This window comes from Vicia villosa, linkage group LG7, assembly GCF_029867415.1.
Source record: "Vicia villosa cultivar HV-30 ecotype Madison, WI linkage group LG7, Vvil1.0, whole genome shotgun sequence".
Classification (NCBI taxonomy): domain Eukaryota; kingdom Viridiplantae; phylum Streptophyta; class Magnoliopsida; order Fabales; family Fabaceae; genus Vicia; species Vicia villosa.
The window spans coordinates 106,741,061-106,813,149 of record NC_081186.1 but is presented as its reverse complement, the minus strand read 5'-3'; the positions used below and the strand labels follow the sequence as shown (position 1 = coordinate 106,813,149).

The 72,089-nt window shown below is 34.8% G+C and overlaps 2 protein-coding genes and 1 pseudogene across 2 annotated transcripts; all 3 read left to right on the top strand.

Annotated features, from left to right (window-relative positions):
* The first annotated feature begins 5,365 nt into the window (after positions 1–5,365).
* LOC131616436 (uncharacterized) lies at positions 5,366–5,881 on the top strand. Its single transcript, XM_058887762.1, has one exon. It carries the CDS (start codon positions 5,409–5,411, stop codon positions 5,802–5,804), a length of 396 nt encoding a protein of 131 aa, XP_058743745.1. The 5' UTR covers positions 5,366–5,408; the 3' UTR covers positions 5,805–5,881.
* A 3,461-nt stretch (positions 5,882–9,342) lies between these two features.
* Positions 9,343–10,176, top strand: LOC131619945 (uncharacterized). The gene is made up of 3 exons (XM_058890983.1): positions 9,343–9,579; positions 9,691–9,812; positions 9,897–10,176. The coding sequence occupies exons 1-3, from the start codon at positions 9,343–9,345 to the stop codon at positions 10,174–10,176; spliced, it is 639 nt and encodes a 212-aa protein (XP_058746966.1).
* A 30,746-nt stretch (positions 10,177–40,922) lies between these two features.
* On the top strand, positions 40,923–46,758 carry LOC131616435 (linoleate 13S-lipoxygenase 3-1, chloroplastic-like; annotated as a pseudogene).
* The last annotated feature ends 25,331 nt before the right edge of the window (positions 46,759–72,089 follow it).

Genomic DNA, 72,089 nt, shown 5'->3' with positions numbered 1-72,089 from the left:
TGTCTATCACGGATGTCATTTGTGAGTATTATATGCTGTCATTAGAGTTTATAACATGCACACAATAATCTTAAACCGACACCCGATTTTGTTTGAATTCTTTTATGCAGCATGGCAATTGCAAGTCCTCGCTAGAATCAAAACTTGTATATAAACATCTGTCAAACTTAACTAAAAGTTTAATTCAAGTGGTTATATTTGAGAATGTCCAATTGTTTAAATAAAGGTACATGAGTACCGCCAAAGTAAAACCATCATTGATCATATTTCTTATATCTCTCAAACAAAGTCCAAATTAATTAATCATGCATCTATTAGACGAATGACTAGGAAAGGTTAAATATTTAATTTTGTGTTGTGAGGTAAGGATATGCCTCCTTTACTTCAACTAAAATATGATAACTAAGTTCAAGAAAGACAAAAAGATTAATACACGTAATTGGCACCAACTACTGTTTATATGTATAATTTTCCATGTTAATTAAAAATAATATCAAGGTTCACCAATACTTAACAATATTAGATAGTCTAATTTATCAACTAATTTGAAAACAACACAATAATAACAAAAATAAAACAAATGATGAAAATTCAATACATAGAAAATTGTTATTTAATTCAGTTCGATTCAAATTTATCAACTTTGAAAAGGAGCAATTTTACAGTTCACTATCAAACAAGAGTTTTTAGTCAATAGATAGTTAATGAGTTATCATCAAATTCATTAGAAGACTTCTTAATATACGCCCTTTAAGACTTGATATTTACAACCTATCAATACATGAATCATTCAATCCCAAAATATTTAAAAGTGTTACTCAATTTTTAGATTACAATTAAAGATCAATCAAACTTTTAGAAAGTATTTGATTGATCTTTATCTCTCTTAGTCTACCCCTCTATAAATCCTCTTCTTCCTATTTAAAAATGGTTGAAAAATATTTAAGTATGACGCCAGTTTCTAAGAAAAATGCTTCATGTTTATACCATCCACTGCGCGCCCTTCCTTTAAACTCCTTGTGCTTTTAACTTAATCACCTTATGTTTAAGGGAGAAATGAAATGCTCCAAATCTCTTCCTCCACTTTGTTAGGGCTCGACCTCACAGGTGAGACGTGATGGAAATGATGAATTTGCTTAGTTTTTTTAGACTCGCTCCACATATCTCCACCATGCCTCTAAAATTATGGTGATATCAATTTATCCATCAATCTCCTTACTACTCTCTTTAAGGTTGAACCAGCCTTCGACAAAATTTATCAAGTTCAAACAATGTTTACCTTAACCTAGGTAATAACTTGATGAACACATTAACCACATCCTTGAGGGGGGAGGGGCACAATCTCCCTTCTTACCCCATCAAGATCCAACTAATAGTTTGAAGCCATTATAGATTACACTTCTCTAAAACTAGAAGTAAAAGACTCAAAATCATTCTCATCTCTAAGCTCAGCAGGAGTAACCTTCACCCCTAGTTGAATCTTCTCAACATATGTTTATGACTCTTTAACTTCTATATCTTTTCACTTTATACGCATACGAGTCTAATCAAAAGTGACATTCCTGTTTATAATGAACTTTGATCTTTCAAGTTACATCTTTCACAACTTGTAACCCTTTACACCTACAAGATAATCAATGAACACACATTTTACATCTCTGACATCAAGCTTGTCTTTCTTAATATGCTTAATTTCAATGCTCTTAAAACCTTTAAATTAGAGTATTCCAATTGTTTCCCAGTCAAAACCTCTATAGTATCTTGAAATTTATTTCTATGGATGGATATTTGTTTATCAAATTAGCTAAAATAGAAAATACCTCACCTCTAAAACTCTTGGGTAACTCAACTTCTAACAACACGCATCTTATCCATTCCATAATGTTCATATCCATGCATTCTTCTAGGTCATTTTGTTACAGTGTTTCAACTAGAGGTCTATGTTTTTTATATTATGTTTCCTTCGAAAATCATTAAAATACTTTGAAAAAAATCTAGGCCTTTGTGAGCTCTTTAAATATTCCGTTTAGTTCTCATCTAATATCCTACAAGAATATATTATTCCTTAAACTTTTCAAATATTTTACTTTTTTTGTTTTAAAATGCGAGAAATCATCAATCGTGGTGAAAAATATATAAACCACACTCGTGAGTTTCCATTCTCGTTGGACCCTAAAAATATGATGTATGTACTCAAGCGACTTATTAGAATTATGCATATCATTTCCAAACACCATTATATGTTATTTTTCTAGTATGGAATGATCACAAAATTATAATATAATTAATTTACCACTACCTAGCAAATTTTTCTTTTCTAGTTCAACTAAAATCTTTTCACTAATAAGCCTTAATCTTAAATGCACCATGCAAAATTTTAACATGCCTTTTCTAATCTTAATTGGCTAATGATGCATTTCTAATAACATAATAACCATCCAAAACAAACAAACAACTCATTTTAGACCCTTAAGAAGTTATCAATGCACCATGTAAATTTTTTAACATGCCATGTACAATTCTAATGTAATAGCCTAAATAATCAAATATGAATATATACAACAGTTTTCCTTAAGTTTGGAGCATACCTCATGTTGCGTAAAAGGAACTCAAGGTGGTCAAACATCTTGAATCGAATATCATGAAGTTTATAAGCCTTAATATTAATAAGTCAAACAACTCAATCTTTTTTTAGTTCCAAAGTATCAAAGTATCCATTCTCTAAAAACATGTGACAAGAGCATCTTGACTCAAATTTTTTCTATCTCCAAACTAGTTACCTCTAAGTAGTCATACTCTTTTAATCATCCTTATAAAAAATGAAACACTTGTACTTTAACTTTTTGAACCCCTTGGATGTACACCTAGATTTTGGTTTCCCCTAGTTTCACTACCCCCTCTCGAAACATTCAAGCTTCCCCACTATCATCAATCTTTAACTCTTTCATCTTGGTTTTTTTTTTAATAATCAACTCTTGTATTAAAAGAAAAGAGCACTGGGGGTGCTCCAACCCTTACAAGAAAAAAGAGCTACAACCAATAAATCTACAGGTCCACAAACACAAAACAGGATTGTGAAACCAATCATAGAAATTAGTCAAAATTCTATCCTTAGATTCTATTGCCAACCACCACCGAGAAAACCAAATGATCATACCAAACAATTCATCCATATCAGCTACCGCATTGTTGAAGACAATGTCGTTGCGATGTTTCCAAATGGCCCAACAAATTGTTATCCAAACAGCTCCCGCCCTGCTCTTCAACATAGGTCCAGACAATGCCTCAATGTAATTGATCAAATGGGTGCATCAGTCCAGGTTTAAATTGATATCTATCCCCAGCCATCTATTAATCTTTCTCCATAACGGTTTCAAGCTAACACAACTCAACATTACGTGGTTAAGATCCTCCTCTTCCAAATGATAGAACACACAAACAGCATCTTCTTTCATCTTGGTTAACTATTTGATTATAATAACAAATTGAGATTCCTCCAAAGTGCTAATTCCTTCCTTACACTACAAAGAAGAGCATTCTTGAAATGCTCAAAAGTAATAGGTTATAAGCTCAACAAGAGTAGAGCTTTGTCCTCATCATCGATGTTCACATTCATATTTTGCAATTCATCAATAATTTTATTGAAATTTTCCAATTGCTCCATAGTGTATTTCTTCTCCACCATTTTATGCAAACATAACATATGAGCCATAATTTTTTTGTCATATACAATAGCTCAAACTTGACACACATTTTTGTCGTGATCTTCTCTCGTCTGTTTTCTCTCAATACTTTATCTTTGAGGAGTAGGATAATAAAACTCCTAAATTTATCCATCATTTCAATATAATGTGTCGGGATTTGCAACAAAGCCCCACCTTTAAATTCTTATGCACACTTTTGTTGAATCAAAACTATTTGCATCTTCACTTTCCACAATTCAAAATTGTTGTCTTCAAAAAACTATTGATATTCCATTTAGAGCCTTCATTGTGCACTTGTAAACTTAAACCATTTGCTCCATGGTGGACACAACTTGTTGTAAAAAAGAGAATTCAATCACACCAAGAACAATGATGCGTGGGACAAAGAAAAACGACAATCAATCTAAACAATTTAAAGAAATAATAACCTACTGCTCACTTGTGAGTAATGACAACCAAAATTAACCTGTCTTAATCAATAAAAATCTATCAACTGATGTGAAAATAAAACTACAATAGTAAAAATAAGATAAAAGATGAGAATCAAACACATAAAATATTATTTACCTTGCTCAATATAAATTAATCAACTATAAGATCTTTAATCAAAATATTACCAATGAATTACAAAAATTACCTCAATGCTTCCTAATTTCTATCTATTTGTGACTCAATCTCTTCAACCTCTCAATACATAAATCACTTAATTCTAAAGTGTTTAGGAGTGTAGATTACAACAACAAAAAATTAACCAACCCAAAGTGTAGGAACTCATAATAAGTACTTTCACCGTCTCTCAAAACCTCTATCTAAAAATCATATTCTTCTTAAACAAATATGATTGGAGAAATGTTTAAAAGTAAACAAATTATAAGAAAATGTATTATATTTTACCTTTAAACACTTCGGTTCTACCTCAAATATCTTGTGTTTGAGGTAGAAACAAAATATTTCAATTGTCATCGTCAAGCTGACTCACCACCAAAATAAAATGAAAACGTTGAATATCTTATGAATATTAGTACATTCACACTCTACAATATACTCCCTCCATTTTAAAATAAGTGTCATTTTAGCATATAAAAATTATTTTAAAATAAATGTCATTTTCACATTTTAATATAGTAATAATTACAATTTTTTCAACGATGTTCTTTAATTATTACTCTGTACACTACTTCTAATACATTAATAGGGTTAATATAATAAAAGTGCACTGTCTTATGATACTATAATTACATTCATTAATTTGTGTGTAAAAATCTTAAAGGACACTCATTTTGAAACAGATGGAATATTTCATTAACTATTAAAATAAAAATTATTGATATTTTTTCTATTAAACCTTTTATATTTATTTAAAAAAAATTAAATTATATTTAATAATTATTATATCTGAAATATATAATTCAGTTGATTATTCAATATATATATAAAAATAGACAATTTTTAGAATAAGAACCAAAGAAAATAATTTTAAAAAAAATGGCATTATGAATGAATAATTTGCGTTTTCCCAAAGATGCGTTACCAACTTGCTTTATTTAAGTCAACTCTTTTGTCCATCCATGTCACTCACATCATACGTAAATTTTGTATTCTTCCTATCATCATCCCTTATTTTAACTCTCTCTCTCTCTCTCTCTCTCTCTCTCTCTCTCTCTCTCTCTCTCTCTCTCTCTCTCTCTCTCTCTCTCTCTCTCCATGGCTCTAGATCACAAACAACCCACCACTCCCCATCAAACCACCACCATGACAACATGGCAGCCCCGCCGCAAGATCTCCCTATTCAGACGGCGGAAACTCCAAACAGTTCGGCTAGGCGGCAAGTCACCACGGCGGCGACTACTTGGCGGGATAGTTAGAATATTTAGAAGGATGCGTGTAAAGTGGCTTAAGTTACAATATCTTAAGCTGTTCAAAAGGCTTAAAGAACATTATAGAAACGTTGTGAAAGATCTTATTGAAGCTGGTGCTTCCGTTGAAACTTTTCACCAACGGCTTTTTATGGAAAGCACTTTTGCTATTCCTCTTGGTGTTAACTTGTCTACTTATCCTTCTCGGTTTGGATCCGATCACCCTCGAACTATCTTCATGTAAATTATCAACTCTTTTTTTCTTTCTAAATATATGTATGTATGTATGAAGAAAAAAGAAATTCATGTTTCGTTGGAAAATTTTCTTTTAATTTCTTGCCTCGTGATTTGATTTTTGATGAGATTGTGAGGAAGTTATTTTAAGGGGATGAAAACTATGAATGCTCTTGTTTATTGGCACTCCTTTTTTATACGTATTTTTCTTTTATTTTTAATCACCATATATATTTATATTTTTATCCCTTCACTTACATCTCTCTCAGTTACTAACGTTCTTGATAAATTATGAATTTTCTTTCATGGTTCATGCTGGGTTTTATGGGAATTTGGATCTTGAGAGGAAACAATATGGTAGATCTTACAAATAAATGCAAGTCATTTTATTTTACTGTCTCTTTGTAGGAATTCGAGACATTAACCTATGTGTGGTTGGTTTTAGTTTAATAATGAAAATGAATTATGGGAAGGGAGGAGGAAAATTTAATATTATATGTCTTTCTTTTAATTTTAAGGAGAAGGGGAGAGGTAGATAGAAGAGAGTAAAATCTCTTTTGAATTACTTTTTCTTTCTTCAATTTGGAGGAATTTGGAAGGAATGAGAGATGTTTAAATTATATTTTTGGTCCTAATTTTATTTAACTTATGAAATTAGTTTTCTTATTTTAAATTTAAAAATTTTTAATTGCTCTCTTTTATTTTTATTTTATAGAAGATTAATGAAAAAATTTACTTTTTAAATTTATAGAATAATTAATGTATTTGGTCTATAAATCAGATACATTGATCATTGAATGAATCTAAAAAATGAACTTTTTCTTATAAAAATGATTAGATGGAGTATTTTACAAGAAAATTGTCATTTAAAAATATAACAAAGAGTCAAAACTGTTTAAATTTAAAATAGAGAGATCAATTTCATAAATCAAATAAAATAGAAGAGCAAATTCTATAATTAAATTTAATTATGATTCTATTTATATATTTATTCTTATATATATATATAATTAACATATTAAAATTTTTAAAAAAAATTCTATTTTGAATAAATTTTATCTTTTTGAAATAAGAGGAGTTCTATATTTTTACCTACTCTTGTTCTTTATTTTTTTTCTTGATAAAGATGAAGAACTTTTAATAGATCTGCAAAATACAAAACACATTATAATAAAGCAATAATTTTTTTTTGAAGATTAGAAATAGAGAGCAGAAAAAAGAAGAAAATATTGGGGTAAAATAGAAGAAGTGGTGATGAGAAAGAGAAAGAAAAAATAGAGAGAGTTTGATAAGAGAGAGAGAGAAGACAATTGATAAATCAGAAAAAATAGAGACATTTCAAAAAGGAGAATTTTGTTTGTAAAAAGAGGATTTTGTTTAGTTTGATTGGAAAGGATGGAAAAAAGTAATAAAATATTTTCGCAAAAGCAAGGGGAAAGCAAATGAAAAGGCAAGTTGAGTGTAAAGTAAGAGAAATGAAGAATTTGAGCACAAATGGTGTCCATGTGGATAGCCTAATTGATGAGTATTTGGAAAAAATGCGTAAATGGTATTTCAAGAACACATAACTTTCTTATACGATATATTTGTATTTTTTTGGTTTACCATTTCCTTAAAAGATATGTTGTCGTTATCAAAATGGGGGGTGAATGTGGTTCTATATATTATGAAGGTTGATGTCTTCTAAATTTTTTGATGATGATGACAACTAAAAAATGAGAAGATAAGTCACAAGTATCTTCAATAAAGAAGAAAGCAGAAGGAAAAGTGTTCAAGTTTTGTCTGAAAGTACTAAACAAAGTCAAATCAACCAAACAAAAGGAACTAAAGTTGTGAAAGTTTTCCTAATTTTGCACTTAGTATTTTAATCTTGTATTTGATTCGTTGAATGCACTAAAATTGTTTTAAACTCTTCATATGTTTCTCGAAACTTCTGAAAACCAACACAGACAAATGCTTAAACGATTAAGAAGTAATTTTGATCAATTAGGAAAACTAAACTCATTATCTATTTGATTAGAGATTTCATCTAATTGATTAAGGAGCAAGTTTTCCTCTTAATTCATTAAAAAGATTTTTAATCTATTAAGATGCAAAGTAGATTAGAGTTTCGTTTTCCTATTAATCTAATCATTTAGCTTGTTGTTTCTAATTGATTAGGAAGCGGCAAAGTCCATGTATTATTGCCCTTTTTAGCTAAGTTATTTCTCATAAAAAGAAGATATTTTCTAACATCTAAAGCATAATAAATTTTATGAACTATCTACTTTCTTATATCACTTGTTATCTTGTTATTATTAGCTTTATTCACGGAAAATTGTCGTAGTGTTAAGAGAGTGAAAAGTTTCGTATGATATTTAAGTTGTTCTATTAATGAGTTAAATTTGTTTACTAAATAATTTAATTCTCATGTATTTTTGTTATAGACTTTAAAATTACAAACAAAACGTGTAAAAAAATATGGTATAAGACTGATGGGATGAACCTGTGCAAAAATTCAAGTTGTTAAAAGTAATGAACAAAAATACATTTTTAAAATAAATTTAGCCTTAAAATTAAAAAGTAGTTTAAAAACAAATAATATATATATATATATATATATATATATATATATATATATATATATATATATATATATATATATATATATATATATATATATATATATATAATACGCCCGAAAATAATTTTTGAAAATTAAAGACTCTTTTCCACTTTATAAGATAGAATAAAAAAAACAATTTCTTTATCCATCCCCAACTTTCTTGGAGATCCGTGCGAAATTTCTTAAATGTCCCTATATTTCGGAGATGCATCTCCGAAGTCATAAAAAAAGTGTAATTTCGGAGATGCATCTCCGAAATAATTGTTTTTAGTAAAAAAAAAGGTGTTTTCGGAGATGCATTTTTGAAAACGTGATTTTGGAGACCCATCTCCGAAAACACCTGCGTTTCGCAGTTTAAACAAAACAGTCTCTCCCTATTTTCATTTTACCCTAAAAACTCAAAAAGTTTCAAAAATCTCCCCATTTCCGATTCCTACTACACGAACTTGACTCTCTAAAGTTGCTCTACAACCTTCAAAGACTACTCAATGGCTACATTTAAAGCTTACAATTTGTAAGTTCTCACAAACTTAAATTGTAGCATTGAAATTCATATTAGGGTTGTTAAAAATTAAGAAAATTATATAGGGTTAAGATATTATTAGTCTCTGAGGTTGTTTAGATAGAAAAAATTCTGATTTTGAAGCATTTAGGGGAAAAAAATGGGGTTTCTGCAAAAATGGAGTCGTAGGTGTTTTCGGAAGTGCATTTCCGAAAACACCTCTCAGACCAGTTTCAGAAATGCACTTCTGAACTGGACTCAGAATTGTTTATTTTATTTTCTTGATTGTTTCGCCTTCTAACATATTTCAATTTTATCAGGAAAATGTCAGGAAATCCCGCACGACTCCGACAGGGTAAGGATACCCAGACCACATTGGCTCGACGCGAGCGGGCCTCACAATTGGCATTGACACTGGGACGGGGTCGAGTACCCGTCCAGATGGATGAGGCTGGTTTCTCATCTGGATCGAGGATTCGGTTGGCTCGGGTGTCTTCTTCTCGTCAGGAGGAGGTACAGGAGGATGAGGAGGAAGTGAGACACGAGGATGAGGAGATACTTGATGCTGACCCTCCGCACGGGGAGGAGGGGGAGGAAGGCTACCCGGGAGGGCCTATGGACACTTCCTTGTTGATTTACTACCACGACCTAGTCGCTCGACGTGTCTTGGAGGGAGAGGTATTTTTTTTAATTACACTTTATAATTTAACCGTTTTTTATTTTTTTTATTCCACTTTCTCCTAATGGTATAACTAACAATCTTTTTTGTTTTTGTTTTTGTTGTAACAGGAAAGGCCGACGATAAAATCCGTGAACCACACGCGGAATATTTTTTATCTATTTAAACCAGAGGCCCAGTGGTTTAATGATGTGGTAGTTAGTTCCGGGCTCGGCGGATTGTGCATGACCGGGTATACCACTATCAGCCACGGCATGCAGGGGGCTTTCATGGAGCAGTGACACAAGGACATGTCTTCTTTCCACTTTCCTGTTAGGGAGTTGACAATCACCTTGCACGATGTCCAGTGTCTGCTCCACCTGCCAATTAGAGGGAGCCTGCTGAACCATTCCCGGATACAAAGGGTCGAGGCGATTGAGTGGATGGTAGACTATTTGGGTATGGATCCAAACATGGGTGATTATGAGTGTCGGGAGACAAGTGGGGCCCATATTCGGTTCTCCAGATTGAGAGAGTTGTATGAGAACCACTTGGTGGCGGCGGCGGAGTCCGAGCAGGAGAGTGACGGGCTTTTTACAAAGTATCACCGTGCCTGAGCTCTGCGGTGCTGGTTCATGTTCTCGGTAGGCAGTGCACTCTTTGTGGACAAGAGTGCAACCTACGTCGACATGACATATCTCCGCTACTTTATGGACCTGACTACCATTGACCAGTGGAATTGGGGGTCAGCTATTCTGGTATACCTATACCAGAAACTGAATGAAGCCTCTAACTAGAGGACCAGGCAGTTGAATGGATCTTCCACACTCCTGACGGTACGTTTATTTTTAATTATTTCACATTTATTTATGGTTCATATTTATTTTTAACATATTATCGTATTTGTGTTTCAGGGTTGGATCATCTTGTACTTCCCCGCATCCACAACTTCGCCATTGATTTTGCGTACACTAACGCCTTGCTCAGAGCCGCCCGATACGTTCTCTAAAGGGGGAACAACGTAGTGCCATCATATTGCGTGTACCTCGACCGCACAACTCACGATGATATCCGTTGGACGCCGTTCACCGACTACCGTTTTGTTGTCCCATTCGACCGCATTGCGTTATACTCTGGATGGTTGGCATGCAGGACCAACACCATGGTGAGGTATCTGCCAGAGCGGTGCATGAGGCAGTTTGCACGTGTGCAGATGATACCGAGGTCACCGTTTGAGGCTGCTCCCGACAGAGTTACCCGAGCGAAGCTCACTGCTATTTGAAGACTGGGCACATCATTTGGTTCCGGAGGAGTTTAGCGTATGCAGGCCACCCAGGAGTGGCATTGTGTATAGGGGTATGTGACATGGTTCTATCGGGTGTCACATCCTCTGATGACACCCGACGCTCCCGGAGATCCACCTAGGCCAGCACACGAGGAGATCTTGGAGAGCCAGCAGGCCGAGGATGGCCATGCCACCGAGGTATCATCGAGCACGACGGTACAGAGGCAGTTGCCATCGTGGAGAGGATGGTCGTGACGCGTCCGGTGCGGCGGCATATACGAGGCAGAGGAGGTCCCAGGGAGTTAGGGTTACGCATTCTCAGTAGCAGTTGCCTATTTATTTTTTATTGTTGACTTTTTTGTATTCGAGTTACATTTTTTGACATTTACGTACACTATTAGTTGTATATATAATATCAGTTTTTTATTTCAATTTGCATGTTATATTTAGTTTATATCAAGCATTGTCGTTTAATTTAAAATACGGGACTAACCATTGTTTAGAAAACAAAAAAAAATAACTTGATGCATATTTCGGAGATGCATCTCCGAAAACACCCAAAAATGTGAAAATGGTGTTTTTGGAGATGCATCTCGAAAAACAACTCTAAATTGATGTTTTCGGAGATGTATCTCCGAAATCTGGAAAAATTTTAAAAAAAATACTTCAGAGATGCATCTCCAAAGCAGAGGTATTTTGGATTTTTAGCAAAGACTTTTCCTCTAAGGAGGTCTACAAAGAAATTGTCATAAAAAATTCTCATTTCTTATGTAAAGAAGTCAACGATTGAAGCCTTTTCTGTCTTTAGGTCCAAATCAAGAGTCAAGGCCTGGTTAGCTCCCTCCCTTAAACTTGTGGGCTTTATTTCATAGGCCAATATAACGTTAATCAAAGGAGTAATCTACTATACACACCCTACATGTTGAGTCGGGCTTAGTCGACTGTGACTAAATATTTCTTTAACAATTTTTTAATTTTTTTGTTTGTGTAGAAAAATGTAGATTTTTCTTTAAAAAAACATATAAAAACTTTTAAAATATGTAGATTATATTTATAGGAAAATTAAAAAATAGAATAAATTTTTACATATATAGATTTTTTTTTTTAAATTGATTTGACTCCTGTTAAACCTGGGATAAGTTGTGGTGCATTCAAAATGATAATTTTTCATTTGTGTGAAAAATATGTATTATTTTTAACAGAAAAATGATAAACCTTATTTAAAAAAATGCTGCAACTTACTTTAAAAATACATTAATTATTTTGAATTTAGCCACGGTTAACTGTGACTAAATGTTATTCTTTTTTCTAATATCAAATATTTCTTGTAGTGTAATTTTGTTTTACAATTTAGAGAATAGAATAAATTTAAAGTTTTGTGAAGCTGTAGGAGTGAGAGGTAATTGTGTTGCATATCTTATAAATTGCTCTAATAAAATACGGTGCCTATTTATATTTTCAAATGACATAATGATTTCGAAAGAAGAAAAAGTCACATAATGATTGAATATAATAAGATTGTATGTGTACTGTTTCTTTACATACATACAAATTGATTACACCTCTCTGTCTCGTAAGGTTAATATATTATGGACTGAATTAGATTTGGTAAAACTTTTCTCTTTTATATTTTTGAGTTAAATAAGATTGTGATTTTCATAAATATATCATATTTTGTTTTTAGTTTTTAAAATATTCTTTTTTTGAATTATCTTCATTATGAAGTTTTTCGTCTATAGTATTTATCTATTCAATTATCTTCTATTGACATAAGGTAACATGGCTTGTCCTGTGAAAGATTTTTTTACTTAACATGTAGAAATACGTCATAAAATTCTAAGTAATGAAAAGAAATAAAATATATGTCGAGATTGGAAAAATCAAAAAGCTGTAAAAGAACCCATGAGGTCGTCAAAAGTTGTAAAAATCTCAGGTAGTCATACAACAGGGGTTGACGATGGTGGCAAGAGACGACCACTACAATTAAATGGAATGCGGCGGCACTGAGATCAAAGCGCCAAGCGGGACAATCGAAAGCGGAGGACAACCGTGTTATAATCATGGTGACGACAGTAGTTAGGGCGTAGGAAGCGCCGCCAATGCCACAAGGCGGAGATCTTGATAATATTAAAATGGAGATTGATGATGGCGACAAGGATATACTCTTGTTGAGACCATTACCCAGATATTTTAAACACTTCAAGGATGTCTTTCTCTATGGTAACAAATATATTATTACTTTAGATGAAGTTCAGACAACTGTGAGATCCTAAGAATTTTCAAAGGTAAAAGATTTGAAGATTAAAGATAGTTATGAAGACTTGAGTGTCCCAAGAGAAGGAGGTGAGTATAGAGGGATGTACAAATCAAAGAGGCTTAACAAGTCAAAGATAAAATGTTTCACTTGTCAAAAAACTAGTCACTTTATGAGGTATTATCTCAAGAAGATGGGCAATGATGATTCTTTTTAGATTACGATTGCCTCCAATGAGAGTTATGAGAGTTTTGGTGTATTAATGGTGTCGAGTTTGGAGATTGAAAAGGATTGGTAACGGAATCTTGTTACTCTTATCACATGTGTCCAGGAATATAATATTTGAAACTTTGAAGTTGGAGAAAGGTGGAGTATTTCTCCTGGATGACAGTAAGGCTTGCAATATTTATAGTATTGGTACAGTCAGACTTAAAATGTTTGATTATCATGTTTCTTCTTTAGAACGTGAGATAGTTTCTAGATCTCAAGCAGAATTTGTTATCGATAAGCATTGATCTAGGATATTGCACTAAAGTGAACATGGGGTGTTGAAGATTTTGCATGGTAAATTAATCATAACTAAAGGGTCTAAAATATGTGATTTATATATTTTAGAAGGTTATAATGTTGTTGTTCATTCATGATCATGTAGCGAAGACTTTGATAACAAGCGAAAGTTATGTGATTTGAGGTTAAGGCATGATGGATGCCTAGAGGTTGTTTCAAAGCACTTTAATAAATTTTTGAGAAAATAAGGGATAAAAGTGCACGTAACCGCTAAGTTGTCCTTCAGTTTCTGGGGTAAGCTTGATGCCAAAGTAACTTCCTTGGTTAGTAGGTGTTTATCTATAGGAATAGACTTCTAAAAACTTTTGAAGGTTTGGAGTAAGAAGATTGTAACCTACTTTGTTTTGAAAGTCATCAAAAATTTGCATAGTGTAAAAATCATGATAATTGAGCTTGATACTAAAGTTGTGTGTTGTGTTTTCAATGGCTATCCAAGAAGTAAGAATGGTTATGAGCTGATGGGAGTGGAACTTGGAGGTTCAAAGTTCATCAATTATAGATGTATTACTTTTAGTGAGTTCCGTCAAGGGAAGAAGAGTAAAGACCCAGGGATGAAGCTTTTAGAAACTATGGCGGAGATGACTTTGGTTGAGATGAAGGTACCTACTATGGATAATAGTAGTAAGGAAGGAATGATTACATGGAGCTTTGATTATCATTTGATTGTGATAAGTCAAGAAGAGTAATTGTACCATGTCAAAGGGATATTTATGCATTCCTAGAATGTTATGCTTTGAATATGGTTTAAGGGATGCAAAACTCAAAAACTGGAACCTTGAGGGAGGCATTTGAAAGCAGGTGGAGTCAAAGGTTGAAAAGTCACACTTATAGGCTTGTTAGACTACTGAAGTAGAAAAAGGTGGTTATGAGCAAATAGATGCAAGTGGAAAGATCAAGGTTCAAACGTGGTTTGAACTCGGTCAATGTTGTTGAATAGTGATTCAACATGGTAAAAATAAATAAGGTGGTCGATGATTAAATTGGATTCACCATGGTTTCAAGTTGTTATGAGTCGACCATATTGATCTTGGTCAACCACCATGAAGAAACCACTATCGTTCCAGAATCTTCTTAGTTTTTGAGGACTCTACTCCTGATGATCACAAAGGATCTCAACTGCATTCACATCCAGTGGCTCTCCACAACTTTCCTAAAAAATAGCGAGTTTTTTATTTCCTCTCTTCTATATATAAGGAAGGCTCCATTGCGTTGGAAGCTTTGATCCACCACCACTTATGATCCTCACTCCATCTCTCATTCCATAACAGAAAAGTGGCGCTGTCTGTAGAAAACAAAACTTGTTTCATGCGTTTTCCGCAATTTCACGTTTGCTACATGTTTCATTAGTTTGTAACCTTCTTAACCAAATCAAGAGCATTCAAAATCTAATACAAATATCTGTCGCATTCAATACTATTGTGCGTCATTTCAACTTCGATTCCTTGAATTTCTAAATCTCTAATTCGTACGACTCCAAGTGATGGTTAGATTTAAAGCTATTTGTTATGTTGTTGCTCGAGAAGTGTCGCCACTAGTGCAACTCAAGCAGCAATCAATCTACCAACTCTACCCCCACCTCCTCAACAAAATATTGTGAATCCAAAAGTGGAGGTTTCGTTGCATCCATATCAAGCGCATAGTCCTATGGTAGTTGGATTTGTACAATTTCCTATGACTTGACCTCATATTCCACCTAAAAATGCATAAACTGAAGTCTTACTTGGTTTCTAATTACTCCGAGTAAACCTTGGGGTGTAAGGAATAAGCTATTGAATAACATGTACAACATTGTTCAACAACAGAATTCGCAAGCAATTGATGAAAGGTTGTTGCGATTTAATGAAAGACTCCACCATGCTCCCCATGAGGTAACACCATTCAAAAGTCCATTTAAAGGAGAACTCATATCGTAGTCCCTGAGCCGGCCACGACAAAGAAAGATGAAGCTCCCAATCAAGAAATCATCATAGGAGCAAGAAACATTAAGCACCTCCTCAAAGTCCAGAGGGAGATTGAGGCAGCTACACTCATCCCCTAGATCAAGTAGATGATCGGCTGGTGAAGGTTTAGCCAAAGCATCCCCTGTGCACCAGGATATTGAAAATAAAAACTCAAAAGTCCATGGAGAAGCCTCCCAAGTTAAGTGAATAAGATGGAAAGGGAGATCCAAACGGGCATTATTGCTCGTCAATAAGCGGATGAACTACTTTAGTGCTGAGGAAATGTCTAATTGCAAGTTTTTTTCCCTAACTCTGGTCGAACGGGCCTGATTGTGGTTCAATGGTTTGTACGATGGGAGCATTAAGTTATGTAATTGTTTATGTGAAAGGTTTTCCGTGTACTTTATTACTCGGAAGAGACTGTCGGTGACTGAAGGCTCTTTAAGCGGAATTATCCAATTTATGCAAGTTGTTGTTTAAGTCGAGGGAGATGAAGAAGGCCTTAAGTGATGAATATTTGAAAATTTCCTTCTGAGGGACTATCCCTTCATGTTGTAGATAGGAAGAAAATGAGATCCACTTAAGAGGCATCTTGCAATTATAAAAGAGATATGAAAGTTTCTGAAATATTCGTTTCTTTGTGTTTGAGCGTAAAGTTTGAGGTATAACTGAAGAGATCGAGGCCCGGTACAAAGAAACCAAGGTGTTATCGGAGACGCTTTGCACGTTCAACTATAACAATCAATTTCCTATAGCATAAAACACACAGCGAAAGTCAAAGGTGCTTTCAGGGACGCTTTGCACGTCTGACTACATTAATCAAATCCCCACTGTCAGGGGTGTTGCTGGAGACACTTTGCACTTTCTTCTATAAAAATAAGTCCCCGCTGTCAGAGGTGCTGTCTAAGAAGCTTTATACGTTCGAAAATAATAACAAAATCACCACAGGTAATAACAGTTTACCCCTCTAGCAGCTAGCCACTCTAAAGGTTGCGGTGGGTTAGCCACACGTTTACCCCAAACATTTTAATATGTGGATTTGTTTCTATTTGTGTTTATTCTGCTTGCTTCTTTTATTGATGACAAAAGAGGGAGTAGGATAAGTATTTTAGCATCTGAATATGATTTATTGAAATATTTATTTATTTCTTAAAATCTGAAGATTTGTTTTGTGTTTTAAATATAAAGTTAATTAACCAGGACAAGACTTAGGGGGAGCTTACAAACCTCACTCTTAGGACTATCAGACTCAGGGGGGGCTTACAAACCTTTGACTCTAAAGTCAACAGGTTAATTAAATCAACAATCATTATTCTTAAATACTTGTGTTTGTCATCATCAAAAAGGGAAGATTTTTGGAACAAAATTGGGCTGTATTATTTCCCTAAGGTTTTGATGATAACAAAGTATTTAAAGAACAATTGGATATACTAATATTTGTTTAAGTGTGCAGGAACATAGATCAAAATTCTGATTTCAAGTCAGTTCTGACAATGCACTGAACATTCATAGAGAATCCTTAAGATGCAGATTCTAAAGATCAGATTCTGAAGAATCAGCTTTTGAAGAAGTCAACTTCTGAACACCAGAGTTTAAAGAAAGCCAACCTATGAAAGGATCAGAACCTAAAGACTCAGACTCTGAACCTGATCAAGGATAAGAACCTGAAGATCCCAAATTCGGAATGAAGTTTACTTATGAAGATTCATCTTTTGAAGACTTAGAACTTGAAGTCAATCAAAGCTCAAAGATCTAGAAACTCGGATAGGTCACTATTAGACTCTAAATACATTTTGTCAAAGATCTTGAATCGATAAACTCTTGATATCATATTCGAATTAGAGAGTAACCTAAAACATCTCTATAAAACCAACTCTAAATAAATATTTATAAATTGTATCTTTAACCAATGTCACACTTAATGTATTTTTCAATATAAACACTGTCTAGATTTGTTTTACTCGAGTCATCTTCTCCTTGGTTATTAAATGGAAGAGTCGACTAATATACCTTTGAATTATTCACATTTTGAATGACATTAATTATTCATTTATATGTTTAAACTATACTAATAGATATCACCATAGTTTTTCAAAATGAAGAATGCTTACTTGTTAATTGTTATATTCGCTTTTTCAATTCAATGGTGTTGGAAGGTTGGAATCTCTACCTACCAAACCGTTTTCCGTTTCTCAATAGCATTTGTTAAGAATTGATAAAAACTCATGTCAAAGTTTCATACCAAATTAGTGATAATCATCTCCACATATAGAAACTGATAAATAGTCAAAAGTAGATTAATTAAGTGTACATGTAGAACATGGTTTCGTATTATGTTAACATTCCACACAGTCATTATAGTGATTCATGACCAAATTGCTACATTCATGTTGACTTTCTTGAGTTGTCGTTTTCTCTCTCTTTAACAAAGGTCTTGCGCACACACTTGTATCCTAATGTTGAATTTCTTCTTCGTATACAAGATTTGGATGAATAATTAAGTACTTACCAATATCATATTCAATTTTGCTATTTCAAGATAAGCTATAAAAGAATATTAAAGTAGTTACCAATATCATATTCGATTTTGCAATTTCAATAATAGTATACTTATAAAACACTACATGTACTTTTGTTAATGGAACAACTAATTATATCGAATTTCAAAAGTTAGGGTTATAAATCATTCTCAACTTAAAATCAATTAATTCATTTGTTAATATATAAAAAGCAATAACACAAATTTAATTGAATAATACTAGGACTACAATTTTATATAATAATATTATACAATCATATGGCTCAAATAATTCAAAATAAATTCGTTTATAAGACATAATCAAAAGGAATTTAACTATTCATAATACAATTTTTCATAATCAAAACTAAAAAAATAATACATAAATTTCAAGATCAAAATGGTTCTTCAAAGTGAATAATCTTCTTTCCTTGTTCTCCAATACCTTGTAGCCGTTAAAACTCAATTAAAATTTTGAATGAATTAAAAGTATTTCAATTATCCTTTTATAATCGCTAAATCATGCCCCAATCGCACTACAATCCATCCCTATTGCATCAACATTTTCTTAAAATCGCGCCATGATTTTTCTAGTGGCTGCACCTCTTTTGTGTTTTTTAAAATTTTTCCTTTTCTCTTCTTTTGACAACTTTCTTTTTTGTGTTAATTTTTTCAAACTTTCAACTTTAAACTATCTAATTAATCTCCAAATACTACTAAAAACTACTAATAAACTTCTATGTTGACAGAATGTGAATACCCTGCTTCTTTGAAGTCGGTCTTTGTGAATTCTTGCAAAATTGCCTCCCTTGATGCGTTCAAAGGAGTGTATGTTGAGAACCTGAATCGAGGTTTCTAGTCCGCGTCATCTGGATAGTGGTTAGTGTCCTTAGACTCTCTCTTGTGTTTGAGGTTCCTTGTTCATCGATTCTTCTTTGGCCATTGATTCTTCCTCATGATTAATGTAGGGTTGAGGCTTATTCAATAGGTTATTTAAGCCACAATCTCCTTATATACCTAATTTTCACAAACATGCAATCTTGTCTCAATCCCTTCTTGAATATCCAGCATTTCAAATCGTCATATGTTCCCCCCATTTTTACTACTACTTTTGTGAATCAATCAATGTATTCCTACATGGTCTCCTTTTTTTTCGTTGTTGTATCCCCTCAACACGACTATATTGGTGGGATGTCTCATTCACATTGTGAAGTGAACGATGGAAGAGTCACATAAATCCTTCCAAGAACTTACGCTCTGGTATAGGAGGTCCTTGAACCACGTTGTGATAACTCCTTTAATGATCAACCTAAACAACTAGCATTTTAGGGCTCCCAAATAATGGTAATAGTCTAGCTTGTTGCTTATATAATCAACATGTTAGTCTAAATCTCTTGTTCCTTCGTAGCTCTCCAATTTTAGGGAGTTTTCAAGAAATTTAGGGATCATACTATTGAGGATTCGTCTTAAGAACATATTGCTCTTCCAATTAGAGATTTCACTTTAATATCATGTTGCTCTTCCTTCCAGTTCCAGGAGTGGCATGATGGTGATCGATGGTGACGACATACCTCCGATGGCCTGTGGCTTCCGCCTCTTCCTTCACAAGCGTGAGGCAGAGTCTGATGCCATTGACACTAGTTTTCGCGTGGTGATCTAAGGGGCGCTATGTGTTGTGAAGCGGCGTTAACGTGGATAGATTATGGTTTAACTCTCGGTTTGTTGCATGAAACAGTCTCATGCACTGAATAATCCTTGGGAGAAGTGGACTCAAGTTTTCTACGATATGAAGTGTCCTTTCAGCGAGGAAGTGTGAATTATACTGCTATACTAGGTTATACCATTGCTCAACAGATCGTTTGCCACTTACATGCCTAAACTAGCTTGTAACTATTTGAGATTTTGGAGTATTTCATGTCGAAGAATATAGGTTGTGAAGAAGGTTGCTTTGATATTTGACCTTGGTGTGATTATAGAGAAGGTTAAAAAGGTTGGAAGAACTTGGAAGTTCCCATGTCCAACTGTTAGAGGTACTAGATTTTGCGGCATTGGAATTGTAGGAAGAGTAACTAAGAGCGAAGCATCTTCAATCGAATGAGGAAGTAAAGCCTTCCTCACCAAATCTCGGCGGTGGCGTTTTTGTGCGACGTCTGAGCGAATGACTTTCGATGTTTTCGTGATAATAAGAATTAGATTACTGATCTGTACGTTGGAGAGATCGGTGCTTTGAGAGAGATGGTGATTTTTTTGTGGAGATTCGCGAGAATCAGCTGTCGAATTCCACATACGTCGTCACTATTTCGTATAAAAACCATAAATATATGAAGATTGAGTGAAGTAGAGTTCAGGTGCGGAGGAGTGAGCTTCCAATGCGGCAGAGCGGGGGTGGACCTACAAGGTTAGCACTCTATCGTCCAAGTCAATGAATGAGTGATGGTAGTTCGAGTGAATGAATGAGAGAATATTTGAAATGACGCATGTCAAACTTTACTTAGTGTGAGCAGTTAAAACCGCCCTTGCGTGATCCAGTGTTTTATGTAGGTTATCCTCTGATCAAATCCAACTGTGAGAAATGTGTTGAAGATCAGGATCACATGTCCTCGACTAGGACAAGTCTCATTTGTTCGGCACGACTTCTCTTATGATATTTATTATTGGATCTTTTGTCCTGGACCTTCCTAGTTCCTAGGAAATCAACCTATATATGTTGATTATGTGAAAAAATACTTATATTAAGTTAGTTTTCTATTAATATATGTCAAATTTTAAATCTAAGATTCTATTGAAGTGGGATACGGTGTGGGTCGCATAATTGCACAACCTATTCATACAAGTTAGTGAGTGAATAAGGTCTATGTTACAATGATAACCACAATGAAGAAACGCTAGTAAATAAAGTACTGATCGACTACAGGCAACGACACTAGCAGAACTAGTATATGTATTTGTACAAGGTTGTCTTTGAGAACACTCCCCTCAGACAAATACTAACATAAAATTAATTATTACATCAAAGTCCGAGTGTAGCCAAATAAACAAGCATGCCTAAAATGAGTTTTATATGTGATTGTTTGATTGGCTCTTGAGTAATTATGAGAAGTGATGATGGGTTATTTACTTGATAGTCAATTAAGTGTTTATAAGAACACTCCCCTCAACAAACATTAAATTAATGATTGCATCAAAGTATGAGTAGCCAAATAAACAAGCATGCATAAAATGAGTTTTATATGTGACTGTTTGATATGTGACTGTTTGACTGGCTTTTGAGTAATTATGAGAAGTGATGATGGTTACTTATTTTATAATAATTACTAAGTTTTTAGTCTATATAAATATATTGTTCTTTTGTTCTTAGTCTCTTATTTTTTTTCTATCAGGCAAATTTTGTATTTACTATTTAAAAAGTAAGACATGAATATGACATATTATAAAGAGATTAAAAATTAAAGATGATATTTTTATAAAATTTAAAAACTTATATTGATAAGTATTTTATCATTAGAAGTATTTTATAAAATTTAAAAACTTATTTTAATAAGTTTTTTTTATCTATTAAGTATTTAATTTTGGATTAATATCTATTTTCACCCCTGTCATATGGGGTTCGTTTGAAAAATCTCCCTGTCAAAAAAAAATTGCATGAATGACCTCAACAAATTTCAAAAGTTTTATTTTGGCCAATTATTAGGCCACATCATCAAAAAGTCTGATGTGACTGTTTTTTTTAACTTTTTAATGAATGAAATTTCCACATCATATACAGGGCCGGCCCAACGAATTTGGAGGCCTAAGGCAAAAAAAAATTAAAAAATTAAAAAAAAATATAAATAAAATTTATATTAATTTATATTTTAAAATAAGAAAACCATCAACACATTTTTAAGTTATTATTTTCTACAATTAATTCTCTAAATAATATAAATTTTAACATATTAGTTTTATTAATTTAATCTTAAACTAATATTAAAAAATTTATATTATTTTTTATCATCTAAATAATATGAATTAAACTTACTAATTTTATGTAATTTTGAATTACAAAATAAAATTTATGTTACTTTTTATATAATTTCATTTAAAATTATTCATTAAAAAGAGAATATTATTTTAGAAATTTCATTTAAAATTATTCATTAAAAATATTTGTTTTTATCAATGTGGAGATAATGGTAAATCTTAGTCAAGTTTTTGCGACCAAATAAAAATAGATAATGTATCAAAATCAAAATTATATATAATTTACTCAAATGAAAAATAAAACATAAGTAGTTAAAAAAGATATTTATAAAAATAGATCAATGTATTGAATGATAAATGTTTTGTAATAATCAATAGTTGAACAGCTGCCTATAGAGAAAAAATGGATGCTTACTTGCCGCTAGGCTACAACACATATATTATTTGAAAAATGCATTCTGCAATATATAATTATTAATAGATTTATTTGGAGGCCTTTTATATAACCCAAAAAAATGAGGCCCAAGGCAAAGGCCTAACTTGCCTTGCCCTTGGGCCGGGCCTGATCATATATCCAGCCAGTGCAATGACATTAATATCCTTAGTTATCCAGCTTTTCATATTTCTGATAATCATATCAATTAACAATATATTAATCAATTTAATAAACAAAAATTAAAATAAAAAAGAAATTAAAAGAGGATTAGGGTACTGAAACAAAATCACGTTCTTTTTCCTTCTTCCTTCTCACAAACAGAGGACGGCGAAATCAACCACCTCTTTTCTGATTGAAATCCGACGACCCGCCATCGTCTTTCTCTCATTCTCCGCTCAACTCTCTTCTTCTTCATGGAACCGCGGCGGATCCTCTCTTATTCCTCTTCGCTTTTTTGTTCGCTTCTCTTTTTTGGAATTGATTTCTGATTTGTTGTTATCTAGATGTTTCGAGTTCATCGGTGTTTGAAAGTGATTCTGTTGTAACGTTGCATTTATGGTTTTTTGTTAAATCAAAGCTGCGAATGTGTTGATGGAGGATGATGTGGAATTGAGTTGCTCGGTGGTATTTGCGTGAACAGTTTGGCGTCGGAGTTGCAGTTGATGTGTAGTTTTGAGTTGAAGTTGTTGTTACAGGTGGAGTAGAAATGGTTTGGTTAAGCAGAGGTTGTGGTGGTTACTAGAGAAATGAGTTTTGTTTCGGTTGGTTTTGTGTATGAACAAGGAAGAAAATGATGTGAGTTCTGAAGAGAAATTTAGAGATGGATTTGAGGTTTGTTTGGTTATTGTGAAGGGAAGAGGTTATTTGGTTTTGTTATGGTGGTGATGTTGAAAGAAGGAGGAGGTGGTATCGGTTTTGTTATGGTTTTTTTCATGGTTTCATTGGCTTGGTTACATGATGAAAGTTGTTGTAACACTATCGTTGCAAGTTATGAACGATTATGGTGGTGGTGGTGGTGTGTGAGATGTGATGACGAGGGAAATTTGTTCTGCATTTTGATTATAGAGAGTGAAATGAGGTAAGGTGATTTTGAGTGAACAAAGATGATGAAAGGTGATATGTTGGTGAAATGATTCTGATTCGTGAATAAGTAAGGGTATTAATGTCATTACACTAGCTGAACATATGATGTGAAAATTCCATTCATTAAAAAGTTAAAAAAAACATTGTCACATCAGACTTTTTGATGATGTGGCCTGATAAAGGGCCAAAATGAAACTTTTGAAATTTGTTGAGGCCATTCTTACAACTTTTTTTTGGTAGGGGGATTTTTCAAACCAAGCCCATATGGCAGGGGTGAAAATAGGTATTAACCCTTTAATTTTTTGTTGTCCTTTTACTAAGTGCCACACGTAGCCTTTACAACAATGACGAAATTTGTTTAAAAGAAAATATTTGAAAGAATATTGTTTGAAAAAAATTAGAGGATAAAGAGGAATTCCACTAAGTTCTTAACATTGGGTTTCTCTTGTAATTATTAGGTCTATAAAAATGCTTCTCATATACTTGGAACCTTTCACGACAGGATAAAGCAGAATTCATTCTCATTTCAAAACTTCTCCATTTTTTATTGTCGGACCCCTCTTTCCAATTGGTGGAACCCACTTTTTTTGGGAGCATTCGACGGTGGCACATAAGTGTAGGTTTGTTTTTATGCTGGTTCAATAGTTGCTGTTTCTTTTGGGGGACTCCCCTCTCGTCGGAATAAAACTATGATCGGTTACCCTTCTATTTTGCTTTCTGTTGCACTTTTCTAGCATTTTCCACTTATTTTGCAGCTTTCTTGTCGAAAATACAGCTGCATCAAGGACAAAGCATTACTTCATAGTCATTGATTTGTAGCGATATAAGAAATCAACAAGACCATGATCAGTCTTGGGATACACAACATTCATCTTATCCTCACAAATTTTGCCGGTCTCCTTTTCCAAGTTGAAATCCTCAGTGATTTCAACCATGTTGATTTCCACATGTTCAGCATAATGAATTTCCTCTTCCTGAAGTGTATTAGCATCAATCCTCATGGGAGCCTTACTTTTCTCGGCAAACTTCAACCTTCCATCTTTCAAAGCATTTTGCACAAGATCCCTAAAAATAAAACATTGTGAAGTTTTATGCCCCAAAAAATTATGATACTTACAAAAACCTCGCTTCTTTCTTTGTTTTAATGGTGGCACCTTCGCGCCTTGTGGCACAAAGATTTGGCCATTTGCAACCAATAAATCGAAGATCTCGTCACACTTGGTTACGTCGAAAGTATAGGTTTTATTGGGGAATTTATTGCTCTTCTAGGTTTCGACAAGATTTTTTCCATTTGCCGGTGTAAGGGCCTTATACATATATGGAGGACCTGAATTCAATTCGGCCAGATCAACCTCAATGTCCTCGACATAAATATACTCAATATTTGACCCTTGGTCATTTTTGTCTATGTCGACATAGGCCACTCTTTCTTCCTTACTCTTATTTACTCTGGCTTTTTCAGCCTTCAATCGTTCGACTTGTCAAACTCTATCTGCTAATCGGGCCATATCCCTAAGATATTGGGTATCTAATTTCTTTCTAATGGAGTAATCTAAGCCCCCGACAGCCATCTCAACTAGTTCATGTTTGGATACTTGGGTATATTACCTTGCTTTTAAAAGTTGGAATCTATTTAAATAATCATCGATAGACTCTGTGAACTTTCACTTTATGCTAGCCAGTTATTTTAGACTAATATTGGATTTCCCCATATAAAATTGCTCACAGAACAACCTTTCTAAATAAGTCAAATCACGAATGGAATGTGTAGGGAGTATAGTGAATCGTTTAAAAGCATTTTTTGTTAGAGAACTAGGAAAATATCTGATCCCCTAATTCTCATTGTTTGCAATATCTCTTACTTCGATAAAATATCGAGCGATGATTTTGACTTTGGACTCACTAGTATCACCAGCAAACTTGGTGAATTTAGGGACTTTCAAACCCATGGGAGTTTCGTCTACAATACATATTCCGACAGCGGGGATACGTAACTTGGCCTTTGCAGGCCAAAGTTCACAACACTACGCGCCATTACCCTTTCGACCATAGCTGCGAGATTATTTTCACTAGTCGGATCATCTTGTCAAACTTGATGGAGCACTTGGTCTGCACCTTGGTTTTAATTAACTATAACAATTATCGGACGTTCGACTTCCATAGGCCTTGGTTGTTCGACTACATGGGGCACTAATTGTTGGCCCTAGTTAACTGTATTTTCCTTAAAAGTTATTCCTTCGTTTTGAATAGGCCTTATCACTTTAGGTTGAATGGTTGGTCGAACTTGTGCCTGAGGGGCGCCAAAGAAATAAGAAATTCGAGTTATTTGAGTTGATAATTATTGATAAATGTCATTCGTGTTTTTAATCAAAGGGTTAAATATCGTGCCCATTTGTCGAGTAAGCAAGTTAACCATCTAATGGTTACTTTCATCTATTTGTTGTCTTAATACAGTTACAAAATTCGTGGTGAAAGTTGGCATTTCTTGGGAAGAGAATCACATTGCTAAGGGCTAGAACTTTCGACCAGGGTTATTTATGGTTGATCCTGATCCCTGAAGTGGCAAATATATGGTCGCTGCATTGTCACCAAACGTTGATGCATTCGTATGCATGCCTGTCATCACTGATGTCAGTATACCATAAGGTTGTTCTCAACCATTCATGGGCATTATAAAACTTGGCATAAAGGACCTGAAATCACAAGCCACCGTCGGTCTAGGAGTCACAGGGTTACTGTGTGTTGTTGATGGGCAAAATATCGACCCACTTTAAGCAGTCAACGGTATGGCCGTCATGATGGCTGTGGATGTATTGCTTCAATCGAATTTGTAGTGAGTGTGCCTTCCCTTGTAATATTAGAAGGTTGTTCTCCATTGTTATTGTTTCTAGGATTCACCATTCTAGTATATTTTCTTTTGATTCTACTAGAATAATCTTTGGAGATCCTACCACTCCTCAATATCATGCACACTCATATTCAAAAGTTTCATGTGTGGAGAACTATGCAGATTATAAAAAACCTAAACTTTGACACAACGGGTCCCACCGGGTGAGCCAATTTGTTTACTAGTAACTTCGGTAAATAAAGACAAGTTTCAATTCACTTAAGGGATCAAACTGGAAAAAAACTCGGACATGTTGTGCAAAAGTTTAAGTTTGAATAATTTTGACACTAAAGTTGAAAGCTTATAAAAAAAGGTGATGGAATGAAAACTTGGAATGCAATGAAGAACTTTGAATACAATAAATGATTGAAAATAAATAGCTTTAATTGATAACACGAAACGCAGTCACACATTATAGATCACTCGTTTCTCTTAACCAATGATACTATGAGTTTCTCAAGTTTGTGTCAAATTGTGTACACCAGAAAACATAAACAAGCACTTATTATATACTAATCCTAATATAGTTGTCTACAAAGGTCAGCCTAGCAAACTACGTCACGTTTCCAAAGCCATGCAAAACAGAATCTCACAAACTTTACACATATCTTCAAATAGCTGTCTAATCTTATCTAATTCATCCTCGTTCGCCCATACACACTTGACTGCCACTTGGAAACTTTAATTCTGTCTAAACCCCAAAACATATATCTTTGGCCTATAAAACTCAAAATTTCGACCAAAACCCTTTCATCCTTCGATAGAACGCATAAAAAATGGCCAAGACACCATTTCAAATTGAAGAATAATTTGCCTCTAAGAATTTAATCCTACTCTCCAAACTTAGCAGTTGTGTAAAAAAATATGAGATAGCAGAAGCTTACACCTCGAACAATAGAAAAACGACGGTATAGGTCCTGGGAGCACCATGTTTTATTTAGTTTTTTAAAAATAAACAACCTTTTACCTCGATTTTTAAGAAAATTGTGGGAATATAGTTATAAGGGAGCTTGCTTCGACACCCAATTGCTGCATTAAGGTTTTTTTTTTTCAATTGTTTAATTAGTATTTCTCACTTTGCGTCTTTTCAAACTCCATTTTTATCTTTGTTAATTTTTATTATTTTATTTTTATTAGTATTTACCTCGTCTACATGTTCATAGTGAGAGGTAATATATTTTGAATTAACAATTTCGAAATACTATTTTCAAAATCTTATTTTAATTTTTTATTTCATATATTTAAACCCCTCGGTTTCCATTAGAAACTGACACGGTACATATTTTAAATGAATTCCCAAAATATGGCGCTATTGTTTTTTTAATATTTTATATTTTTAATTAATAGTGTCACGTCGATTTTTGTATAAAATCAACGTCACACTTATTTTGCATGAAATACTTCATAGAACTAGCTAGTTTCTAACTTTTCCTTTACCTATCAACGTTCTAACATCGTTTCGTCATAATGAAAAAAGTATCTACCAAATTGATTTACCAAGATGTCATAATGATCTTGTGAAGTGAACTCGCCGTCTTTTATTTGACGAGAACTAGCTAGTTTATAACCTTTCATTTACCTATCAACGCTCTAACATCGTTTCTATAATATTTGTAAGTGGATACTTTTTTCAACAATATTTATTTTAGTTAAATCAATTTGGTAAAGATGAAATTTTATATGAGTTGTAGGATGATCTGGTTCGTAGAAGCAATTGGAATCGAGGAGCACTTTTGGTATGTCTTTGGTCTTGGGAGAGGTGTTGGCTTCAAGGTATTTTTTGGACCATCTAAATCATATAGAGATAAAAACTGTAAGAGAGAGAGATTGAAGAGATTGTTGTTGTTGAGTTGGGAAAGGAAAGAGAGAAATGGAAGGAGGAGTGGGATAGGAAGTTGGAGGAGGAGGAGAGCGAGAGGTGGCGGGAGAAGCATGATAGGAAGTTAGAGGAGAAAAGGGAGAGATTTTTGCAGACGGTGCGAGAGAGTGTGGAAAAGGAGTAAGAGGAGCGAGAGAGGATGAATGAGGATGAGCTTGAGAAGGTGTCCGAGAAGTGTATATGCGATGTGCTTGAGGTATAAGTTGTATGTTGTTATTATGATTGTTTGAGTATTTTAATTTTGTATTTTATTTATATTGCTTTTATGACGTAGAAATTGAATTCGTTGGGTCTACTGAACCACACAAATTCAAATTAGTTGGAAATGCACGAAAATATAGTTGAGAAAGTTATGTGTGGTTCAAACGCAAAAAAGGTTTTTCTGCCAACCATGGCAGTATTGAACCCACTCCACCAAAACAAGATAGAGTTAAGAGACTAGAAATGATGATTGATAGTATTGAATTTTTTGTATATGGATTTTTTAGGGGAGATGTGTACCTTGAAAATTCCATATTAAAATTTTGGTGCTCGTAAGTATAGTTTTTATGTTGATTTCTATTTATATTTATACGTTCTTGTACTTTAACATAAAGATTTGCTCTTGCAGGTACATCCATGAGTCATGTGTTGAAAGGAATCTTCTAAACAAGCAGTATTATATCTTAGATCCATTGCGGAATTCTCTTAATCGCGGTTCGCCAGAACACAATATCTTAATTTATGTACAAGACATGTTGAAAGGGGATCAAATGTTATTATTTTGCCCCATTTTACTGCAAGTAAGTATATATTAATTTGTGTTTTCTTATATAAATCAATTTTATACATAATATTGATTATTTTGAATGTTCATGTAGTTAATATTGCCAACTAATTATTATATGTTTAAAGAAAATTACAATCCTTGTGTTTTGCTCGTTGCACTTTGGACTGCCTGATGTTGTGATTAACGCTTTGAATGAGTAAGTGATATTACTTTTAATATTCAAATTTTAACTTTAGAATTGGATAATTTTTATTCATGTTTAAGTTTAATCGACATGTGTAGAGCGATCAAGGGATATAATGCAATCAAACAAAATGTACTTGGTAAAAAGCCAATCTATGTTTATGCAAAAGTAAGTATATTACTTGTGTTTTTGGATAATATATTATTTGTGTGTATTAGTGTGATATAAATATATGAAAATTATTTGTAGTGGCGAAAACAACCTGAAAAACATTCTTGCGGATGCCATATTATGAGATATATGCTTCATATTATCTCCAGAGACATTACAAATTGTTGGATAAAGAATAAGGTATTAACTTAATTTATATATACACGTATTTATATTTCTTAAGTTCATGTTGTTGTTGTTATTGTTGTTGTTAGCTTATCATAGTTTTAATTTTGTGAAAATTATAGGAGTTTAACAACAGATCACCATACTCAAAAGAAGAAATGAATGGCATTCGATCACGTTGGTCAGTATCTTCTTATCTTGTAATGAATCTTGACAACAATAGTTTTCTTGGTTGTTATAATTTTAATTTATATATGTACAAAGGTTTTGTCATTTTTAATTATGTGCAAATATGTAAATGTGTGGATTATGTCTTGATGAATACAATGTAAATTTGTACATTTGGTTTAAAATAATATGATATATTCCAATTATGGTATTCATTGGTTAATAGATTTATAATGATATGATACATACTAGTGAAAATGATACATGCTAGTGAAAATGATGCAGGAAGAAAATGAGATTTAACCCCACGGTTATTACTTAAAATCGAGGTAAATGAATGTCTTATTACCTTGGTCTTTAAATAAAACCGAGAAGTTTATGGCGCGCAAAACAAAATTTATAAAATAAAAATATGCAGTTGCTAGAGATCAAACCAATGACCTTTTAATTTATAAACTCAGTTTTAAAATCACCAATGTGTTAAGTGATAGTTTTTCATGTCGTCCTTCATTACCTCGTCTGAGTAGCCAATGTTAACTGCATTTTGCGACCGATGTTAGATGTGTTATTTGTAGTAGTGTGGTACCACATGCATGTTGAGCCAATTATTGAGTATATTTGCATTACGATTTCAATTGTGAATGATCATTGGTGATGTGTTGTTTGGATGAGAATACTTGATGTGTTAAAATTGTTATGATTAGCGTGTGTACTTGTTGTTATGTGATATTCTACCTGGCTTGTTTACACCGCTAAATTATGAAAGTGTATTCTCATCAGGGCCGTCTTTGAGGGTGTGCAAGGCGAGCTACCGCACAGGACTTCAAATTTTTTACGGTGAACTTGAGGCTAAATAGGGCCTCATAAAATATTTATAATGGTTAAATTATTGTTAAATAAGACCTCATAAAATATTTATAATGGTAAAATTAATGTTAAATAGGGCCTCTATTTGTTTTTTGATGATTAACTACCACTAATTTACACAGGGCCTCCGAAAAAATTGAGACAGTTCTGATTCTCATCCCCACTTTGCTATACTGTTGTCATCTATGGACATCTTGTAGATAATCAGGATGGGAAATTGTTGCTGTGAGTTGAAGATAACTCGTTGGAGTTATTTTTCGTTTAGTTTCGTTATTATTCTAGAAGGCAGGGCCGGCCATCCCCAAATGCAGCATGGGCTGCAGCACTGGGCCCCAGATTATGGGGGGCCCCACATCAAGTTTAATCTTATTTTCTCCCTGCTTCTCGTTCTCACTCTGTTACTTATCTAGTTTTCATTTTTTTACTATGATTGTGTGCCATCAAAACTATGCCAAAGGCTAGTATTAACTTTAAATGTGTGAATAATAAAGGACGTCAAAAATATTTGTTTGTGCCATCATAATTAATTAAGTACTACGTAAAATTTATATTAAATATTGTATGTTTAATCTTGAAAAAGTTAAAACCATTTGCTTTAAGACAAAATGTATATATAAGTTAGTTTGATTTGCTGATAAAATATAAGTTAGAATTTTTGAGTGAAATAAATATAAATTAATTAATAGATATTCTTTAAACTCTAAAGTTTTAGAGTGAGATATTATCTCTTCAACTTAAAATAATTTATATAAAAAAGGCAACATTTTTATTTATTTTAAGAGAAAATGGACGATGCACTGACATTATAAAATAGTTTTACATTACATATCCATTAAACTCTTATTTTAATTTATTTACCTTACAATTTTTTAATCTTAATAGGACCAAATTTTATTACATTTGAAAACTCATTAATAAAACAATTTTTCTATGTCATTTTCAATCTAACTTAATTATACATTAATTTTGAAAACAAATAGATTTAATTTGTTTATTTGTCTTCATTCTAAATAAAATATAACTCAAATAAATTAACATGTTTTATAAACGGGCTCCAAATGTGTGGAGTCTAATAATTTTTTTTTAATTATAAAAATAATTAATTTTACATCTATTTAAAAAAAAGTGTAATTTGTTTTCAGTAATCAATCATTCTATATATATATTTTTTTAAATAAAGTGTAAAATTATAATTTTAAAATATTTTTTAAATTTAGAACAGGGCCTCTAGATTGATTGGGCCGGCCCTGCTAGAAGGTATGCTTTGATTATTTAACATCGGGGTTAAAAACGTCTGTTTTTCTTATTGTGATTTTGTTAAAGTTTTATACCATATTTATTGGAATTTTGGAATTGTTGAGAGTTGAATAATACAACTCCGTTTTAATTACGTCATAAAAGTTATATCGTTATGAGACTACATTCTGAAGTGTGGTTATATTACTTGTTTTAATGATGATTCGGCCGCAATGAACCTAATATATGGTGAACGTGTGATGACATGTGTTGTGTGCTATTTATTATTCCACTACGTATTGCTAAATATTTTTAAATTATTGAAGAGTTATCGTCGTGACACCTTAAATTATCGATTAATTTTTTAAATATAAATTTCGGGGTTAAGAGTGTTACATAGGAACACACTTTATTTTGAACAAAACAAGAGCAACACTCTAAGCACTCATAAAAATATTACATTAGTGTTCATAAAAAATATTCTTTTAAGAAAGTAAAATAAAATAAAATGTTTCATGAGACAGGAAAATAGAATAAGGATAATGCTAACCTGTGTCCTTGAGGTATAAGTTAAAAAATCTACAAATAGAAATATTTTATTAAAAAAAATCATTAATTATAAATTTGCATTAAATTTAATAAACAATTTTCAAAAAATGTTTACTACATATATCTCTTAACTTGTGTTTTTGGAGCACAAGTTAGCATTACCCATAGAATAATTGAGTTTGAATAGCCATGCATATACATATGACGGAGTTTAAAATATTAGTGTCAACTTTATGATTCTTATGACCAAGTGGATTTCTTCATGACTACATAAACAAAAGGACTTTGAATCTGACTAAATAATTTCAAATATGTTTAAAAAATATATTCCTTCATTCTCATTACAAATATTTTATTTAAGTTATGTGATTTTTAAAAGATAATTAATTATATTAATTTTATTTAAATTATATGATTTTTAAAAAGAAATTAAAAATATATATTCCTTCATTCTCATTAAAAATATATATTTAAATTATGTGATTTTATTTAAATTATATGACGATACACAATAAATGTTATTTTTACAATTTTTTTCTTAAACTAAATATTCTATCCGTCCGTCACATAATATTTATTATTTTTTTATTATAAATACACTCTTAATACACATTTTTTCATAGTAATTATTTTTAACTCACCTAACTACTTCATTATAAAAGCTATATATTTTTGTAATTAGTACACATTTTTTCATAGTAATTATTGCTAAAAAAATTGCAAATTTTAAAAATAACACTTAAAATTAGGCGAGTGATTTGTTATTTACTAAATATTTTTTTTATTAATTACAGTTAGTTGAATGATAATGAAATATAATAAAATTAAAAAATAAAATTAGGATTAAATATGTTTTTATATTTATAAAATATTAAATTTTGTTTTTGGTCCTTATAAAAAAATGACATGTTTTGGTCCTAACAAAATTATTATGCACGTAGTTTTAGTCCCTACTGTTAAACTAATATGTATTTTTGAATGATTATTTTACAAACAAGTTTAGAACGTTTTAAAAAGTTCCTAAAAAAAACCTCAAAATTTAATTTCTAATTCAATATTTTCATTACTTTTATTATTATCTTTTGAAATTTAAAAAATTCATATTTAATTCTTCTCATTCTAAAAAATTCTTGATAAATAAATATTTTACAGTATTTTAAACATGCATGAAAAAAATTATTTAAAAATTAAAAAGTAATTAAACAATTTTCAAATTTTCAAAAAATAATAGGGTTTAAAACTGCATATATAAAAAATTTGTAAGAATTAAAATATATAATCTTTTTAATAGGGACTAACAATAAAAATTTAAAATATTTATAAGAACTAAAAACAAATTTAATCCATCCAATTATAATAAAAAATAATGATAAATATTTTATTAATACGTTCTATAAAAAAATTATTAAACATATTTAAATTTTAAATAAAACATTTTTATGATGTATTCATAATTATATTTTAAAATACTGATGTTATTAGAATATATCTTATCCCACTCATTGGTTCTCTCACTCACCATGCGAGTTGCCTAAATTGCCCCCTCCTTCTGTAGATGTACCGCTGAAAGCGTCTTTTTTTTTTAATGTTGTTTTGTTCCATAAATGCACATACGGAAGCTTTCGTAGATGCATCTATTAAAGCATTTGATGTTATATTCACGCCATACACTTCCTCTCCCCCATTCTTCAATTTTCACATTTCCAAACTCTCCAAACCTCCAAACTTTAAATATCAAACTTCACAAAACTTGGTCTCTTCCTCTCGAGTTTGGCTGATAACGTCAACATCAACTACCAACACATTCCAACAACTTCCAAACTCAATTTAATCGGGTAAGTTTTCGACGTTTCTAGTTAATTTAGAGTTTTTGTAATAGAGTTTGAATTCAATTTTTAGGTGTATAGATAGTTTTAAAAATATAGTTTAGAGACAATGTAGGTAGTGTTTGTTGTGTAAAACTGACGATCAAACCAACAAAATGGGGTTTTTAACCCTCTGCAACAGTGACCAAACGTCATTGTTGCGTTTTAGAAGTTTTAGAACCTTCCGTAGATTCATCTATGAAAGAATGGAACGTTGGGTCATTCCGTAGATGTACCTACGGGAGAAACTCAGTTATTTGAAACTTAAGGTACTTCCGTAAATGCATATACGAAAGAACAAATATTTTTTCTTTCTTTTCTTGTTATAACTACATAGTATCTAACTCGATTTTATTTGTATCACAATGCAGACATTATGACCGACCATCCAGACCGTATTATACATGGGAGGACTGCACTGCATGCATCCGTGCGGCGTGAATGGATGCGTGTCGTATCACAGGTGACTGATGGAGCTGTTGTTTCAGCTGATGTACCTGTTACACCGTTCCAAACGGGCCTTCTCCATTCGTTCTAGTCAAGGGCCTTCTCCATTCGTTCTCGCTGAGAGGCCTTCTCCATCTACTACTTCATCACGGAGGCCTTGGGATGATGTTGAGGGTTCCTCACAGATGCCCTCCGCCCGAAAACATCGACGGGACAGTTCTTCTACTTTTGTGCCTGTGTCAGTGACGGCCGAGGCAGGATCTTCGGTGCCACCTCCTGAGTTGCACGACGATGATGCGGTGCCAGAGCCTGTCTGGTACCCGGGAGGTCCTATAGATGCATCCCTGTTGACAGGGTATGCAGATCATTCAGCTAGACATATTTGGGAGAGGGAGGTAAATTTTCTTTGGTTATTACTTATTACTTTGTTTTATTTAGTTTATGACTTTGCTTGAAGGTAACAATTGTTTTTTTTTGGAAAATTTCCGGAGAGGGATCCTTAGAGGTTCTACAACCACGACCGAAAGATAGTCGCTCTCGCGCAGCCTGACGAGCTGTGGTTCCAAGATCCACTCGCAGCTTCTGGGCTGAGGGACCTCTGTCAGGTCGGCTTCCAGACGATCCATAATGGGATGCTAATGGCATTTGCAGAGAGGTGACATCCAGAGACTCCGTCCTTTCATCTTCCTCACGGTGATATTACCATTACTCTGGACGATATTACACGCCTCTTACATCTACCTATTAGGGGTACCCTTCTTGGTTACGGTAGGATGACGAAGGAGGCAGTGATAGAGATGCTAATTGAGGAGCTAGGGGTTGATTCTGCTGACGCGCTTGAGGAGGTGGAGAGGACCTACGGGGCGCACGTGAGGTTTCACTCCTTGCAGCAGAATATATGATGCAAAGCTTCTTGCGGCACATGAGGCTACTGGTGACGAGGCAGAGAAAGATATACACAGAGAGCGGGTGCTGAAATGTTACTTCCTATAGCTCTCTGTGGACACGAGCTCGACGTACACATACGTTGTTTACCTGACGTACTTATTAGATATCACACATGTCCATGAGTATAACTGGGGAGCGGCTACATTGGCGTGCACCTACCACGGACTCAGAGAGGGATGCCTGTGGAAGACAAGGACTGTGGCTGACAGCTATACCCTTTTAGTGGTAACAATTTTATATTCTTCTACATTTTCTCAAAGTTTATTATATATTTGTTATTGTATGTTTGATCACCGTGTTTTTTTCAGGGTTGGATACTACAACACTTCGCTGACATTATTGACTGAGGAGAGGTGTTAGGTTACACTGAGGCCATGCCGCGTGCCAGAGCCTTCGCCCCCTCTGAAGGTACCAGGTGCCGGATCCTTATAGGTGTTGTCTTGACCGCATGGTTGCTGAGGACGTCCGATACGAATGCTACGTTGATCACCGTGAGATGGTTCCGTTTGATGAGATTGCACTATATTTTAGATGGTTAGCTTCCAGTTCTACCATCATTGTTCTTATCTTTTGGAGCGCGTCATGTGGTAGTTCAGCTACCATCAGACGATACCTCGCCGCCCTTCTGACTCCATTCCTATCATTATGACCCATCGGAAGCTATATGTGGTCTTTGTAGACTAGAAGCACCACATGGTTCCTGCCGAGGCTCGGTCAACTACATCAGAGAGGGAATGAAGTTGCGTCGACGGGTACATCACCTGGTATTACAAAGTGCCACACCCATACATGATTCTTTCTGCACTTGGATGACAACCCAGACCATCCCATGAGGAGATCTTGCAAACTCATCAGGCTCAGATGGACCATACTAACGATGTTCTTCCTCGGTGTCGTGAGATAGCTGACATGGCGCGGACAGGCATTGCCGATGGTTTATCCTCTGAGGGGTCTGACGACAAGCGTTTAGTGGAGGGTATCATTAGGGTGGCAGAGGAGGCATTTTTGTACCTATGAAGTCGTGTCAAGACAGATGGATAACTATAGCATAGCAAAGAGATTTATAGAGAAAGAAAATTAAAATATGACATATGTTTGTGGTCACAAGTATTGAATTTAGAACCTATTGAATATGAAAGTACGTACGAATGCATTGCACACTTTGAACTGCACCCGTTCATTTTTGTGCCGGCCATGAATTTGCTACGACTTGTTATTTTCCATTGGTCAACGAGTGATGCAAATTTCAAGTTCTTTGACTAAACAATAGTTTTGAAAAAAACCAAGTACAAGGTACACAGTACACACCATTGCAATTTTACAAATAAAAGTGGCATGTTCGTTGTAACGCAATTTCTATGTTGTTTCCCAAACACCGCGTGTTTTACTTGGAAATGTTTCATTACCATATTTTTGACTCACCATCCCATGCATTGATTTTCAAGTATTTTCAATTATAGGACTAATGAGAAAAGAAAATTCCTTGTCAAAAAAATATTAATAAAATAATTGCTCTTCAAAGAAAAACAAAAGCTCTAGTAATACAAAAGTTTACTTTCCATTTCAAAATAACTAACAAAAGTGCATAATAAAAAAGTGAACGAGAATTTTAAAAAAGTATTTTTTATAGAGTGATCTCCTTCTTTTCGTACCGACTAATCTACTCGAGAGTATTATTATCCCACGTAATCTTCGAAAATTGATCTAGGCTCCTTAAAAAAGTATCTTTATTATGTATTACTATTAGTGTATTCAAGATTAAAGTATTAAATTAAAATCAATATAATTAATATTAAATGATGTGACTACTAAAAAATGATTATTGATGTGTTGAAAGTTAAAAGAGCAAATTTGGAATAATATTTTCAAAAATGTGTTAATTATTTTAGAATAGATAGAGAAACATTAAAAGAATTAAATGAGATTATCTAACCAAGTTTAATACTATCTTTCCTAAACCCGAGAGGGTTGGTCTAGCGGTGGAGTTTGGCCCTCAAGGGCGTGCTTTCCTTGAGGTACTGAGTTCGAAGGAGCCCGAGACCAACTTTCGGAGGCTACGTGGGGGAGTTTAAAAAACTCCTCTCGGGTGAATTAGTCGGCACGGAAGAAAGGATACCATTCCATTAAAAAATATTATCTTTCCTATTAAAATATAATGTTTTTTTGATTTGTCTCTTTTTATTAGACCATCTTCAAATTTTAAAGTGCAGTTATGATAATTTTACTCATATATCCTTTGTAGAATCACATACTTTTTTAAAATTTGCCTTAATTAATGATTCTCTATTTATATTTACTAAAGTACAATAGGTGACAACCACTTGTGATGTAGGATTGTCTGAAGAGTTTAGATTGTCGTGGTGTTTGGGCTAACTCATGCAAGGATGGCGACAAGCTCAGTGTATGATGTTTTCAAAGTGAATTCAATATCCCTCTCAACCTCATGCTTGGGGTATTTATAGTAATCCATTGGACTTGGATCTTAGACTCTAAGAAAGCAGTAACATCATCTTTCCCCTAGAGCGAGGGTATGGGTAGTTATTTGGCCTATCATCCTAAAGAATGTGAATTTCCCTTTTTGACTACCAGAGAGGTTCCCTTGATAACGCCCTTTGCTCTAAGAAGAAAATGGAGGATGAGCTGTATGCATTCAAGGATGAGTTAGTGGAAACCTCCAACACATATTTTGAGAGGGAGAAAAAGCACGTACACAAAAAAGTTGTACTTGAGCCATATAAATCTCTTCAAAGTTGTACACGACACCCGTGACTTTATTAGTGCACTGAGCTAAAGAATAGGAACATGATTAGACGGGCTAGCCACCGCTTATTCTTTCACTCTATTCATCTGGTTTAGCCACTTTTTGGAGGATGGATGCCAATCATGTTGAAATTCCATACGAGAGAAGTACATTGATCTCATTGGTTATGCCTTCTTCCTAATATTTATGCAGGGCCAAGTATATTTTTCTTTGCTCCCTCTAGGTCAACGTTAATGGTGGCCGACTCTCCTTGAAGGTTCTGAAATTTAAGCTTGAGGTGAACCGGCGTGGCAACAATGTCTGTGGAGCCTTGTTTTGCAGGTGATATGCTTTTAACAAGGACATCAACTTTTGATGATGATAACTAATGTCTAATGATAAGTCAAGCGTAAGCGGTTAAGAGAATAAAGATGCAAATCTAAGCATTAGGGTTGGATGGACTTGACTATCTAATGATGGCAATCAAATAGAATATAACTAAAGTCTCATCTCAAATTACTCAAGCAAGTGCCTGCAAAAGAGAAAACATCTGGCAAAATATTGAAGTGTTAAGGACCCTCCTAATTTAATAGTGAGTGAATGAATTGTAAAGCATGTGGGTTTTATCTTAAAAGCACATGGCTATAGAAAACACACACTAAAATATATTTTCAAATTGTTTTTATCAAAAAATATCATAGGAAACAACTTGAAGTTGTGCCAGATGAATTTGGAGCTCTCAAAATAACTATAGGAAATTTTTTACTTATTTAATCAATTAGCATTTTTGTCCATCGATTAACTCAGCTCAAAATTGAGCCACAAGCGATTAGGACAACGCCTTAATGTTGTGCAACGACTAATTATCTTTTTCTTCCTTTTTTAAAACTTATAATCAATTATATTTCAAACTTATAATCGATTGTAAACATGTGCCAATCGATTAGATTGTCAAAAAATGCATGTATTTGGAATTCCTTTTTGAACCAACCTGTAGCCTATAAATAGAGGTCCCTTGCCTCATTTCATTTCATATAGAATAATGTTTTGACAAAAATAACTCTCTCTCTCCCTCTAAAAATTTTGTTTACTTTCTCTCACTAAAATTATAGCCGAAGTGCTTCTGCAAGAAAGTCCTTTTGTGAGTGAGAATAAAGCTTTAATTCTGGAAGGGTAGAGTTGTAAAATTCTTCAAGTGTTTGTTTTTATACCTTTATTGAATATTATTCGTTTAAGGAATTTTGTTCAGGTTATAAGTTAAATCTGTAAAAGCTTTGGTTTTAGGATTGTGTGACCAAACCCTAGTTTAGGTTCGAGAATAACCATATTAAAATCTCATAGGTTCTTGGTCAGCGCGGTATAAAACCAAGATCAAGTTAAAGCTTATCTCGTGGTAAAAGTTGGGATAAGGTTCAAGATTAGTTCAATATTAAAATCTTACATGTTATTGATTATCCCATGTAAAACCAAGCTTTAAGATCTGTAAGCTCAACCCTTGATAAAAGCTAGCAAGGCTTTAAAAGCTTGAAGGCTAATCACTCCAAGATCCTTGACGGGGAAAGGAGGTCGAGTTCCTCTTTTTATAAATTCAGTATTTGTAGAGTCTTGATAAATTTTCCCCGAGAGACTGCCAGAGGGGTGTACCTATCGTACTTCCCCATCACACCCCAGTCAGGGTGATCCAGACGCCAGTGAGACTCCTTCCCAACCAGGCGACTAAAATGAGACTCGATAGAGGTAAGGTTGTCAAAACACGTGGTCATCTTCTCTTCTAAGATCATGTAAGGTTCATCCATGGTTAATATTTCTTGAAATGAAATTGGTATATATAAAAGAGAGGGACATAACAAACTAGCTATTTGTTAGCCGTAATTTGCTGAGAGTCGTTAGATGCACTTGGAGTTGAGATCTCATGTGATCATTAGAAAGATAATCTTTATACGCTGATGATTCAGGTAGGAGGGAAACTCATTCTTATTAGTTGGTTGGTATCAACGTGGTCGGCACAAAACAAATTGAGGTGCGCAGTATTATAAACTTTAAAATTTTACATTCATAATCTCTTTTAGCTTAAGTGTCTGTATTTTAATACCCTAGTCCGATCGGATTAAATATAAAATATCATATTAAATGTTGTCATTAAATATAAATTATTTTAGGTCAAGTAGAATTGTAGGGAATAAAAAGTTATTACATTACTATAAAATTACTAGTATATAACACTAATGCTAGTAATTATACTTAATATACATAAACCAAAACTAGTCAACTATTAAAATCAATTTTTGTTTTTGACTAAAACTAAAAATCATATGCATAAACCTAAACTCGGGGAATAAAAACGTGTGGACGGTGAATGAATATTCATGATTCATATTTTGCCACCTTTTATTAATCTATACTTTTCTTCTTTTTTTGATGTATAAGTGCAATTTATCTCCTCTATATATTTAATACAATTCTAAGCCATCTAACATTAAAACCGACCCGACTACTAACCATTTCTCACTGTTCCACTTTCTCCATTCCTCAAAACCTCAAACATAGTAAACAAAAACATCTTCATAGACCAAACCAAAAAAAACCTCGGAAGAAGGAAAAAAACCTCAAAGAAACCACTGATTCATGGCCCTAACAAAGGAGTTCTTAGGTTCTTCATTGGTAGAGAGATCACTATTTCCTTCTTCTTCACCATCTTTTCATCACAAAAATGGTAGATTCTTGATCAAACCTGTTTTGGTTCCTTTCGGAAACAGAAGAGTTTTGAAACTGAGAAAATCTGCTAAGTTTCCTGTTGCTGCTCTCAGTGAAGATTTGGTGAAAAACTCTTCTTCTTCTATATCCTCATCTTCATCTTCTCTCCCTTCTGAAAAACCAGTGAAATTCAAGGTTCGAGCTGTTGTTACCGTTCGCAACAAGATCAAAGAAGATTTCAAAGAAACTATCGCGAAACATCTCGATGCTTTAACCGATAGAATAGGAAGAAATGTTGTTCTTGAACTTTTCAGCACCGAGATTGATCCAAGTAAGACTTTTCTCTAATTCTAATAATTTTTAAATATTTTTGTATTCTTAATTATTTCATTAATAATATAATAAGAATACACAAAAATAGCAGACAAACTGACAACAAACTGCGCTAATTTAATTGAAATTTTATTTGTGACGTGCAGAAACAAATGCTCCAAAGAAGACTAATGAAGCAGTGCTTAAGGATTGGGCAAAGAAGACAAATATTAAGGCTGAGAAAGTTAATTACATAGCTGAATTCACAGTTGATTCAAATTTTGGAGAACCTGGTGCTATTACTGTGATAAATAATCATCAACAAGAATTTTTCTTGGAGAATATAACCATTGAAGGATTTGCTACTGGAGCAGTTTATTTTCCTTGTAACTCTTGGGTTCAAGCTAGAAAAGATCTTCCTGGAAAGAGAATTTTCTTTTCTAATAAGGTATTAATAATTGATTATTTCTTCAACTACTTTTTTGTTTTTTTGCTTTTTAAATTTGTATTTTTTTTTTCTTATGACATGGGTCATAAAGAAAAAAGAGTGTCTATCCAATATCCTATAGTAATAGAATAAGCCAATAATTTATTTTTTTTGTTTTGTGTATCATTTTTTCAACGTGAGAAATAAGGTGAAACTAAATAGTTAATAGCAATAATACTGATATTAATAATATTAATAATTATAGTGATATTAATAACTTTTCTTTTTATGAATCTTGAAAAGGGATAATAGAGCCAAAGTTCATTTTTCTAGAAAAAAAATATAAAATTTAGTAATTTATATAGTTTTTAGTACCAAATAAATAGTCTGTGATTTAATTTTTATTAATATTATTATTATTATTATTATTATTATTATTATTATTATTATTATTATTATTATTATTATTATTATTATTACTATTATTATATTGAAAACCATTTAGTCAGATTTATGCATGGACCAAGCACCATTGAATTGACCTACCAACTATGTTATGCAGTTGAGCAGAGAGACCGTTGAATTTAATACTAGTCCTTGTTATAATAATGTGGAATTCATATTGGTTTTATATTCATAGATGAATTTTAAAAAATTATTATTTAATTTATTGTGTGATTTTTTTTTTGAGCAGCCTTATTTACCGGATGATACACCTGCTGGGCTTAAAGTTTTGAGGGAGAAAGACTTAAAAAATCTAAGGGGAGATGGAAAAGGAGTTAGAAAATTATCTGATAGAATATATGATTATGACACCTACAATGATTTGGGAAACCCAGACAAAGGAATTGATCTTTGTAGACCAAATCTCGGAGGATCGGAAATGTATCCATACCCTAGACGGTGTCGTACTGGTCGCGAACCAAGCGATACAGGTAAAAAAAAATACATCTCTAACGAGATACGATTGAATGCATGTGTTAAAATGTGTAAAAACTTATGATAATATTTTAATTTATTTTTTGTGTTGATTTAGATATTAGCGCCGAAAGTCGAGTTGAGAAGCCACTTCCTATGTATGTTCCAAGAGACGAAAGATTTGAGGAGTTAAAGAAGAATACATTTTCTGTGAAGAGGCTAAAAGGAGTTCTTCATAATTTGTTGCCTGGCCTTAAATCAAGTCTATCTGCTGATAATCAAGACTTCAATGATTTTTCAGATGTTGATGGGCTTTATAGTGTAGGGTTACTCATTAAGTTGGGTTTGCAAGATGATGTTTTGAAGAAGTTTCCACTGCCTAAAATTGTTGGCAAGATTAAAGAATCCACTAGCCAGGGTGTTCTAAAGTATGACATTCCCAAGATTATATCAAGTAAGTATGGTCTTTTTATTGTCGATGTAATATTTCATATCTCGAAACATACAGATATTTTATTTAACTATGATTTAAAAATAACAATAATTTATGTACAAATTTTAAATCATGTTTGATTGTCTGTCACACGCTCTCAAAGACGGACCTGATCATCATAATCATATCAAAGAAAATTTCGACATTTTTTTCACTTTGATTTTTGCAATGTGGTGGGGTCTATAGTCATGAAGACATGTATAATGGAATGCCATATGAAAAGATAGTGCTTCACCAAAAAATATATGAAAAGTTAGTGCCATATAGGACCACACTATAACATGTTATTTGGCTTTTAGTCTCTGTCACTTTGAGTTTCACCCAAAAAAAATGAGTTTTTCATTCAAAACTAGATCTCATGTTCAGATTATTCCTTTTTCTATATATATTATATATTATTTACAAAACTACAACTAGGCCAATTTGTTACTAGTATATGAAACTAAACTTAAAGTATCTCAAAAGCTGAATTATTCAATTGTTAATTTTAAATGTTTCACATGTGTGTCTAGTTATGGTAATTTGTTAGTATTATATTGTTGTATTAATTGTTAAATTATTGATGTCATGTGCAGAGGATAAGTTTGCTTGGTTGAGAGATGATGAATTTGGGCGTCAAGCAATAGCAGGAGTTAACCCTGTGACTATTGAAAAACTTGAAGTGTTTCCACCAGTTAGTAAATTGGACCCTGAAATTTATGGTCCATTAGAGTCTGCTCTTAAAGAAGAACACATTTTACATCAACTTAATGGCATGACCGTCCAACAGGTACCGTACCAATCATCAATTCAATCATAATTTTGCTAACCATTTTTTGTAATTAAGTCACTGTGAAGTGATTTTCATGCTAATTAACTTTGAAAATTCCACTGATTAAATGCGTACACACCCATTTCACAGTCCACCAGGGCCGTCTCAATTTTTTGGAAATACTGTGTGTATGTTAGTCATGGTTCATTCGTGACAAAATAATTAGAGACCCTATTTAACCTCATTTTAATATTGATAAAGATTTATAAGATTCTATTTAATCAAAATTTAACCGTAGAAAATTTAAGATTCTGTGCGGTAGTCCGTGTTGCACGTCCTTTCAGACGGCTATGCAGTCCACCACTACTATTATAAATGTCAAAATAGATGAATTAAAATTAAAGAATAAATTTTTTAATAATCATTCAGCTCGCTGAATTTTATTGGATATCTACATTTAATGAAATAATAATATGTTTAAATATTATTTTATTTTAAAATAAATTAAAATTTTAAATTTATTTTATCGTAAATGTAAAATGAAAGAATAGTAAACTAAAAGTGATGCAAATGATATTAATTACAAAGTAATTATACTTTCAAAGTATAATTAAAAAATAAAAATAAAAATAAGATTGAATTAATAACTAAACAAAACAATTATTTTAAACAAATAATATTTTTAAATATGAAATTTATTTTGAAACTGAAATACTAGTACATCATATAAATTTTGATTTCTTAAAATACTTTTGTTTAGGCATTGAGTACTTTACCTATTTGTACTAAAGTCTCACTTGCTTTTTTGTTTTGGAATTTTGCAGGCAATTGATCAAAACAAGCTTTTCATAATTGATTATCATGATATCTATCTTCCATTTTTGGAAAGGATCAATGCTTTGGACGGTAGAAAATCATATGCCACAAGAACCATCTACTACTTGACACCTCTTGGCACTCTAAAACCTGTTGCCATTGAACTTAGCTTGCCTCCATCTGGACCAAACACACGTTCAAAACGTGTTGTTACACCTGCTCTAGATGCAACTACTAACTGGGTGTGGATGCTTGCCAAGGCCCATGTTTGCTCCAACGATGCCGGTGTGCACCAACTCGCCAACCATTGGTAAGCAATGTCTCAACTCTGATACGTATCAGACACAAGACACGCTTTTCATCTGAAATGTCAATGATATAACTCGTTTGTTGTGTTTTGGTGAAATGTAAATAGGTTGCGCACACACGCTTGCACGGAACCATTCATATTGTCTGCTCATAGGCAATTAAGTGCAATGCATCCGATTTTCAAGCTATTGGATCCTCACATGAGGTACACTTTGGAGATCAATGCTTTAGCTCGTCAGAGTTTGATCAATGCAGACGGTGTCATCGAGTCTTGCTTCACTCCTGGTCGCTATGCCATGGAGATTAGCTCCGCCGCTTACAAAAACTTTTGGCAATTTGATAAAGATAGCCTCCCTCAAGATCTCCTCCGCAGGTAAAAAATTTATATCTCAACTGTCTAATCTTGATCCAATGACTGAATGCGCGATTAGGAGGCATGGAGACCCTACATTTTTTTCAACAAGCAGTTGATGTTTGCTTTATTTGGTGTAAGAAAATTGCAAATAAATCTAACGAAGATTTTCGGTTTTTAACTTTGCAGGGGAATGGCAGTACCTGACCCAACAAAACCACATGGGATAAAGCTAATAATGAATGATTACCCTTATGCAGAAGATGGTCTTCTAATTTGGTCAGCAATAGAAAATTGGGTCAGAAACTATGTGAACTATTACTACCCGAATCCAAGCCTAATAATCAATGATAGAGAGTTGCAAACTTGGTATTCCGAGGCAGTCAATGTAGGCCATGCTGATTTAAAGGACGAAACATGGTGGCCGGAATTGAACAACAGCGACAATCTTGTCTCCGTCTTAACAATCTTAATCTGGAACGCATCCGCGCAACATGCTGCATTGAACTTCGGACAGTATCCTTACGGAGGTTACGTGCCAAACCGTCCACCGTTGATGAGAAGGTTGATCCCGGAAGAAAGTGACCCTGAATACGGAAGTTTCCTTGCTGATCCACAAAAGTATTTTCTCAATGCACTGCCTAGTTTGTTGCAGGCCACAAAGTATATGGCTGTTGTCGATACCCTTTCAACTCATTCGACTGACGAAGAGTATATAGGCGAGAGACAACATCCTTCGACTTGGAGCGGTGATCCGGAGATTGTTGAGAAGTTTTTTGAATTTTCTGCTGAGATTGGAAGGATCGAGAAGGTGATCGAGAGTAGGAATCGCGATAAGACTTTGAGGAACCGTTGCGGGGCTGGTGTTTGCCTTATGAATTACTTGCTCCTAGTTCTGAACCTGGTGTTACATGCAGAGGGGTTCCAAATAGTGTGTCTACATAATAAAATTTTAAAGTAAATAAATGAGTCAAATTGTCACATATCACATATCAGTATCTCACATTATGCTAAGCATTATGGTTGGTTTATTTATTAGTACTATGGTCAGTGACTCATTGGAAAACTTGATAATTCACATTTTATTCTTAGTTTTGATAAATATTATTGCTAGTAGACATTGGTGACTTATATATATGAAGGGTTGTATAGACTAAAGACTTTGGATTGATGAGTAATGATTATCATCACAATATGTGATTTGCACCATTTTTCAGTGTTATTGATTGCATATATTAGCAATTTTTGGTGATTTTGCACTGAATATAAAGCTCTCCTCGGTCACTTTCGCCCATTCGGTTATGTGTCGGAGTCTTACATTACTCGTGTACGATTAAGACAATGTGTGGCTCTGACTGCCTCTTTTATGTTTAATACATTCGTACAAGACACATGACGATGAAGTGTGCTTCAAGCATGTGGGTTGTTTGTAAAAAATACACAGAGCTGAAGCACATGTAACATGAGCCACTTCTTCGTGTACAATGTGTGGAAAGCCTGAAAAAACTTCATACAAAGACCAAAACTTTCTTGCGATAGTAACTTGATGTCGACTTGATATGAATGATCTTTATGAGGCCTAATTGACATCGATGGTGCGTTTGAGGCCGTGTTGTTGTGAATGGTCCCTCTAAATGGTCCTTTTAAGTTTGTGTATGACTTAGTTGGTTCTCCGAAATAGTGAGGCTTCTAGGTAAGGTCATTTATACCAATCCACACTCCAATAGGCAGAAAAGTTTGTTGAGGCATTCACATATATTCTTTATAGTATGTCTGAATGTTCTAGTCCAAAATCTGTCAAGCGTTAAGTTAAGCCTGTCAAGGCGTAAATGCTTGTTCTTCATAAAATACGGTTTGGTATATCTATAGTTTATAGTTCATCAAGTGTCAAGTTTTTAAGATCTAGACAAATATTTCTTACATAATGTTGGCATGTACCATCCAAAGTTCATAATTTGATGTTGTCTGTGGCTCCACTCTATTGCTGCTTCCACTGTCCTCAATTGGTGAAAACGGTTGGCCGTTACAATTACAATGAAGACTATTTCCTTCTCAATAATGATGTTGGTCAATGTTTACACCACATTGAAAGCTATGTCTTCACTATTAGTCCATACATTTAGTGACACGCCTATGTTATTGTTTGAGCCGATGGAATCTTTTTCCATGCTTTCTGACTTATGAATAGGTGCAGCAGGGACGACACCACACACATGTTTCTCAAACATGTTATCATCATTTTGCCACCACACAAAGATCTTCTTCGTGTCACCTTATGTTCCCACATCTTTGCTCACTCATATTTATTTGGATCTTAAAAATTTCGCCATGTCGTACCAAACTTGTTTTTATTCAACAATGAGTGATTGAAGAATAGAATAGAAAACGACCCGGTTGCAAAAGAGTGCAACATCTTTTGGAGTAGGAACCTGTTTACATCTACTGCAAATTATTTTAAATAAATATAAAAATTAATAGTTAAATTACTCGAAGTATCTTGATTCTTCTGACTCACTATTAATATGTAAAATCTATTAGAAATTTACTTTGAACAAAATTTATGTTTTAGGCCGGTTGCACAGGCCAACTAGAGCGTAAAGCTCAAAATGGACAGATATAATGTTAAGTCTTCTCATGCTACTCCGTGTATGAACATATTCTACATTGTCTAATCTATCGTGGCCATCCACACTTCATGTTCATTTTTGATGTTTTAAATGTTGGCTACATTTGTGGTAAAACATACATGAGTGTTTAATGTCTTGACTGATGTCATGACATGTTTGATATTGTGTTATGCAGGTTGCATATGTGTTAAGCTAATACAGATTCTGAAGTGAATGTCATGATCGATGTCATGACATCCGTGTGTGACAGCATGAGCTGTTATATTTTATTAATTGTGTTTCCTGATTTCTCTCAATCTACAATTTAGGAAACCTTTTATTGTGTGCTGAATATTTCGTCCAGACGATTTTGCTGACAACAGATTCTGTAACAACCAGATGTCGTGTAAATTAGGTTAACTTGATTAACCCTAATTTGTTTCTAAAAAAGCCCAAGGCCCAAGAGCTGGATATAAAAAGTCTGCAATCCTAATTTAGAACGCAGAGAGAAAGATTGTTAATTGTGAAGAACCATAGTTCTGTAGTTGTCTCTTGTAATCCAAGCAATTGTCTTGTGATGATTGTATTGGAATAGGTTGTTTATGTATTGTGTCACTCTAAGCTTTTAAGCACGAGTGTGTGTCTCTTGATTAAAGCTTTTAAGCAGATCAAGGTGTGTTTTTGAAGTGTGTCTTCTTTCTCAATTTGTTTTATGTTTATTTGTAATCACTGCAGTGATTGAGGGGGAGCGAGTGGAGATACTCAAGTCTAGGAATAGATTGGAATACATTGGAATAGATCCGAATTAATTCTGCTTATATTGGGTTCCCTCCCAGGCTTGGTAGCCCCCAGAGTAGGTTGTTTGAACCGAACTGGGTAAACAATTCTGTGTGTTCTTCTGTTTTAACGTTTTGTGTTTTGTAATTGTGGATGTCATAACATCCAGTAAGACATCCAGCGTGAGTTACTAGAATTTTCAATTGGCATCAGAGAAGACACCCTGCCTGTTTACATCTGGGTGAGATCTAGGGACAATAAAATTTTGGTACAATGGAGAAGGAATTGTTAGTGTTTGGGAATAGACCACCCATCCTGGATGGCTCTAACTATGACTACCAGAAACCTCGTATGGTAGCAGTCATAAAGTCTGTGGACAGCAAGGCCTGGAGAGCTGTGGAAAGTGGATGGAAACATCCTGAGAAGTTTATGGAAGATGGAACTATTGTTCTAATTCCTGAAGCACAATGGAGCAAAACTGAAGAAGAGCTAGCTTTGGGCAATTCCAAGGCTCTAAGTGCCCTGTTCAATGGAATTGAAAAGAACATATTCAGACTTGTGCAACACTGTGAACTAGCTAAAGAAGCTTGGGATATTCTCAAAACAACACATGAAGGCACATCCAAGGTAAAGATGTCGAAACTTCAAATGCTTACCACTAAGTTTGAAAATCTCAAGATGAAAGAGGATGAAACTATTTATGAATTCTATATGAATTTCCTTGAGATTTCAAATAACTCAGGAGCCTTAGGAGAAAAAATATCTGAAGAAAAATTGGTAAGAAAGATCCTCAGATCACTGCCTAAGCGATTTGATATGAATGTGACTGCCAAAGAGGAAACCCAAGACATCAGCAACATGAAGCTGGAAGAACTCATTGGCTCTTTACAAACCTTTGAGTTGAGTATCTGTGAGCGTGTTGAAAAGAAGAACAAAAACATAGCTTTTGTCTCCAACACAGATGATAATTCAAGAGAAAGCAATGGTGGAAGTGATGAAAATCTATCAGAAGCCATAGCCATGCTTGGAAAACAATTCAACATACTTATTAAAAGGGTTGATCAGGAGTCCAGACCCAATGTCAAGAACACTTCTAATGACATCAGCCAGACCTATGATCCAAGCAGAAGACTCAAAGCTGAGGAGAAGCTAATCAAGGGAAAGGGGTTCAGTGTCATGGATGTGAAGGATTTGGACACATAAGAGCTGAATGTTCTACCTATCACAAGGAGAAAAATAAAGGACTGTCTGTCACTTGGTCTGATGAATACTCTGATTCTGAAGAAGAAACTACAAGACATGTCACAGTGTCAACAAGAGTCTATGCATCTGATGATGATTCCAGTGATGATGAGCTAACCTTTGATGAACTTGCTGCCTCATACAAGAAGTTGTGTATCAAGAATGCTGAAGTCTGCAAACAAGTAGAGAAGCAAGAGATTATCATAAGAGAGTTAGAAACTGGGAAGAATAGACATCTTGCAATCATAAACTCTCTCAGTAGTGAAGTAAGCATGTTGAACTACAAACTTGATCAAATGACCAAGTCCTTCAAAATGCTGAATAATGGAACTGATACTCTAGAAGAAATTCTGGAGTCTGGACAAAGAACACGAGACATGTACGGGGTAGGATTTGTGGCTAAAGAGGAATTCACCTCTGAGTTTAGGAGAGCAAAGCCCGAAACTTGTGTGACCAACCAGATGTCAGCTCCAATGTCACTACATCAAGGAAACGGAAGAAGGAGGCATTAAGGAAAAAATTCCAAAAATGGAAGTGTCATCACTGTGGAAGATTTGGTCACATAAAGACATTCTATTTAAGACTATTTGGATACCCAAATCAAATTCATCAAGCCAAACCTGAATATGATACCTGCAACAGAAAGCAACTATGGGTGGCTAAGAATGTTGCTATTGTAACACACACCTCTCTAAGAATGCCTGGCAAAGAAGATTGATACCTTGACAGTGGTTGCTCAAATCATATGACTGGGAGAAAGAACTCACTAGTAGACCTCAAACTTGAGGGAATCAACTATGTGACTCTTGGTGATGGAGAATGTAACACCCCAAATCTATCCCGCAATTATAAGCGAAAATCAGAGTGCATTTAAAATTATTCATCAAACGATGGGATGTCACAATTCGACTTAACCAAACAAACATACTTATATTGCATTTAATAAAGATACATAGCATTCGGAACAAAACTTCATTCACCACTTCAACTTAAACTTATAAACACCTTTCAATTCAACTTAACACAAATGTCATCATGGAATACAGTAATCATATAATAACGACTAATTCCCCCGAGTGCTACATATCAGAGCAATGGACACCAACTTGACTTGCTATAAAGCAACATAAAGACTTCACATAAATAACCTCGGACCTCCACGACTAATCTTGAGTACCTGCCCATTTCCCATGGTAGGGGAAATATCAGCAAAGGGGTGAGATATCTCACAATATAAAGGAATGCATGATAAATAATATAGGAGATATAGATCATACATAATTTCACCACTTCGCATCGCATAACATCTTACAACAAGTTTCACCGTAAAACAACTTATCAATATAATACAACTTTCAAAACGGCAACGATGTCATTAATCACATATTCAAATATACAAGTATGATATCAAATTCGTCACAACAAACATATCATTATCACGTCACAACAAACACCTCGTCATCTCAACAATCCAAACACAATTCAAATGCCATTCAAATGCGACTCGAATGTGACTCAAACTTATGCATATGCATGTGGTACCATTGGAGTAAAACTCCCGTCTCAAATAGTTTGCCATTGGGCCGTCTCAAACAATTGCCACAAGGGCCGTCTCAAACAATTTCCACAAGGGCCGTCTCAAACAATTGCCACAAGGGTTGTCTCAAACAATGCAATGGATGCGACTCAAATGATGCACATCCACAAACACAACTTAAACCACTTAATCAACTTAAACGACATAATCAACTTGAACGACATAATCAACTTAAACAACATAACCACATCAACTAAACAACATCAACTCAATGCCAAGGTTTTATGGCAATAACCGTATCATAGTATTTTACCACATCTCAATCACGTCATCACATCATATAAACATACAACATCTATTCAACTTCATTCTTATCAACATAATACAACTTATCAATAGTGACCATAGGGTCTACAACAACAACGACAAATTCCACATATTATAGCAACAATAACAATTCAACATATTGCACAACAACAACAACAAACATCAACATGTTACAACAACAACAGCAATTCATCATGCTATAACAACAACAATTCATTATATTGCACAACAACAACAAACATCAACATGTTACAACAACAACAATTCATCATGTTACAACAACAACAATTTATTATATTGCACAACAACAACAAACATCAACATGTTAGAACAACAACAACAACAATTCATCATGTTACAACAACAACAACAATTTATCATGTTAACGACAAACATCAACAATTCATCATATCACCAACAACATCAGCAAATTCGTCATATTCCTTAATTCAAGTAATCATCGTAACACGTTATATTTAACTTCCTAATAAAGACATATATATTCTTAATTCATCACATGGCATCGTCGTCGACTCATACATATCAAATACGCCCAATTAATCACATATAGCATACAACATCTTTATTAATTATGCATATCATCACATACCTCATTATCTCATCGTAAGGAAGGAACATATTATCATTTCAATAACATTGTATCGTCATAAGAAAAACATACATCAAGTTATACCACAACATGGTTACATCGATTCATAGCAAAGAACATAATTCACATGTTAACACAACATAGTTCATCACTTAATCCTAATAAACACAATAGGATACTATATCATATGAATCATTTCATTACATCATGGTATAGTTCGTTGCGTTAGCTTTCCAACGCTTCGAACGGCGCATAAAACGGAGTTACGGATCAAAAGTTACATCATTTCAAAGTTTGGAAAAAGTTCTGTAAAACAGGGTTCGCGGCGCCAACAAAGTTCGCGGCGCGAACAGAGTGAATCAAATCTTACTAAGTTTCTGCCAAGCAGTTCGCGGCGCCAACAAGGGTTCGCGGCGCGAACTGAGCGAATCCAATTTTTCCTGAGTTTCTGCCAAGCAGTTCGCGGCGCGAACTGGCGATTTTCAGAAACTTCCAAACACAGAAAACAGCATACGAAACTCATCCCAAATCCCCTAAACTCAACCCAATCAAGTTGGAAAACACCAACCATCACGAACAACAATAGAATACATGTTATAAACACAAACATAACACATATTATGGATCTTCTAACATCATAACACCATCAAACATCAATTAAAACACATTTCAAACCATAAATTCATGCATTTGTTCATAAACCCTAACTTTTCTAAATTCATGAAATTGAAGAATAGAAAGCATACACAACATTATCAATTCCACATTCATCAACATTGCAACACAATCATGGATTTCAATTATGAAACCTAATCTCTACCATACCCATCATCATGCCAACCCTTAGAGGGTAAGAACCCCACCCTTACCTTAGCAAAAGCCTCATCTTCAATGGAGTCATCCCTCTCTTCATGCCATAGCTTTCTTCTCTTCCTCTCTTCTTTCTCTTCTTTCTCTTCTTTCTCCACAAAATGAGTTATGAGGTTTAATCTCTAAAACCCTAACTCTTACTATCATTCTTTTCTTAATTGGGCTTAGCCCACAATCCAATCTCTTGTGTCATATTTGTTTCACTTAGGCCCAATTCATAATCTCTATTTAATGACTCAATTAATCCAAATAAAACACATAAATAATTAACCACACAACATAACCGAATATTATTTCCAATAATATTCCATATTTACCATGGATCCATAACTTTAACAATACTAACTCGCAATTGTACTTCTCTGACTAATCCAACTAATTAATCTGACCATAACTTAACTGCTCAAATTAACATATTAATCCATTATGTTTGTAGAATAATACCGATAAACCTCGACTTCAACTAATTCCAATGAATAAATTCTCGATCAATTTAATTAAATAATTAATTAAATTCGGGGCGTTACAGAGAAATAAGAGAAGTCAAAGATGTTGGCAAGACAGAAGGTCAGGGTGTTCCTAATCTAAATAATGTTTTACTTGTACAAGGACTAGTTGCAAATCTTATAAGCATCAGCCAACTATGTGATGAAGGATTCTATGGCAGGTTCACTAAAGAAGAGTGTATTGTTACCAATAAAGAAAATGAAGAAGTCATGAAGGGAGTCAGATCTGAGAATAATTGTTACCTATGGGAGCCTAAAAACTCCAAGTTACTGACTACTTGTCCCATGGCCAAAGAAAAAAATGAGGGAAATGATCAAGAAAGAACTATCAAATTGGAGGTTCCTGTTCCCAGAACCAAGATCCAGACAAAAGAAATGGACGAGTCTGATGATGAGTCTCATATTGAAGAACTCACCAGCGAAGAACTTGCTGTTGGATACTCTGAGGTGTGTCTACTAAATGGAGAACTAAGCAAGAGACTGACAGTGTATAAAAATGCTTATGCCCTGTTACAAGAAGAAAGAGTAAATCTCATGATAAACATTGTTGACCTGGAGGGAAACATGCGAGACACAAAGAAGAGAAAGAAGTTCAATCAAGAGCCTCAACATCCGGGAAAACACACACCTTTCTCACCCAAGAAATGCTATAAATGTGGTAAGATAGGTCATTTTAGGTTCTCCTGTCCTGAAACTCATCCATCTACCAAAAGAAATACCCCTCAATAGGAAAACCTGACCAAGATAAAGCCACCACAGCGGAAGACATGTGTGAACGCTAAACACTCAAGCCATGACAAAAACGAGGAGGAGGCTGTAAAGAAAACAGGAAGCTCTAGAAGAAGGAAACCTAGACAAGATAAGAATCACAAAAAGGACAAGTGCAGTCCTGGTACAAGCAAGAACATGATAATAATGGGGGATGTTGTAGAAGAAGGTGAGTCTACTACCTCAGTAGAATATGACAATGTCAAAACAGATGTCTCAACATCAAAATATGCTGAGAACTCAATTGTGTGTATTAAGACAAACAAAGCCTCCGGAATTGATGAATGCTCATCAGTAAATATCCAAAATGCTCTTCAAAAGGAGATTATTGTTCGGAACCAAATCCCAGGAGCTGTCAGAAGATCAAGGAAAATTGTGATAAATGCGTTCAATGACATCCGGACTAGAGATATGAAAAGAGAAGTCTATCTGTTCAAGAAGAGTATTGCACTAAACTTGGTCCCAAGGAAGGTATCCATTGACAGTCAGTTCCATCTAAGAGAAGAGACACTAGAAATAGACCAAGCTTCAAGATTCTGGATGGAAAGAGCAAAGGACTCACAATTCAACCAGAGAACCCAAGAAAGCAAGGAGAGCAGGATCCTTCGGATCACAACTGAAGACGTGAATCTGATGAAAGGTATGATTCCTACAACTCTTTTGGGCTGGTCTAAATCAATTTGGATACACCAAAGTGTATCTGATCAGAATGTCAAGTGGAATGTCATAAATATGCCCTGCTACATCAAAAATTGTGTGGAGGACAAACATAATTCTATACAAAGGTCAACCACTGATCTAGATGTTATTAATAAAATGGATGTGAAGGTCTTCTTGGTTCACAAAAAGATCCTTCAGCTGCCATCCCACTACAACAACTCTAGTGTAATCACAAATTGCACTTTTCCCAAAGAAACAGGTTTCAAATTCACTCACTTCATTGAGATGCCTCAACAATTTCTGTTCCTCTCGTTCAAAGCAATGTTTTGTCTAAACATGTATACAGAGGTAACTAGTCCTGACAGGATCTTGAATGATGCACAGTTGAGAATGGTGCATATGTTGAGAATGGTGCATATGGTGCATATTGCAGATGATTCTAAAAATAGTGACAAGAATGTTCCTAACAATATCAATGACATTTTCACAAAAGCTCTTGATGCTACACAGTTTGAAAACTTGCGGAGTAAGTTAGGAATCTGCATCCTTGAGGAACCATATATTTAAACAACAACAAAAAAAGGGGGAGAAGACAGTAGTTTGCTTTGGCAACTTTTATGGCCAAACAGGGGGAGAAGTAGTTATGTCACCCCAGAATAACAAGTATGGTGGTTGTGTGATGAGCAAATCTGATGTGCTTATTTTTGTGTGGATCTGTTTGTGCTTGTGCTGCTCTTGTGGTGTGGTTGGTTTTGATCTGTTTAAGCACTGTGTGCATACTGGTGGTGTATGCTATCTGTACTGTATTAGCTCTGATTGTGTTTTGTTTGCTTTGTTTCTACTGCAAGTGTTTCTCTGATATGGTGTGACAAGTTGTTTTAGCCAAAAATTTGCCAAAGGGGGCGATTGAAGATGTTTTTCATGTTGGGTGCATTTGTGGTAAAACATACCTGAGTGTTTAATGTCTTGACTGATGTCATGACATGTTTGATATTTTTTTATGCATGCTGCATATGTGTTAAGCTAATACATGTTTTGTAGTGAATGTCATGACCGATGTCATGATATCTGTGTGTGACAGCAGGAGCTGTTATATTTTATTAATTGTATTTCCTGTTTTTTCTCAATCTACAATTTAGGAAACCTTTTATTGTGTGTTGAATATTTCGTCTAGAAGATTTTGCTGACAGCACATTCTGTAACAACCAGATGGCGTGTAAATTAGGTTAACTTGGTTAACCCTAATTTGTTTCTAAAAAAGCCCAAGGCCCAAGAGCTGCATATAAAAAGTCTGCAATCCTAATTTGGAACGCAGAGAGAAAGATTGTTAATCGTGAAGAACCATAGTTCTGTAGTTGTCTCTTGTAATCCAAGCAATTTTCTTGTGATGATTGTATTGGAATAGGTTGTTTATGTATTGTGTCACTCTAAGTTTTTAAGCACGAGTGTGTGTCTCTTGATTGAAGCTTTTAAGCCGATCAAGGTGTGTTTTTGAAGTGTGTCTTCTCTCTCAATTTGTTTTATGTTTATTTGTAATAACTGTTGTGGTTGAGGGGGAGTGAGTGGATACACTCAGGTCTAGGAATAGATTGGAATACATAGGGTTGGTTTTAAGTGAGGAGTTGTAAACGGGGGAGTTTAACTCCGAATTAATTCTGCTTATATTGGATTCCCTCCCTTGCTTGGTAGCCTCCAGAGTAGGTTGTTTGAACCGAACTGAGTAAACAATTTTGTGTGTTCTTTATTGTTTGTATGCGTTTCTGTTTTAACGTTTTGTGTTTTGTAATTGTGGATGTCATAACATCCAGTAAGACATCCAACGTGAGTTACTATAATTTTCAATTTTCATATTTAAGTTGCTAATAATCTCATATTTAAAGAGAGAGAACGCGCCATTTCAAGTTAGCTTCATCCACCTTATTCCAACTCAGCTCCACAGCTATGCAACAACCAATTTTATCCCCCTGATTATCATTATTGTTGAATATGACACATATTGTTAAGATAATTATTAGTTGTAGAGATAAATATGGGTTCTTGAGAATATAACTCATTATTGAGATAATTATAAAATGTTGAAATAACTATAGGTGATTGAGAGAATAGCTCATATTGTTGAGATAATTATTGGTAAAGATAATTATTATATATATGACTTGTAACGCTGTAATGTATATTCCATACCCCAAAATTTGGCCATCATATTTTGATTCACCTGACTTTCAAATGCTCAAGAACTATGCAAGAATAAGCCTGGTTACTCTCCTTCCTAAGCAATAACCCACAGTTAGGGTTTCGCTTCTCTCAATGTGAAATCAAATTCGGATACCTCAAGTGGATGCCATGGCCTCCCATATAATTCAAAGGATTCTCACATCAAGTCTCAAGCTCTGATTCCTCTAATTCCCAAGATTGCTCAGTCAACAGCTCAAATGGTCAACATTCGACCCATTTGACCTAAAAGTCAACTATGGTCAAAATCAAGTCAAAATTCCTGATTTTTTATCAACATCCTTATTTTGAAATAACATTCATCATTTTATCAAGGGTTGATCATGATTCATCAAGGAAAGTTCAGAAATCAACAAAAACTCAAAGTTTCTAAATTATGGTTTTTGACCTAAAAGTCAACTGAACTTTGACCATCCATAACTTTCACATGGAACATCATAAATTTCTAAAACAAAGCCTATTTTGAAGGAAATTGAATCCTATACAACTTTGCCTCTCTAAAGCCAAGTTCAAAAATGCTTCATTTGGGAGATATGAGCCAAAACATTACAGGTCCATTTGGAAGTTTGCAAAAAGCAGTTTTTTTTCAAAAGCCATATCTTCAAGATAAAATCCTCAAATGTAAAAAAGATTCCAAAGTGGCTTGTAGAGGACATCTTAGGCTTTCCAAAAAGTTCTAGAACACTTACATACCATAAAAATTGAAGGAGTTATGACTCGTCAAAGTTGACTAATTTTGATGAAGTACATGAAGAAAACATTGATCAAAATGGAATTTCTTCCAAATGGGCTTATGTTTTCAGGATCCAAACTTGCTTGTGACATGGTCCACGACTTCTAAATCTCAGTTAAACACCCTCCTACTACTTACTTCATTTAACTTTGAATTATTCTATTTTAGATTCAATTTTAATTAAAATAAAAGAATAGGAGAAGTTTCAAGGCATATGGGCTTGATTGCTGAGTTCCTTAGGGTCCAAGTAAGCCCAAGAAAGCTAGGGAAAACACATGAGATTGACTGATATAATATTGAGCAAAAAAGGAAAGATTGGATGCAAGTTGCCAATTAATTATTTCTCAAGGAGTATAATATATTTTGCTCTCAAATACTTGACCTAGGGGATCCCTATATATACACAATAATTCCAACCAAAAAAAACAAGGATTCCTGCCCTAGAGAATACGATAAGCAATTGCAAAAAAAATTCAAAGGAAGGAGACAAATTGTTTTCACCATGGCAGGCTAATTCAAAGGCTTATAACGATCAGCAAGCAACCCTGGGATCTTCCTGAAGCTTTTCCAATTGTCCCTCAGTGCCGCAGCATCAAGGTTCATCCCCATCAAGACCACAGTTTGCTCAACATTTTCAAATTTCAACTACATCAATTCATGCATTTTTGATATGTTTCGTGCACATATTTATGCTTATAATATTGTTTAGAATCTGTTTGAACGATCGTTGACGAGTTTTGACGTGTAGATTGCAAGTCACCATTGCTAGAGCTCATCACGGCCAAGCTCCAGAAACCCTAGCTACGGGTCGTTTCAGTCAAAATCGACCCCACCATTGAATTTGCAGGGGTCGATTTAGTGGATCTGGGTTGTTCCTTTTTTATTTGAATCGATTCTTGCAGGTTTGGCATTTTGACCGATCGGAGAAGATAGCTGGAAACACTGTTCCGGAGGCTGCAGGTGTCTCAGGTTGTTTGACGTGTACGTGTGGCGCGTTCAGCATATTTCATTGGTCGGTCAACTATCACGCGTTCTCTCTCCCTCTCTCATTGGTTGTTCACGCAACATAGGGGCCCATGTTTGACTAATGGTTTGAATTTCTGGTTTGAACTTTTGTTTTATATTTATTCTTCCCAAGGTATATCTTTTAATGAATGAAGAGGCAGCAGAATTGGTAAGCGCGTTCTGATGATAAATGTGAGGGCCTGGGTTCGATCCCTACCCTCAGAACTTTATTTTTAATAACGTGTTTGCTTCGTTTGGCTTACAGATCTTGTGCATTCGGCTTCTACACGCGCATGGTATACCCTCACACTCCAGCCATCGAATCTCCAATCTCCAGGATCCAACGCATATGGATTAGGGGCGCATCCCATGGACCTCCAGCCACACCATATCAGATCAAATCTTGGTTTTTCTTTAATTTATTTTTCTAATTATTGGTTTATCATTTAATTTTCACTAAGACCCTAAAAAAAAAATTTATAACAATTTTCAATTTAGATTTAGATTAATAATATAATTTAGTTTTAATTTAGGTTTTTATTAATGATTTTAATTTAGGTTTTTAGATTAATAAAATTAATTTTAGTCTTTTAATTAATTTAGTTAAATAAATTAGGTTTGTTTTTTTTAATAAATTAGGTTTAGTAATTAATTTAGGGTTAGTTCATTTAAATTAGGTTAAATAATTAGATTTAATTTAGTTTAATAATTTAATTAATTTAATTTAATTAGATTATTTAATCAGGATTAGGGTTAAACAATCAAAATCAGAATTAGGGTTTTAATTAATTAGATTCCCAACCAATAATTAATTAAGGGCTTTGATCAAAGTAAATTTTAACACTAACCCTAGTCTAGGTTTTTTTCAAACCTGATTTTCTTTTAACTATGGTTAATTTTTCCCCACTCGGGGTTTGCCTTTGCCTTGTTGATTTCCTATCGTCTACCTAAATTATTCTTGTGTTGCAAGGTTTACAATTTTAATTTTTGATCTGTTCATTTTATTGTAACTGCCCCAAAGCCTTGTAATAGCTTAGATTTATTTTCCGCATTTAAAAAGTTTTCTGTCTTTCTTTCCGGGTTTTTGGCTATGTAATCCCCCACCCGAAGCCTTGTAATAGCGTAGGAACATTTACATTTCGGTCTTTATTTTGATTGCGTGGTTAGTAATTTAGGGAGTGATAAGCCTGCTAATCAATTTAGATCACTAATTTTATAAGATAAAATATCTGAATTGAAGCACATGATTGTTGCACACACACACACACACACCTTTATGGTAACCTTTCTTATGCTGCCTTTCGATTTAAAAATAGTCAAGTCCCTCGGATACGAGGATGCCTTAGCAAATGTTGCCCTCAGTTCATTATCATCATAAAAAGATCATAAGTCCCTTCGAAGTTGCCTAAACAAAAATGATATTGTCCCTCGATGTTGCCTCGGTTAAATGATGATTGTCCCTTCGAACGCTAAGGTATCCTCACTGGTTGCCTAAATGACTATTATATCCTTCCTTGAGACTACATGCCCTCTTTATGGTAGGGATTGTCTTATGGCGAACGATAAACCCAATGAAAGGACTACATGCCCTCTTTATAGTATGGATAGCCCTTTCAAACAAAAGTCTTAAAGAACAGAAAAATTAAACGTAGGGTAGGTTCTCTTAAATGCTTGCTCTATTCAAACTCAAATCAAAAATACTTTTCCCACTCCTTTTCAAATTACTTTCAAAAAGGATACGCTTATTTTACAAGCTAAAGTCCTTATTCAAATCCTTTTCCTATTCACACACTACACTTTAACATTTTGAAAATAAAAAGTGAGCTAAGCAATTAAGAGCCCATGGATAACCATAGATACAATGGGTTCTTACACCTTCCCTTTGTATAACCTAACCCCGAACTCAAAATCTTTCAAAGATCTAACCTGTTCTTTTTGCCTTTCCAATTGGATAAAATAAAAGTCGGTGGCGACTCTTGCTATCCGCAACATTTCAAAAAAGTCAGTTCTCCCAACGTGTTACAGTATATGCAATTTCACAAGACGTAAATAAAGGAAATTGTAGCTACTCTATAGTCGCAGAGGTAGGTAATTTGGTCAAACTGCGTGAACAAAATTTTTGTGTGTTTCTCTCTACTCTGATATGTATTCGCGCTATTATTCTAACAATTATGTTCTCAAACAGAACATTAGCACCGTCTGTGGGAAGCAATATCGAATTTCTACGATTACCACGATATACTAATCCTAGATCCAGATCTTCTTGAACCGAAATGTAAATCAACATCTCCAAGCCAATCTCACCAAATTTGCAACTGAATTTCACTCACCTAAATCATCAAGCAATGACATCATCAAAAGTCACTCGTTCTGCGGTCCAACGGCAGGCTACTGCAGCCGCTGATGGAGTGGGAATTTTGGGTTTTTCTTCATGTGTTTGAGATTTAATTTCGTCTAGAAATAATGTAGATTTTGTTGGATATTAGATTTGTTCCTTGATTATCTCCAACAAAAAGATATGATTTGGTTTGTTACAAATTCAAATTCAAATCTAATTTGATCTTCACAGTTGTCCAACAAATCATATAAACATATTGTTAAATCAATAAGAATAAAATCTTCAACAATTATTTTGCAGAACATTCTCCCAAAACGCAACATTCTGGCCTGTTGAGCAAAGGCCCAGATGACGTGCCACATGTTGTGAAATCGTGTCCAACATGTGCCCCTTCTGCAATCTCATACAACTTAAGCATATTAGATCATCTTGAACACTTTGAACACTTCCCTATGTTGTTATTTTGTAAAATACAGCCAATTCAAAGGACCATTTCACAAAGAACTTCAATCTCCCCCTTTGACAAATTATGGCAAAATAACTATTCAAGATATAGTACTTTGTTCAAAACTTCAAGATATAGCATTTTGTTAAGAACAAAACAAGTGATAACCAGTAGATTCATTGACCTTCATCAGAGCATCAATCAACAGCAACAATATTCTTCCATAATCAGAGTTAAGCACAACAATAGCAGTAGCAACAATATTCTTACATATAATCCATTTAGTTGTTCCAAACTAAATAGACAATCCAACATTCAATCATTCACAGACTTAGGCATACATGTAACTAGTTAACACATAGTTAGTAGCATAGAACCCTACTAACTAACAATCATTAGGATGCAATCATTCACAACTTGATCATGCACAACACAAATAGTTAGTAGTTAATGATTAGGATATGTAAAATCTATTAACGCAAGTAAACTAACACTTAAATCTGTTTACACATATACAAGCACCAGATGTCTTGCGTGATGCTCCAGCATGGAGCATAACATTAGTACTTCCTAATCAGACAATACTAAACAATGACCAAGTTTACCGGCACACAGAAAATACACCACTTCTTAACATTACTCCCCCTTTTTGCAATAATTTAGCAAAGGGATAGTCCTTCAAAGAAATCAGCATGCATAGAAGATATCATGCACAAGGCCAGTCATGCAAGGTTAGTATGTTGGAGCATACAAAATAAGAACATGAGAGGAAAATCACCAGAATCAACATCAAGAGATGCACAACGTCATTACATAACTCAGTTTCATTAGGATATAAAAATCTTATAGAAAAAACCAAAGAAACATGTCCATGAACCAACTAAACCAAAAAATCTAATTGAGCCTTCAATCTTCAAGTAAAAGGCACCAAACTCCGGCATCTTTAGATCAAAAGCCAATTCAATATGTCCTCATCTGACCCATTATCACTTGATTAGCTTTACAACAACAGATTCTATCATTCTTATCTTCTCAAGATTCAGATTCTTACTCATAATCTTCTTATTTCCCGATGTTCCACCAGACGGTTCAATAATGGTGATGTTGTCCCTTGTTAGTTACCAATTTGTGTAAATATCTTAGTTAAATTTTGGTAACTCTCAAGTCTTTTTGTGGTTAATAGTAGTATTTTATTATCATTTGGTACATATATATTCTTATATTTATATTATTGTTGAATAGTTCTTATCTTTGCAATCTGTGTTGGATTTTGTAGTTTTTATAGATAATTGGAAGCTTGGACCATGGAAAAAGAGCTTTGAAGATGTTCCAAGACCAAAGCCAAGGATTGCTAAAAAGAGGTAGCCCGCTAAGCGCGGTTGAGCCCGCTAAGCGCGGTTTTGAAGAAAAGAAGGAAGTTCTGGCAGAGAGTTCCGCGCTAAGCGAGGTCTGGAGCCCGCTTAGCGCGGTTGGGCGGTTTAGCAATTTTAAATGGCGCGCTTAGCGGGCTATACCGCGCTAAGCGCGGTCTGCGAAACTTTGTTTTTTAGTTTATGGGGCAGATCACTTTAGAGGATAGAGAGAGATATTTTGAGAGAGAATCAAGAGCACAAAACACTGTAGCATACTAAGAGTTGAAGATTCGACGCCTTGATCATCGATTAATCGCCTTTGATACATTTTCTTTAACTTAGAACTTTCATTAATTTACTCTTTGCTACTAAAGTGATTGAATGATCTTTTGCAAACTTAAAACTAAAGTAACATTAACTCAAGACAAAATAGGCTATAGAACGGCAGTGATATCGCAATAATCCCTGAGGATACGATATAAACGAAAAGTACACCACATTACTCTTTCAACAAAATGGCGCCGTTGCCGGGGATTGTTGTTTAGATATTGCAAGCATTGCAATAGTTTGTTTTGTATTGAGTCTTATAATTAATTTCTTGTTTCTAAAATTATATTCCTTGTGTTTGTTAATTTGCTTGGTTAGTTTTTCAGATTACAGTTTATGCGAGGACGTATACCTGCAGATCAACTCCTTTTTGATCCTGAGATTGAAAGGACTGCGCATAGAGAGAATAGCAAAACTCGTAGGAGGAGACAACTAGCTAGGGAAAGAAAACAACAACAAGAAGCATCTTCTTCTTCAACTCCGGTTGAAAACTTGGTTGAGGAAGAAATGGCTGCGGATCCTTCACCCGAGGGCCATGTGTTAACAGCCCTCGTCTCAATGCACAATTTGCTCGTGATCAGGCCAATGGAAGAAACTCCGAAATGAAGACGGGGTTACTTCAATTATTATACCAAAATCCGTTCACAGGGGCAGATCACGAGGATCCATTTACTCATCTAACAAAGTTCTATGAGATCGCCGGAACCATTGGTGCTCCGGAAGCCGAAGAAGAACAAGTGTTCAGGAGACTCTTTCCTCATTCCTTAATTGGAAAAGCTAAGGAATGGTACCTTGATCAACCAAATAATGTCATGACAAATTGGAACGAGTTAGAAGAAAAGTTCTTGGATCGGTTCTTTCCTCACAATAGGTTCATGGAAGCGAAAACTTCTATTGCGGTGTTCTCTCAAGGTTCGAATGAATCTCTCAATGAAGCATGGGAGAGGTTCAAGTCCATGGTTAGAAAATGCAAAGTTCATGGGTCTGATGAATTGTCTCAAATCCATATCTTTAGGAATGGACTCCAACCTCAACCAAAAACTCTTTTAGATGCTACCGCGGGTGGTTCGTTGATGTCAAAAACAGCTGCTGAAGCAATTGCTATCATTGATAGGATGGCTTTGAATGATCATCAAGGGCAACACAACCGTAGTGCATCGCAAAGAAAACCAGGAGTTCTTGAATTGAATACTAGTGATGCAATACTTGCTCAAAACAAGTTATTGACACAACAAGTAGAATTGCTCACTCAACAAATGTCAAAACTTCCTCAACAAATCAAAGAGATACATGGGATCCCTTCTAAAAATCAACAGGTGATGTGTTGTGAATTGTGTAGGGGTGACCATCAAACTGGTTTTTGTCCTCCACCGGGTGAAGAGGTGAATTATGTGTCTAATCCTAATCAAGGATATGGTGGGAGACAACAACAACCTTACAACAATAACCAAGGTTACCAACAAAGAGGTAATCAAGGTTATCAACAAGGATGGAGGCCGGAAGCGGGTCCATCGAATCGTCAAAATCCTTATCAAGGTGGTTACAACCAACAACTTCAACAACCTCAACAAACAAAGCTTTCAATCGAGGACACTCTTAGCCAATTCATGCAATTGCAGATTGCAAGCCAAAAGAGTACGGATGCCGCAATAAAGAACCTTGAAACTCAAGTCGGGCAATTGTCGAAGCAACTTGCCGATCAAAACAAAGGTCCTTTTCCGGCTACTACACAAGAAAATCCTCGTGAGCATTGTAAGTCAATTCTAACTCGTAGCGGTAGAAATATTGATATGGGTGTAGGAGAGATAGTTGAGGAAGAAATTGTTGAAAGTGAAAAAAATAGGGAGATTGAAGTAGAAAAAAATGTTGAGGGTGATTTAGTTGAAAATGAGAAAGAGAAAGAATTAGTGGAAAAAGAAAATCTTGAGAAAGTAGTAGAAAAAGAGAGAAAAAAAGTGAGTGTGAGTGAGAAGGGAAAGAAGAAGGATGATTCTATTCAAGTGAAGAAACTACCTTACCCTCCCGGTCCGTCAAAGAAAGAAGATGCAAAGCACTATGCTCGGTTCTTGGACATCTTTAGCAAGTTGCAAATCAATGTTCCTTTTTCCGAGGCATTAGAGCAAATGCCGATGTATGCAAAATTCATCAAAGACATCATCACTAAGAAGAGAAGATTCTTGGATCCGGAGGTAGTAACGGTGAGCTCTTGTTGTAATGCGTTAATTCAACGCACTACACCGATTAAATCAAATGATCCTGGGCGGGTAACCTTGCCGGTGTCTATTGGAAATGTTCACATAGGCAAAGGTTTGGTGGATACCGGTTCTAGCATTAATTTGATCCCATTGTCTATGGTGAGAAGATTAGGAATCAATGACTTGAAGCCGACGAGAATGACGTTATCATTAGCGGATAAATCCACAGCTCATCCTCATGGAGTTGCGGAAGACTTGCTTGTCAAGGTTGACAAATTTTGGTTTCCTGTTGATTTTGTTGTCATAGACATGGAAGAAGATCCTGATATACCATTGATCTTAGGAAGGCCTTTTATGAAGACGGCCCGAATGATGATAGATATTGATGATGGCTTAATGAAATTAAGGTACCAAGATGAAGAATTATGTCTTGATCTCTTTGAAGCCATCAAGCATCCGAGTGATGATGATGATTGTTTTAGAATCGATGCTACCGAAAGGGCTATTATGAAAGTGGAGAATCAAATGCACTTGTCGAATCCTCTTGAGAAGACTTTAATGGAAGCTCTTGAAGTTCTCACCAAAGATCAAGAGAAAGAAATTGAAGATTGCTTGAGAAATTTAGAGGCTTGTGATGAGATGAATCCATTTGAAACTCAAATTGAAGAGTTGAAGGATGAACCTAAAGTTGAAGAGCAAAAGGTGGAGTTGAATGTGTTACCATCTCACTTGAAATATGTGTTTCTCGGTGACAATTCTACTAAGCCGGTTATCATTAATAACGGTTTGTCTAGCAAGGAAGAGCATCGATTGAAGGAAGTATTGACAAAGAATCAAGAAGCAATAGGATGGGTTTTATCCGACTTGAAGGGTATTAGTCCGGCCTATTGTATGCATAAGATTATGTTAGGAGATGATTTTCGGCCCGTGGCACAACCTCAAAGGCGATTGAATCCAACCATGAAAGAAGTTGTTAGAAAAGAGGTTGTGAAGTTATTAGAGGCGGGGATGATTTATCCCATCTCCGATAGCGAATGGGTGAGTCCGGTGCATGTGGTTCCTAAGAAGGGTGGATTGACGGTTGTGAGAAATGAGAAGAACGAGTTGATTCCTTCGAGAGCGATGACCGGGTGGCGTATGTGTATTGATTATAGGAGGTTGAACCAAGCAACAAGAAAAGATCACTTTCCATTACCTTTTATGGATCAAATGTTAGAAAGGTTAGCCGGAAGAAATTTCTATTGTTTCTTGGATGGTTATTCGGGATACAATCAAATATCAGTGAATCCGGCGGACCACGAGAAAACTGCCTTTACATGTCCTTTTGGCGTTTTTGCATACCGAAGAATGCCATTTGGACTATGTAATGCTCCCGCAACATTTCAAAGGTGCATGCAAGCTATCTTCTCAGATTTGATCGAGAAAAGCATCGAGGTGTTCATGGATGATTTTTCTGTGTACGGATCGTCATTTGACTTGTGCTTGAAAAACCTTGATGTGGTGATGGAAAGATGTATTGAAACAAATTTGGTTCTCAACTGGGAGAAGTGCACTTTCATGGTAACGGATGGGATTGTTCTTGGCCATAAGGTATCTTCAAAGGGGCTTGAGGTCGATCCGGCAAAAATCGAGGTTATTGAGAAGCTTCCCCCTCCGGTGAATGTGAAAGGCATAAGGAACTTTTTGGGACATGCTGGGTTCTATAGAAGATTCATCAAGGATTTCTCCAAGGTCGCAAAGCCTTTGAGTAATTTACTCAAAAAGGTATGGAATTTAATTTTGATGAATCATGTCTAAAAGCTTTCCTAGAACTCAAAGCAAATTTGACCACCACACCCATAATTGTCGCTCCTAATTGGTCGCTTGAGTTTGAACTCATGTGCGATGCGAGTGACTATGCGGTTGGTGCGGTCTTAGGCCAAAGGAAGAATAAACAATTCCATGCTATACATTATGCGAGCAAAGTTTTAAATGAGGCACAGGTTAACTATGCCACTACCGAAAAAGAATTGCTCGCAATTGTATTTGCATTGGAAAAGTTTCGTTCTTACCTCATTGGTTCTAAAGTGGTGTGTTATACTGATCATTGCCGCAATCAAATATCTTCTCACCAAGCCTGATTCAAAACAGAGACTTATTTGGTGGATTCTCTTGCTTCAAGAATTTGATCTTGAAGTAAGAGATAAGAAAGGTACAGAAAATTTGATTGCGGATCATTTATCTCGGTTAGTGAATACCGAGGTGACAAACAATGAAAAAGAAGTGAGGGAAGAATTCCCTGATGAAAAACTGTACATGGTACAAGAAGTTAGACCCTGGTTCGCAGATATGGCTAATCACAAAGCATCTGGCTGGATACCAGAGGATCTAACTTGGAATCAAAGAAAAAAGTTTTTGAACGATGCTAATTTTTATGTTTGGGATGATCCTCACTTGTTTAAGTTGAGTAGTGACAATCTTTTGAGAAGATGTGTCGCGGATGAGGAGACAAAAAGCATTTTGTGGCATTGCCACAATTCGCCGTATGGTGGTCATTTTAATGGTTTGCGTACGGCCACAAAAGTCCTTCAATCGGGATTTTGGTGGCCTACTTTGTTCAAAGATGCTTACCACCATGTTTTCTCATGCGACAGTTGTCAACGAACTGGTGGAATAGGGAAAAGAGAAGAAATGCCCCTCCAAAGTATTGTAGAAGTTGAAGTATTTGATTGTCGGGGCATTGATTTTGTTGGACCATTCCCTTCCTCTATGTCAAATGAATACATCTTGGTAGCTGTGGATTACGTGTCTAAGTGGGTGGAAGCGATTGCTTCACCCAAAGCGGATGGTAAGACCGTGATAAAATTTTTGAAGAAAAATATATTTTCGCGGTTTGGCACGCCAAGAGTGTTAATTAGTGATGGTGGATCTCATTTCTGTAATGCCCCGCTTGAAAAAGTGTTGGAGCAATATGGAGTAAAGCACAAGGTGGCTACTCCATATCATCCACAAACTAATGGGCAAGTTGAGAGGACCAATAGAGAAATTAAGAGAATTCTTGAAAAAACTGTGTCTAGCTCTAGGAAGGATTGGTCGATGAAATTAGATGAAACCTTGTGGGCGTATCGGACCGCTTTCAAAGCACCGATCGGTCTTACACCATTCCAAATGGTGTATGGTAAAAGTTGCCACCTTCCCGTAGAACTAGAACATAAGGCATATTGGGCCTTGAAACTTTTGAATTTTGACCACAAGTTGTGTGGTGACCAAAGAAAAATCCAACTTCATGAGTTGGAAGAAATGAGATTGCATGCCTACAAGTCTAATTCTATCTACAAGGAAAAGACCAAATTCTATCATGATAGTAAGATTAGAATGAAAGATTTTAAGGTAGGACAATTGGTGTTACTCTTTAATGCCCGGTTAAGACTTTTTCCGGGAAAGTTGAAATCGAAATGGTCCGGACCGTTTTTGGTCAAAGAGGTTAGAAGTCATGGGGCTATTGTGATAGAGGACCAAAAATCAAAGCAAGAATGGGTAGTTAATGGTCAGAGGTTGAAGGTTTATCGAGGAAGCGATTTTAATCGTGAAACTTGTGTTTTATCGTTTGGTGATCCTTGATTGCGTTTGACCGTCGAGCTGACCGACGTTAAACAAAGCGCTTATTGGGAGGCACCCCAATTTGTAAATATTCAGCTTGTTTTATGTTTTTTTTACCGTTTATGTTTTTTGCGTTCTGGTCGAGCCAAAATCAGTCTACCGATAAAGTTACACTTGCTGGTAGAAGAAAATTTTTCTGAGTTCTGTCACAGGCGCTTAGCGCGCCCCTAGCCCGCTTTGAAGGTTTTTGAACCCTTAGTTCCAGAGAGAAGCGCGCTTAAGACCCCGCTTAGCGCGGGTTGGTTTTCAGAGAAAAAATTTTTTTTTTTTTGCAATTTTGGGCCTTTGTTTTTGACCCGGCCCAGCGCGTTTCTGAATGGAGAAGGTAGGGTTTTGAGGTCTTTGTGCCTCATTTCCCCCATTTTGCTCTCCTAAACTTGTTGCTCTCTTTGGTTCTCCAATTTTGTGTTGCTTAGCAATCAAAGTTTGTGTTTTTTCTTCATCTTCATCATATCCAAGGTAAATTCTCCATTTCCTTTGCTATTTCTTTATGCTTGTTTTATATATTAGGGTTTAATTTTAGATTAGGAATAGAAATTTTGTGGTTAGGGTTTGTGTGTTGAAAACTTAGTGTAGATTCTGATTTCTAGTACCTTGTACATGTTTAGAATCTATTTTGGGTGCTGGAAATGTTTGGAAACAACCCTGGTTCGCAGGGAATTTTTTCTGTAAATCGCAGAGCCCGCTTAGCGCGGTAGGCGCGCTTAGCGCGGTCTGGGGATTTTAGAAAAATTCCCTCTTCTGCCTGTTTTTGTTTGATGCAGGGGGAGTGATCTTTTGCTTTGATTCTTACTGTGGCTGTTTATTTTTGTTATTTATTGTGATAACATGTTGGTTTTTGTGTTGCCATTTCCTTAATTGTTTAAGATGGGACAGAAATTCTTAGGCTCTAAAAAAGAAAGACCGGAACCGAAGGTGGCAGTTCTTCTCAAGCACCTAGGGCTATTCCGTTTAATCAAAACCGTTTTAAGAGTCATGTACAGGAGGAGAGGTATAAGAAGCTAGAGGTTAGGACATGGTGGCCAGAGCGAATTGTGAGAATCAATCCTGAGGGAATCTATGGGTGGTGTCATAACACCATTGAGGAGTATGGTTGGCTTAAACTTTGTGAGCCTGCACCTAAGTTTCATTTGGAGATTGTAAGAGAATTTTATGCTAATGCCGTTCCAAATGAGGAATTTCCGGTTGAAGGTGTGGCCTTTGAGTTCAAAACTTGGGTGCATGGTAAGGAAATCGATTTTTCTCGTCAGGCTATCCGTGAATTTCTTGGAACTCAATTGCCTTTTGAGGATGGTGAGCTGTGTGGTTATCATGAACAATTGGCACGGGTTAATTTTGATTGGGAGCATTTGAGGGAAGTTTTGTGCACGAGGGGGCAGTCTTATGATCTTAATCCTTCGATGCAGCCCCAGAAGTTCTCTAGAAAGTCGTTGACTACTAATGCTCAGGTTCTCATGTCAGTGGTCCTTCATAATCTGAGGCCTAGGAGTCACACCTCCTCTTTACCTGCTGAGTCTGCTGCACTGGTTGCTCGTATGATTGAGCATGAGCCGATTGATATTACTCGCATTATTGCAAATGAGCTTAAGAGGGTTTCTTTGAGTGACACTCGCCATGGTGATCGTGCTCCTTGCAAGTTGATATTCCCGGGTTTGATCATGAATCTGTGCAAGAAAGCTAGAGTGTAGATTCCTTCTGAGGGTCTTGTGTCTATTGACACTTTTATTGATGACACTTTTATTGAGCGTTATTGTTTATCCAGGTTGACTGCTGTTCCTGTTGCTGCTGCTCGCCCTGCTCGCCGCCGTAGTGATCCTGATAGAGAGGAGAACTTGGCATTTCATATGGCGCATCAGAGAGCATTCATGTTTATGCATGATTCTATGTCTCAGCTGAGGTTGCAGATGATGGAGCCCCATGTGGCTCATCCGTGGAGTTCTCGCCAAGACTTGGTGGATTATGCTAATTGGCCTGAGGTCAGTCCATTTCCTGAGGAGGAGGAAGGTGGCGAGGATGAGAATGTGGAAGAAGATCTCCAGGATGAGGATGAGTAGTTCTTTTTGGTTGATGTTTTTAGTGCTAGTTTTATTTTAGTTTATTTTATTTTGACTTAAGCATTGTTATGTTTTGTTCCATCCTTCTAAAGGATGAGGTATTTTGGATCTTAGGCATTACTATGCCTTTTGGATATTTTGACACCTTTTGGTGTTGGTTTTTAATTTATTAAGTTTTTAGTTTAATTGCTTTATATTTCTATATACTTTTGCAATTGTGTTTTAAATTTTTGTTGTTGTTCTTGTGAAAGTGCTTCCTTGATGAAGCAAGCTTTTACAACCAATTGGGGCGGTGATGATATAATGTGAAATTAGTA

Coding starts and splice junctions, on each gene's coding strand:
- LOC131616436 (XM_058887762.1), top strand. CDS start 5,409: ATGGCTCTAGATCACAAACAACCCACCACTCCCCATCAAACCACCACC.
- LOC131619945 (XM_058890983.1), top strand. CDS start 9,343: ATGGATGAGGCTGGTTTCTCATCTGGATCGAGGATTCGGTTGGCTCGG. Junction 9,580..9,690: donor GACGTGTCTTGGAGGGAGAG/GTATTTTTTTTA, acceptor TTGTTGTAACAG/GAAAGGCCGACGATAAAATC. Junction 9,813..9,896: donor GGCGGATTGTGCATGACCGG/GTATACCACTAT, acceptor CTTTCCTGTTAG/GGAGTTGACAATCACCTTGC.